The 72089-nt window shown below is 37.5% G+C and overlaps 2 protein-coding genes across 4 annotated transcripts; both read left to right on the top strand.

Moving 5' to 3' along the window:
* Positions 1 to 5866: 5866 nt before the first annotated feature.
* On the top strand, positions 5867 to 26144 carry kncn (kinocilin). Of its 3 annotated transcripts, XM_087238547.1 has the most exons (6): positions 5927 to 6193; positions 8230 to 8296; positions 15626 to 15694; positions 16387 to 16464; positions 22724 to 22823; positions 23665 to 26144. In XM_087238547.1, the coding sequence occupies exons 4-6, from the start codon at positions 16407 to 16409 to the stop codon at positions 23732 to 23734; spliced, it is 228 nt and encodes a 75-aa protein (XP_087094673.1). In that variant the 5' UTR covers positions 5927 to 6193; positions 8230 to 8296; positions 15626 to 15694; positions 16387 to 16406; the 3' UTR covers positions 23735 to 26144. The 3 variants fall into 3 exon arrangements, with proteins under 3 accessions (XP_087094672.1, XP_087094673.1, NP_001121849.1); XM_087238546.1 differs by lacking the exon at positions 8230 to 8296 and having other exon boundaries at positions 5867 to 6193; NM_001128377.1 differs by lacking the exons at positions 5927 to 6193; positions 8230 to 8296 and having other exon boundaries at positions 15555 to 15694; positions 23665 to 24092.
* Positions 26145 to 34297: 8153 nt separating this feature from the next.
* tmem275a (transmembrane protein 275a) lies at positions 34298 to 42393 on the top strand. Its single transcript, XM_087240648.1, has 2 exons — positions 34298 to 34672; positions 38498 to 42393. Exon 2 carries the CDS (start codon positions 38628 to 38630, stop codon positions 39270 to 39272), a length of 645 nt encoding a protein of 214 aa, XP_087096774.1. The 5' UTR covers positions 34298 to 34672; positions 38498 to 38627; the 3' UTR covers positions 39273 to 42393.
* Positions 42394 to 72089: the final 29696 nt, after the last annotated feature.

The following is a 72089-nucleotide window of genomic DNA, read 5'->3' as shown; positions in this document are numbered from 1 at the left end:
TGCTATTCCGCCTAACCTGCTTTGAGCTGAAGTTGTTTTGTATTTACATTGAGTCCTTTTTGAACAATGACAGCCTTCCTATACTGTTGACCATGCTACTCTGAATATTCACTCTGAAATAGCATATAAATGTGGCAAAGTAATAAATGTAATTTCTGCACCGCGCTGACACTAACTAACTGCCAAATGACATGAGTTAGTGGGTTGTCTATCTGCTGTTGTGACGCGGTGCGCGCGCTCACGATTTCAGGGGGTGTGGCTTTGATCACAGTCCCTCCCCGCTGTCCAAAGATAATATGCTAAGCGGTTAGCATTTTGGCAGGTAATATACTGCACCTTTAACATCACTTATAAACAGTTAACCATTTTATGTGTATCAATTTCATCATGATTTTTACAAACATGTTCAAACATAATACGTAAAAGATATGTTCAAACATAAAGAGTAAAAAATGATTCCCAAAATCTCCTTTGAAAACCTGACTAATTTAGATATTTTCAGCTATAAATATATGCAAATGAATGCATATTTAAAGAAATAACACCTCATTTGCAAATTCAAGCAGAAAACCTGTAATACAAAAACATGTTTGAATGATTAATGTAATCAATCATCTCATGAATGTATGGTGATAACAATTGGTTATACTTTAATCACCTGCAGTGTCTTGTAAGGCATTGAAGGGCCCGGCGCACAAACAGGAAATGTGTCACTTCTTCACCCGTTAACGTCATTTGTTACCCAACTCTCTGGTGTTAATCCCGCTCACCCCGGCTCCTTCTGTTGCCATGGATATGCCATCCCTATGGCAACTCGGGGCCTTTGTGGATGGTCTTGGGTCCTGACGGCGGAGACTCATTACACATTCCCTTCCAGCTCAAGTCAAATCAGTCAAAACGGGCGACTACAGCAACCTCTGCATGACTACATAAACACATTAGTGGGTCTGATCATCAGTCTTCAGCACTTCCACATTAAAGAGACCAAATGAACACGATGACCTTTCCTTTTCTAATATGGAGGAGATTAAAAACAGCATACCAGAGTGAACTCCTCTAATGTCCCTGCTGAATTTGAATTAGCTGAATGACACAGTTGTCACCAAAATGGGAATGGCATCATTACGTTTTAATGTATGGCAAAAACAAAATGGTGCTGAAACTATTTTAAATTTTTAAGTCAGCTTAAACCAGTATTTGCAGAGACTTTTATTTCAGTATGTTGATGTACAGGGTTGGACAATGAAACTGAAATGGCTGTTTTTGACCACAATAATTTATTAGTATGGTATAGGGCCTCAATTTTGCGGCCAATACAGAATCAATTCATCTTGGGAATGACATATGCAAGTTCTGCACAGTGGCCAGAATGATATTGTGCAATTCTTCTCTCAGAACAGTGACCAGGTCTCAAGCCATGGGAGTTGTTCAACCTAACTTTCATGTTCATCAAACCACTCTGTCTCCTGTCTTGCTGTTTGTTTTTGTGCATTTTCATCCTGATACATCACATCACCTTCAGGAATAAAGTGTTTGAGCTATTACAGAAGCACATGGTCTTCTAGAATGGTTCAGTATGATGCGGCCATCTAGCACAAGTATTGAGCCTAGGGAATGCCTTGATATTGCATCCAAAACCATCATGGATCCAGCCTCCATACTTTCTTCTGTACAGTCTGGGTGATACGCTTCTCTGGGACTTCTCCACACCGTAACTCTACCAGATGTGGGAAAGACAGGTCTCTTCAGAGAACAATACATATTTCGATACATGTTGTCCACCGCTCAAGATTTTCACTGCTGGCACCATTGAAACCAACATTTGGCATTGCACAAGTGACAAAAGGTTTAGCTATAGTAGCCTAGCCATGTACAGTATATTGACCCTGTGAAGCTTTCGACAAACAACTTTGGTGGAAACAGAGGGGTTGAGGTGCACATTTAATTCTGCAGTGAGTTGGGCAGCTGTGGTTTTATATTTTATGCACCTGGACATCCTTTTTTAGACAGCTTTCTCTTGCGTCCACAGTTACTCCTATTGGGCCTGGTTTATCCTTCTTGATGGTATGCTGGCATTACCCTAGATCAGGGTTGTAAAAACTTGGTCCTGGAAATCGGGGTATTTTAGTTCCAACCCCAATTAAACACACCTGAACTAGCTGAACAATCCCTTTTTTATTAGGTATACTAGTATCTTCCAGGAAGGAGTGTGGAAGGAAGTTGGAGCTAACCTATGCAGGACACTGGGCCTCCAGGACCGAGTTTGAACACCCCTGCCCTAGATACTGTGGCTCTTGATACAACAAAGACTTGCTGTCTTGGTCACAGATGTGTCAGCGAGATGTGTACCAACTCTGTGTTATGGTCTTCCATAATGTTGCATGCATTGCAATATTTTAAGCAAAATGGAGCTATTCATCTGCTGATTAAACCTTCACACTCTACTATTACTGGTGGAATAAGAAATCAATAAAGACTGAAAACCAGGCTGGTCAAATTTTGCCATGAATCCTCAAATAGTTTCAGTTTCATTGTACAGTTTAATTTCTAAGCCCAGTAGTTTTATTTACAACTTTAGAAAAATTTTGGCTCAGCAGAAAAAAGTTGTTGGATTTTAAAAGACCATTACTTTTCAGTAATTGTATATTTACATGGATAATCACACTAATTTTACAACATTGAGATGAACTGAAACAACTGAGGTAAATCATGACAATAACTTTTGCAGTTATTCAACTTGTTTCATAAATAATGATTTAGCAACAACAAATATCTTTTCACAAAAAAAGAACAATAACTATTACAATAGCCATATCAATAGATGTATTAGCATCCATGGTAAAAGACCACACCCACACAAGGTTAGTAGCCAAGCAACATTATATTGTTCAAAATGTGGCCCTTTATGGCATACCCTTCACAGTAACTGTGTCAGATTACACCATTTAAAGGGCACCTGTGAAGAAAGTCATGTTTTGTAAGCTGTTTGGACAGAACTGCGTGTGGATATAGTGTGTCCACTATACTGGAGTGATAGAAACTAATAGGTCCCTTTTTAAAAATTTCCTGACCTTAAGATAGGATCCAAATCCCCCCTTTTTTTTAGGCCCATCACAACGTGATATAGGAATGTGGTTTTTCTGCCCACCTAACTGATTGACACATCCATATTAACATGTCTCTGTCGTAATAACCATATCCACAAGACAGGACGTGCGCAAAGCAACTGGGATCAAAAGATTTCAGCTCTATTTGATCATCTGCACCTCAAGATTGAGTTTTACAAGTCTAAAATGTTTTTAAAACAATGGATGTTAGTAATAAACACTGTAAAATCGCTACGTAAATCATCATTACAGCTACATGTCAGTACAATTATGTAAGAAGATGTTTCAATCCCAGTGTGTAGACTTAAAGCTGCTTTATTTTGTACATTAACATAACGGAAACCCATACAGCAGAGCTAAGCTTTATAATGACATTGTGCGTGACTCATCTTTGCAGAAATGCTTGAATTAACTCCCCAACAAATATATGAAGTAACATTTGGGAAAGTTCTTAATGTAGTAAGCGAGATCTGCATCATTGTTGTCTGTCACTGTACTGTTTATCTACGTAAAAGAGATAATTCGTTACATTTATATAGCGCTTTTCTGGGCACCCAAAGCGATTTACACAATGGGGGGGGGGGGGAATCTCCTCATCCACCACCAGTGTACAGCATCCACCTGGATGACGCGACGGCAGCCATTTTGCGCCAGACCGCACACCACACACCAGCTGATTGGTGGAGAGAGACAGAGTGATGATATGCCAATCATGATATGGGGACGGTTAGGAGGCCATGATGGACAGAGGCCAGTGGGCAGATTTGGCCAGGATGCCGGGGTTAAACCCCTACTCTTTTTCGAAGGACATCCTGGGATTTTTAACGACCACAGAGAGTCGGGACCTCAGTTTAACGTCTTATCCGAAAGACGGCACTCACTGAGCAGTGTAGAGTCCCCGTCACTATACTGGGGCATTAGGACCCACACAGACCGCAGGTTGGGCGTCCCCTGCTGGCCTCACTAACACCACTTTTGGCAGCAACCTAGCTTTCCCATGTGGTCTCCCATCCAGGTACTGACCGGGCGCAGCCCTGCTTAGCTTCAGTGGGCGACCATGTGAGAGTTGCAGAGAGCTAGCTGCCGGCTAATATGCGGAGATATGCATCAGAGAAATACAGACAGATCTCTGTGGCTCTGACACACACTTGGGAATGGTGGGCGGGGAGATAAGCTGCAATGATCATTCATTTATTTCCTTGTCGGCTTAGTACCTTTATTAATCCGGGGTCGCCACAGCGGAATGGACCGCCAACTTATCCAGCACATTTTTACGCAGCGGATGCCCTTCCAGCCGCAACCCATCTCTGGAAAACATCCACATACACACACTCATTCACTATGAACAATTTAGCCTACCCAATTCACCTGTACCGCATGTCTTTGGACTGTGGGGTAAACCGGAGCACCCGGAGGAAACCCATGCAAACGCAGGGAGAACATGCAAATTCCACAAAGAAACACCAACTGAGACGAGGATCGAACATGGAAACAGCGACCTTCTTGCTTTGAGGCGACAGCACTACCTACTGCATCACTGCGTCGCCTATGCTGCAATGATCTAACAGCTTAAATTTTCCAGTTTTAATAAGGTATAATGCATAATCTGATGAGATTTTTATATTAAATCTTGAAAAAGGGGGAAAATAGGTCCCCTTTAATTTATTGTTCTGTCATGGACAATAAACAGATCAGTCTACATCACTTCCCAACCTGTCAGTTCCTTCTATTTGTAATAGAATACGTGATGCCACCAAGAAGGTGGATCTGGCAAACGGAGAAAGAAGCATTCGCTACCAAAAGGAAAGAAAAAAACACAAATGTGGTGTAGATAACTGAATAAAGTAAAGAAAATATGCTCGGATGTTTTGGATAAACATAGGTGCTGCAGCAGTTATCATCCTTTATACAAAACAAAATGATTGATATTTGCATCCTATTTGACAACAAATCAATCCCCACAATACTTTATGTCAAACTGGCCCCCCCCCCAAAAAAAAACAGCCTGATAGTGCGTAGTCTTAAACTAGCTTTATTTAGCTTTTTATCAATGTGAAGTTGCAATACATTTCTGGACATTGTTGTACCCTACCTATTCTTCATAGTTCATGTAAGCTAAAGGAAAAACCTTGCAGGAGCTTCATTCATAAAACATACATTTGCCCAGAGTCTGTCAGTGACCTCAGCCCATGTTATGCAATGTGTTTTTATTTTTATTATATCCTTTGTCCCCAGTGGTAACACTCTGACTCTTGCGTAGGCAGCACTTGAAAACATCCTCTGCGGGAGATCGGGAACATCAGGTAATTTAGTCCTTTATGTAGATGAATATTTAAAAAAAAGCGCACAACATTTGACACATTGGATTAGTTAAAAGTGAGAAAAAAACATGTGTTTCGCATGAACTGAATGGATGAATAAAAAGTATTTGCCCACAATTTGCTTTGTGCATGCTTATTACCTTATAATGAGCAGCTGAGATGAGATGTTCTGGGTCGTGTTATTGCTAATGCACCACACTTCCTATTGTGCACTACACAACAATGGATTTTTAAGGATCAAGCAGACTACATTGTTCGGTTGACTATATGTGTTTATTTGCTTACAAATGCATGACCCTGTTAGCCATTCAGCGTAAACACTCAAGTATCATGAGTCTTTTAGACCTGGCCTTCTTACTCCAATGATTCGTCGCCTTCAATCAGACCCAAATTAGTTTGAATGGAACAAGCATGAATTCGGCAATGTAACCAGAGCCCAGTGTTTAAAGATGTATGAAAAGCCTTGAGGAGAAATAGAGTCTCTGTTAACCCATCTCAGTAACAGTGAAACTCTCATACAGTGATCTACCTTCGTGAGTGTTTGTTGTGTAAGCAGGTTTTAAAAGGGTGTCTGTGGGACAGACAGGCAGGCTGGGTGGGGGGGCTCCACCTGCTGAATGAACGCGGTCAGTATTGGGGAGTACCATGGGCTACGGGTGGGCTCAGCCCTGCTCAGTATAGTAGCAGGTTGCATCATCATTGGAGTGTCAAAGGACTGTGATGCTGATGCTGTGGGGGGCATCTTCCTTGGGGCCGGTGGGCTCGGTAAGTTGCAATCTTCCCAATATTTAGATTTGTGTTTATCTGACACTGGTTTTCCAGTGATTGGTTTATTTGTACAGCCTGATATTATAGATTAATCATGTAGCCCCAAGCCTGTATGACTTCCTTTGGAACACAAAGGAAGATTTTGGGCAGAAATTCCATGCTACTCTTTTGCTCACAATTACACAGATCTGACCTTTTTTATGGAGACGCTGCTATACATTCTGTTGATATTGTATTATTTTTATTGCCCACTTTGAGCAAGATTAAACTGGCATCTCTACTATGAGAGGGAGGTGCACTAACATGGAAGACCACAGCCTCTATGTTAGTGTCTAATGCACATCTTTAGTCCAGTGGAGTGAAGTTTATCCACACAGGTTTTACTAGCTACCGCCCTAACTCATCCCTAAATCACCTCACTAAAGACGAATCCTATTTTTACCCTGTTGGTTTATGTGAAAGAGAATGGGTGTCTTGATTTTTTCTTGGTTAAAGGGGTTGGGGTTGGTGCCAGTTCCAGATAACACGTTATTTTAAGATTCTTTGAGAAAACCTTACAAATGAACTGGTATGGGAAATGTTTTTGAATACACCAGCTACAGTAGAAACATGGCTGCCCAAGTAATCAAGGAGACCCAATGTAAAACATGGAAATAATAAGGGTTTTTACTACAAACAAGCATCTGTTTTTTTAACATGGTTAATGCTCAAGGTGGTGCAGTAGGTAGCGCTGTCGCCTCAAAGCAAGAAGATTTGAGCTGGTTTGAGCCTTGGCTGGGCCAGCTGGCATTTCTGTGTGGAGTTTGCTTAGGCTCATTTCTTTTCGAACAATGTTAGGCCCCGTTTAATGAATGCGTTTTCGTTTTAAAACGCATATGTTTTTCTACGGTTACGCCATCCACCCACACAACGCCGGAGTTTTCGAGTGCCGAAAATGGAGCGTTTTGGAAATGCTGGAGAGGCCGTTTTTATTCTAAAATACTGCTGCTCCGTCTCAGTGTGGATGGGGAAAAATAGAGACATCTGAAAACGGAGCCGGGGCTGCTGACATTCGCATATCTGATTGGAGCTTTTCCTCAATATTAAGTCGCCGATTAATGTTACACACAGTTCAGTCCTGCATCCTCTCCTTGTAAATTCAGACTTCGCAAGTTTAATCAAGGCTGCAGTCTCCCCCTCCTCAGTTTGATATGGAAAACAGACTACCAAGGACACAGGTAAATCGTCAAAGGGAACAGTGTACTTTATAACTTCATTCACATCACCCTGGATACGTTGTTTCACTTTCACAACAATAAAATCAAAACATGATTTAAACTGCCTATTTTCATTTTTATATTAGCAGCTTAACAGACAGCAGAAATGTTGAGGTGTTGTGCTGCATTTATGAGCGTCATCTTCACTGTGTGGATATTTATAACAAAACGGAGTCTATAAATTCACTGCCTCCTTTCAATTTCAGTGAAAATACGAAACATGCCTTCTCTTTTGCTGAATATCAGTTTTAATAACCGATAATGGCCATTATAAAAGTATAACATACAATCAGTTCATACATTATAGGAAATAAAGGCAAGCGATCAGTCAATATACAGAATGTAGGCTACGTGGTTACATTAGTTATTAACCTATCTTTGCGTCTAGCCAAAACACGTTACCTGAGAACAAGTAATAGATTCCAATGACCAAAGTCGGGGAATGACGTTAGATATAGACAACAAGATGAATGAAATTTAAAGATCTCATCCTCTGGCATTAGTTACTAGTGCATCTTTTAAGGCCAGGAAAGTGATGTTAATACATAGCTCTTACTCGCTGGCTTCCATTACAACCACCTCTAATCAAAAACTATATCCGGGTCACGGCACCAAGTGCAACCCATCTGGTTCTAATTGCCCCACAAAGAACAGAATTAAACTTATGCTTCCAGCATGAGCAATCAATATAACAGTGACTCTAAAGACTGCAGGCTTTAGCGCCAGTGACTTGTATGTCTTTTGCAATCGCTGAAGGGAAGTTTTGTTTTCTTTTAGTTGCAAGCATGATTGGAACTGGCATCACAAAGACCACATTCCTTTGCAGTTTTCACTCATATACCTTGTAAGTATATAAACATATAATCCAGGTGAGTGTTAAACTCGTACTTTATGAGCTCCATATTACACTTCCCCCACCCCATCCCTCAAATGTGTTGTCACAGCACCAAATGCAATCTCTCTGGTTCTGCATGCCCTACAACTTAAGAATCTAGCCTTTTATGGGAAAGAGTGTCAAGGTTTCTCAGTGGTTTCCCCCACAGTCCAAAGATATGCACTACTGGTGAATTGGGTAAGCTTGTCTGTAGTGTATGAGTGCGTGTGAATGAGTGTGTATGGTGTTTTTCAATACTGGGTTGCAGCTGGGAATCCTCTGCGTAAAACATATGATGGAATAGTTGGTGCTCTGAAGACTTCTGAAATAGAGACTAAGCCGTAGGAAAATGAATGAACGAATTTTATGGGAAGCATCTATCAATGACGCTAAAGACCACAGACTTTAGCATAAATTACTTGTGCACCTCTTGAGGTTGGAGAATGAGTTTGACCCAAATAACTTGTACCAGACGGTCTCTGTTAAATTATAAATTCTCTTGTATGTTTGGGCAAAAACACCATAGAAATCTGAAGGAACATATCAGCACTAACATTTAGATTAATAGTAGTCTGACATTAACACGTTTTATGTTGGCAATTACACTAGAGTGTGTGGATTACATCATTTTTATTTTGGGTGAATTATTTTTTGAATTTGCTGGATGAATCTGCAGGGTTTGGTAGGTAGTGCTCTGCTGCTTCAGTGACTATTCCCCAGTGCATGACTCTTTTGCATATCATGCATTTTTAACACTACATCTAATCTCTGCTCCATATCAGCACACTTCTATCTTCTCCACTATTATCCCTTGCCTTTCCACAACAACAATATATTAACCCATATTAACAAGAATATTGGTAATTTTTGCATTTTTCGATATGCTATAGAGGTTTGCTACCGAAGTATCACCTGGAGTTATTCACTGTTGAGGTTCGGTTAAAAAAAAGAAGCTCATCCATCATTTGATCCAGCTCTGTAATCCAAGCCACCTGCTTACCATGGTGGGTATGTAATCTACACAAGACCCTGTCACAATAGAGCTGAGCAACAAGCCAGCTGCATTTCATATTGTGTACTTCTAGTAGTTAGAATTACCTCTACATACCCTCGGAGATGGTATGCTGTGCATTAAAGTTACTGTCATGTCAAGTGATCAATCTGATTGGCATCTATAAGTTTAATTTAGAGCGGATGCCATGTTTATTAGGTGCAAGACTCAATAAAGCAGACTTTAAAAAATCATTATTTCCTATTTGTTTATAATTATTTAGACAATCTTATAACATTTATAATGTTTTGAATGTTTGATATTTTAAGCTTTTAGTGTGTATTGTTTATTAGCTTAGCATATTTTAGCATAACATTAGCATTTTTACAAATCAAATATTTACATTTAATTTAAGCTTTACTCCAATAAATGAAAATTAATTGATTCTTAAAGTTTAACCTAATGTCCCATCAGTAATGATATACAGCCATATTGCACTGCTACGAGTGTGATATTGCTTATACAGCAGTTTGACGGCATAATCGTGTATATAAAAAAGAAAATCAAACACAGAGAGTCTAAAAACCCTTTGTATAAGGAACTACTTTCTTCTGCCATCAGAAGAAATCGTTGCTACAAATGTCTTTTTAGAGCATAATGTCTAAAGCGATGACAAAATAGGTGATTTTGCACACATTTTAAGATTATAAGACTCCACAGACTATTCAAATAAAATAGTCTATTGTTGCACAAATGTGTGAGCATAATGTGTGACTTTTCCACTGGCAACATTATCTATTGTAGATAAACTATTAATGACAATACTACCGTTTACAAACCACAGTGGCACTGCCAGCATTTTGGAGGGTAACACTTTATTTTGATGGTCCATTTTAGTATTAGTAGACTGTTGCTTAATATCTGCTGATACTGCTCTTTCAACTATAAGAAACTTTGCAAGTACATGTCAACTTACACTAACCCTAACCCCAACCTAACAGTCTATTTATAATCTAATGGGAATTAATTGGCATGTAGATGCAATGTAACTTAAATCAAGAAATGGAACATCAAAATAAAGTGTGACCTTTTGGAGTCATAGTATCGCGATAATACCGCAATACCGGTAAACTGTGCTACCATTTATTAATCATTTCCTGTTTACTTTGGGTGACGCGATGATGCTGAACATGGTCACTGTTTCGAGCCTCGGCTGGGTAAGTTGGCGTTTCTCTGAGAAGTTTGCATGTTCTCCCAGAGTTTGTGTGGGTTTTCTCTGGGTGCTCCAGCTTCCATACGGTAAAGGTGAATTAGGTAAGCTAAAATTGACTGTAATGTGTGTGTAAATGAGAGTGTATGGGTGTTTCCCAGTGATGGTTCGTAGCTGGAAGGGCCTCCGCTGCATAAAACATGCTTTGTAGAAGTTGGCGGTTCATTACGCTTTGGCAACCCCAGATTAATAAAAGCACTAAGCCCTAAAGAAAATAAATAAATGAATGTTTACTTTGTTTTCTATTATGTTCACCTGAGCCTTGTTTTTTTTTTTTTTTTTTTGTTTTTTTTACGGCATTATGGAAGAGAAGCGTGAAAGAGAAGAGGCTGACAGTCGAACCGCCCCGGGAGTTTTTGGCCTTCCCTAGCTGCCACTTCCAGCAGTGGGCGCTGGACTGAACATGTCTCATTCTTTTGGCCCTTGGGTTAACTGGGCTGCACCGCATTATCCTTCCATGGTGTACAAAAATAGAAATCAATTTAGATTTTTAGAAACTTAAAATGTATTTGTCATCAGAATTTAACATTAGTAATTTAGTTATCTACTATTAAATTCTTTTTCAATAACTTACATAGCAACATAACATTAATGCAACATTACAATGACAGTACAGTGCCAGCCTTAACTTCATAAATTTGTTTGTTCGTTCATGTTTTCAAAATAATAAAATAAAATTGTTAAAATCTTTGGTTGAAGCTGTCTCATCAAGATATTGTTGGCATGGATGCACAAATAAGTTATTAGTGCATGGACATCTTTACTGCCAAATGGGACCGATCAATTGCGGCAGCACACACTAAAGCATCAAGCGCTCTGATGGATTAATAAGTTTGGGGTGAGTTAACAGGGAAAGACTGAAGGAGATTAGAGGACAGAATTCACAAAGAAGAGCCTGAAAGAGAAAACTGTACGAATGAAGCATACACAAGCAAAGCACGTGGCAAAGGAGCCCTCCGCATGCAGCAATCGTGCCAGCCAGTGGCCTCTCATGAAAGAAATTGGCCAAAACACAAAGCCAGCAGAGGGGCCTCGTCCTTTTCAAACAGGAATTGATTCACAGCTTGAATAGTAGGTTCATAATCAAAATCCAGCACAGTGTCTGCAGTCTATGACAGTCTCGCCATCAGCCTTAGACCTCTGGAAACACAAGAGGACAGAGAGAAGACAAAGAGCTCAAATGCACACCTTCACTTGCAACAGGAATGTACAATACACTTTGGGAAAGTATGCGAGAACAAGTGACCTGGGTTTAAGTATAACCTTGCCATCTTTTAATAAATAAACTTCTTTATATATCAGGCAGTGGCTCTTAACCTTTTGACCCTTAAGTTTTGTCATTATTAATACCAACGTTTGGCAAATATAGTCCTGCAGGACCACTTTCAAGCAGATTCCAGTTTTTTAAAAATCATACAAACCTGAAAGATAAAAAAGCAGAGATGCTCATCACTGGCCAAGTCACTGTCTTCTCGTGAATCCATCAGAGGCTGCTGTGTATACTTTTTCAGACCTCAAAAAGCTTTTGCGAGTGCCATCTGGCCTGCTGTTTTTGTGTAAATCCACCAGAGGCCGCTGTTGACTGACTGACCAATCATCTGACCCACCCCCTTGCCTAAACCCAACCAACAGTGTTTTCAAAAGCAATCCAGAAAAAAAGAAAAGCCCTTGCGGCTGCCACATTTTTACCACGTTTTCAGATCTTACTATGTTCTCACCCTGTTAATGACTTGTCTATTTTATTTTTTGCTTTTCTTTTTAACTGCTTTCTGGAACAGTTTTTCACCAGACTAACTAAATTGTTGCCGTCAACTCCTCTCTGCGTCTTTAGTCCACTAACATACATTCTTTCTTTAATTAAAGAAATTTCACTTACAATTTTATACATTAAAACCACACCATTTTAAAGAAAACATTTTAAAACATTTAAACCATGGCGATTTCCAGTTCATTTCTTTAAAAACTTCATGTTTTGTCCATTAGTATTTTGTGCATCTCTCCCTGCATGTTCTCGTTTTTAAAATATGCATAGTTTTTCCACATATCCCTTTGATTTCATTTTAAAAATTTCCCATACATCCATCACAATTTTCGCTTTTTTGCCAATATTCTCCTTTTCCACATTGCATATTTCATCAGCATTAGAAACAGTAAGGGTGTCAAATTTATTTGTTTCTTCAGTGCACCGCGATGCAGACGCGGACAATTTGGTCTCGTTTCAGTAATAATCATTTATCTCATATGCTCATATAGCTTACTATGGCAAGGGAGGCAAGCATGGGTATTTACAACGCTCCAACTACTTAAAACCCAGAAGCTGTGCACAATTTAACTTCGTGTGTGTTTGTTGGACAGTCTTTCACTGACACTGAACAGCAGAAGCCCCTATTTCTCTGTGATTGAGAGAATAAAAGTAAACTCCATTTCTCTTTCTTGCTGTAGCCCATTTGACCTGCTGGGGTGGCTTTTCCTCTCCTCTTGGCTGTTGCAACAATAGTTCTGGAGACAGACACAAGCGCATGTTTTTCTCCAACGTGCCTATCAGGGATCAGCTGTGATCACCATTTATCAGTGTCACTCATCTGTGTGGAGGAGCCAATCGCAGCTCTTTCTGTTGAGCGCATGACCAATCAAAGGGGTGTAAAAACTTGATAAACAAGGCTCAGCGAGTGAGATATTTAAATTTGTTTATTTGCTATATACAGTTTATACACCTGACTGTTTGTATTAAAGGACAAAATTGTATTACAACTAGTATATAAATATAAACATATTTATACATTTAATACAAGAATTGCTGTGCTGTAAAGAAAATATAAAACTGTGTATGGAAGGCATCGTCAAGGCACCGTAATGCTCCGACATATCAAATTGAATCGAATCAATAGCATGGGAACCGTAACCGAACCGAACCGTAAGACCAGTGTAGGTTCACAGCTCTAATACACAGGTTTACAATTTTCTTATTTTTATTTTTCTTATTCCATCCCAACATCACCACTTTGCTCCATTCAGTGTTGCCAAAAAGGGCGGTTTTGTATTTTGATTGTGCGGGTAAATAATGACATAGGCGGATAGAGAAATTTGGGCAGTTTTGAAATGACGCGCTCCCCAGCCCCAGACACCCCCAATCCCCCGGTCTTAACTTATCACCTGCTTATATTCACCTCTACAGAACCAAATCAACACCCAAAAGAGGAATGATACCACTTTATAACCGCTCATGATAGCCTACAGATTTCTGGACGATTGTTTTTGCATTTCGATGGGTTTTGGATGGTTTTTAGGCAGGAATCAGTCAGCTAATGCCGAGTTCAGACTGCATGATTTTCAAAGTAGTCGTGTCACAGATGTTTTCACACTGCATGACTATCTGGGCTAGCGTCTAGTCGCTGCTTTGTTTACACTGCAAGATGGATCGGCGACAGGGACATTCACATTGCATGACTTTACTATAGGAAGAATCGCCGACAACTTCGTCCAAACTACGTCTCACAGCCAAAAACATGTAGTATATCTTTTGTTATTAACTATATAACGGTAAAGAAGCCTTTAATGGGGTAGAACATGTACATGTTTGCTCACCTGGGTTTAAAGGGAATTAGCCATTTCTCCTCAATGTTGATAGTGAACTAATTTCTTTCTGTATGAAACGTCAAACAGACACAGTTGCTCCTGAGTCCTGTCAAACCTCCACCAGGTTTTTCCTCCATTTCGTGGGTCCAAATAAACCGAAAAAGAGCGCTTTTAACTTCTCCCTCAGCCTCCCCCTGGCCTGCAGCAGGTATACACACACGCACACACAAGTGAAAGCTTCTCTCTCATTGGCTGTAGGCGATCGCTGATGTTATTTCAGTCAAAACTCAATTCACACGCATGATTTAAATCGCCAGATATTTAGCATGCCAAAAATCTCACAGGCATCGGTGACTCATCGGCGATTCTCTAAGATTGCGTCTTTGAAAGTTCATACTGTGTGATTGTCACTCACGTGCATGAGCAGCGATTTGCCTGTGATTTCAGGCATTTGTCGGCGATTTCTCAAAACCTGTCAGCGAGCCAAAATCGGGGCTAAAATCACGCAGTCTGAACTAGGCATAATCTGTCAACACTGGCTCCATTCCGTTTTGTTTTCATCCCAATTAATTTTTTAGTAAAAATTTACAATCTTTTAAAAACAATTCCAATTCTTGACAATATGAAAACATATGAAAAAAAACTTCGTTTTCTTTTTGACATATTTTACACATTCCATTTTGTTCCATCGCCATCTTACTTAAAATTGAATCTGAAAAGATTGCTTTGAGCCTTATTAAAATTCAAGGCATTCAACTTTTATTTCAACACAACTTTCTTTCATGTTTTGCCCATATATCATTTGCTTTAAAATTTTTTTTTTTTTGCTGCTCTAATGTACATGGCGAGCTACTGAGAAAACTGGTAACATCGGAACACAAGGTAATCGGTTAGCTATTCGTGTGCAAAGAAACAGAGGCCATTTGGGGCGTCATACTGCCCCGTAGCATTCATTTTAAAGATGAAATGTAGCCATACGTAGCTCTGGCTACATATTCCGCTCTCTCCAGAAATGTATACGTGGGTACGTTTTCACAATGAGCCTGGGTTAGAAATGTATACGGGGCTATATTTTTACAATGAACCTGTGTTGGTTTTAAATCATCATATGAGCCATAACTATTAAGTCAGCCTGTATGTCCATGATATATTGCCTTGGCTAAACTCTAGCTAATTAGATGGCTGCTGGTGAGTCATAAAGCAAAATAAATTGACAATATATGCTTTAGGGCTTTTGCATAATTAGCTGTATATTTGAGCCACAGGTGGCTTGCTGGGTTCACACCAAACACAAAGCACATGCAAAATTCTGTCTGACGGTTGGCTAGTTGCACCGTTGATGCAATTAACAGTGCAATTCAATGCTGTCTGTTTGGTTAAACCTAGTGGGTAATATGCACATCATATTAGTACACATAAAGGATGACAACAACCTCTGTTTTTCTCTGTTTGTGCTCTGCAGGTCTCCTCATTTCAGTCTACCCGTTCATACGAGCATGGTTCAACTTCCATCATATACTGCCCAATATAGGTGAGATTAAACATTATTATATTATAGCATCTGTAACACTTCATGGTTTTGCACAATGCAGAATTTAAGATGTTTTAAGACATTTTAAGATTCTTAAATTTTATATTATTAACTTTTATTAAGATAATGTACTGGGAAATTCAACAGGTAATAGAATAAAACAATTTTCTTTTCCACTTAGTCCCTTTATTAATTTGGGGTTACCACAGCCAAATGGACTGCCAACTTATCCAGCATATGTTTTACGCAGCAGATGTCCTTTCCAGCTGCAACCCATCACTGGGAAACATCCATACACACTCATTCACACATACAGTAAGGACAATTTACCCTTCCCAATTCACCTATACCACATGTCTTTGGACATGTAGGGGAAACCATGCGAACACGGGAAGAACATGCAAACTCCACACAGGAACGCCAACAGACCCAGGCAATTTAAGTATACCAGTTACGTATTATATATGGTTTTATTGATTATTTTGAGAATTTTGTGGATTCAATTTTGAGGAAGTAGAACATTAAAAAGAACACAATCTACTGTGCCAATCAATTAAATTTAAATACTTTATTTCATTTAACTAGAGCGGTGATCTTGATTATGTTGTTTAACATTAGATTAGTTTGCTTTGTGATGATAAGAGACCATGTTGGACCACTCGGGCTAATATGACAACCTCTAATTTTCTCAGGCAACTTCAGAGTGCACCCAATGGCTACAAACTCAAATCCAGCCCCTGAACAGCCAGCGGCTATTCTCACACGAGAGGGTAAGTGCCTAATCCATATGGAGACGCACACACACACACGTACACCAGTCTGACAATTGAAGGCTGATTTCCTATGACACCATTTTAAAGTGAATATATTTCTCAGGGTCAGTGTAGAGCTGTCCGCGGCTTCTCATTTACACTCTCTGTGGCCTGCCGGATATAAGTCCTGGGTTGTGTTTCAAGCCAATATAAAACCTTTCTATTAGGTTATTTCATGTGAAATGGCATTATGGGTTTAATCGGTAATATTAAGCTGCAGTTTCAATGAAGACATTCTAATTGTATTGTTTCATAATTGCTCCAACCCTTGTTGAACATAAAGTGCACAAATTGTGCCTCTTAATTTTGTTTTTGAAGGTCTCTCTAGCCCTTCCCCTTAGCCCTACCCTTTGTTTTGAGCATTTACGTGAAGGGATAGGGGTGTCCCAATTCTCTTTAGCTTGAAGGCATAGGGCTAAGGAGAAGAGTTATGTGCCCCTTGAAACAGAGATTTTCCAGGACCACACTCAAAGTGATTATTCATTCATTCATTCATTCATTCATTCATTCATTCATTCATTCATTCATTTTCTTGTCGGCTTAGTCACTTTATTCATCCGGGGTCACCACAGCGGAATGAACCGCCAACTTATCCAGCAAGTTTTACGCAGTGGATGCTCTTTCAACCGCAACCCATCTCTGGGAAACAAAGTGATTATTTATAAACTAATTTTGAAGGGATCAACTGCATGATTGTCCATGGCTGGTTTCGCATTTGCCTACGATTGATTCAGCAATCAGATGATTCCTAACTCACTATTAATAACCAGTTTCTTATTTTAGTATATTTGTCATGATCCTTAAAGTCAGTACATGAACAAACTAGTATTTTTTGTCATTATTACGAATTTTGACAACAATATAGCATATTTTTTAATACATTCATTACGTTGTTCGTGTTTTACCATCATGCTTCAAAATAATTTTAAAAATATAGAATTTTGCTATAATCCATAATAACAACTCCTGTATAATAGTCCCACAACAGACTCGAATACACTGTTAGAAAAGTCTAGTGGCAGGGAATGACCTTTTTACACTGTCTGGTTTAACGTTAATGTTGTTTTCTTGTGTTTACATAGATAAATATGGCCACAGTGTAAATGTGCAGTACAGTTACAAACTTATTTCTACATTATATCATTATAATAACTTGATATTGTTGCCTTTAGTGATTTCATAAAGATAAATACCAAATAATGCAACTGGAATAACTATATAGAGTAACTCACCATCGTCAATCTCATATGAAGTCAGAGATCACAATGATGTATGATGATGTGTGCTGGCAGGCAGGTACGTATTGTAGTGGTATCTCATTTCTTAGGGGCACATTTTGATCCCATTAAAACTCTGTTTCAAGGGTCAAGAGGAAGGGGAACAAAACTGAAATTGGCATTGGGCCTTAAAATAAGTTTCAAGAGTTCAGACTTGATTATTGATAATATTGCAAGTTTGGCATGCTGTCCCAGTAAAGAGCCCTGAGCTCAGAAGATCCTTAAGCCCGGGGCTCCCTCCCATTTCATTGGGAGAGAGGGGAGTCTGAGCTCAGGTAGGTCTTGAGAGCTTTGTTTACTCTGCCTGTTTCTTGATTATTAGGGGTTGTCACAGCGGAATGAACTGCCAACTATACTAGTATATAGCTATGCAGTGAATGCCCAGCACTAAAACACTTATATATTGTAGCAATTTAATTAATTAAATTCACTTATACTACATGTCTTTGGACTGTGGGAGAAAACTGTAGTACCCCAGGGAAACCCACGCAATCACAAGGAAAATATGTTAACTTCACACTGAAATGCCAACTGGCCAAGCCAGGACTCAAATCAGTGACCTTCTCGCTGTGGGGCAACAGTGCTAACCACTGAGCCACCGTGCCACCCCTGTCCTGGATTCATCTAGGAAAGAGGGGGAAGAGTAAGGGTGGATGAGGGATTCTTCGAGGTGAAGTAAATTGTGATAAGGTAAGATAAGATCTGGTTATTTATGTGCACTTGGATTCATCTGATTGGTAAATCATATGATAGCTAATGCGAGGCCAGCCGTGGTCAATCATAGGCATGTGATCCTCATAAAATTAGTTGTAATTAGTAAACTTCACCTATATCCATCCAAGTTCGAAAACACTATTCTTTTATTTTAAAATAAGCCCTTTTCTCTCAGTGTTTGACACAATGTTCTTTCCAAGAGTCTACTCTGCTCTCATTGGTCAGATGGCACTGTCTGTTGTGATTGGTCTACCACCTGCAGAGAAACAAAGCTCATTATATCTGAATTTAGCCTATGGAAACTTCCTCCACACTTATACAAAACTGACATTATGCATATTTGTTTGTCTATCATTGGATTGGAAGTCACTTAGAGTTCTCCGTAAATTCTGAAATTTGAATGGCTTAAAAAAAAAAAAAAGATTTCTTTTTAGATTTGTACCTAGTTTCTATGATATAAAACTGTCATTGTATCCTTATGTCTGCCTTACAGTAGCCTCTTTAACTTGTCCTGTCCTTGATGAAATAACCAACTGCTTAAAATGGATAGAGCAAAGGCTTTCCTCTAGAGGACCAGCTACTCTTACTTTATTGGTGGGATGTCCTCTTGAGAATTTTGATGAAGATTGTTTAGAACTAAGTCATCAGGTCCCCTGGAATGAAAAGACACTCAAGGTGTTTTTGAAGAGTGCTTGATGAGGACCTGCTTAAGACTATGCCACTGGGGATCTCCAGCTGTTCACTTATGCACTACATAGAGTAAGGCCCATATACACTTTAAAAGAAATCAAAGAATGAAATAAAATCTGCCAGAATCTAAGTTTTTTTTAGTTCTATTTGGCAGTTCAGAACAGCTCACTAAAGCAAACATTTGTGGGAGTCCATCAGTTCCTCTTTAGTTGATCTTAGTTCTCTAAACATTCATTGATTTTTTTTTTTTCGGCTTAGTCTCTTTATTTATCAGGAGTCGCCACATGAACCGCCAACTTATCATATGTTTACGTAGCAGATGCTCTTCCAGCCGCAAGCCAGCACTGGTAAACACTACTTCAAAATTAAAACTAGGGAACAGGCAACTTGGCATTTTGCAGCGGTTTCATTTCGTTCGGTGCAACAGAAATGTGGCTTAGAGAAGACTTTACGATTAGTAAACTGTGAGGAATTAAAGCGCAGTTAATAGTGAAATCGGCTAATCCTTGCATCCCTATTAACAATATCAGTGCATTGTACAAATAGCCTTTTCTATCAAATGTTTTCAGCTGTCCACACCACTCGCTTATGATGACTCACGCTCTGTGCTGCCTTTAACTGCAGCTTGTGCTGTTATTGAACAGACGCACGTAACTTCATAGCTATAGCGGCTGTTTGTCGACTGAACTAAATTTATTTTTGATGTCTTGGTCACACTGTTTGGAGGGGCAGAACAAAGTGCCTCGGGTTCTGGATTCGGCCCGCGGGCCGCCAATTGAATAGCCCTGCCCTAGACTAAACTTGGGCCCTTGGACCAACTCACCCCAAAGTGGCTACTTAGGGCGCACTCGCACTAGGCTATCCGAATTGTGCCACGGTACATTTCCCAGGTCGTTTGACAAGTGTGAGTGCTCCGAATCTGGCCCAGGCATGATTCAGTTGGCTGGCCCTGGCCCGGTTGGAAGAGTTGTGCAAGAGCGCGGTTCCGTTGCCAAACTGAAGACACAACTGTACTTTTAAGGAACTGTTTCAAATGGATTTATTAATCATTCTTACTTTTCAATCAGCACAAACTGTCATAGTTTATGAAAGATGTAAACCCCTCACTGTACATCAGCTGCCAACTTCAGCAAACCTCCTAATACCTGCAGCATGTGGACTTTTATGAGCGTCAAAAGATCTGTTCTGCAAAATATTTTTTCTGCATGTCATGGCATACTGTACCAAATGACAAAAAATGATAGAAAATTATATAACTAAAACAATATACACTGTGCTGAGGAAGAGCGCTGCTCTTGCTAAGTGAACAGTCACATCATCGATGACGTAAGCGTGCACTGCATTTAAAGCAACCGTGCCAAGTGAGAGTACGACCTAAGTCACTCTGACACTGCTCCCCCCTGTCCCCCAGCTTTAGCCTTTTGCACGGATTCTTCATCTCTATCTTTGAAATAGGAGTGCCCATAGATATAAAACAGATTAAAAACATAACTAGGCCTAGTGGACCTTTTAAAAGCTTTTGTAGACAATGGATTTGCCTTTCAGTGTTTACTGAACAATAACATTTCTATTAGTTATGAGACCTCACCAGTAATCAGCTGACAGTGACAATGATGTCTCGGTAGTTCAGATTCGCAAATGAGCACCATGGCTTTGGCCTGAACCCTGACATGGGTACTTTTAGTTAGGAAATGACTGCAGTCATGAGATGGGCTGCCAGATAACCATGTTCATTTACTCAAAAAGCTTACTCACTGCCCTGCTGTGGAAATTACATTGGCACTTGTCAATCCCAGCCGGCATTGTCACTCATGCACTGTGTGTCCTTGCTGCCTCCTCAATAGCCATTTCCTCCTTCAGTCCACACATCTGTTCCTGCCCCATACGTCATGCACAGTTGTTATAAGATGAGTAGATTTTATAATTTGGAAAAGATGAAACTAATTTGATATGATGCCCCATTTCCTTCAGCTTATTTTCATGTTTATTTTATGCACCAAAGACATTTATGTTATCAGGCTTTATATGAATCCAAAGTGTTCTTTGAAATTGTGTGCATGTGGCTTGGCAGCTAAAGGCTGTAAAAGTATGATTATACACTAAATTCTCACAGCCATTATTATGCCCCCAGAGCACACAGCAGTCATGCGCTGAATCATGTCAACAGGGACGACTGACCAGCAGTCTCATATGTTTGTTTTTGTCTGTGTGTATGGCCCTTTTTCAAGACAAAGCAACAACAACAAGGCACCCATTATAAAATCTTAAAATGAGCACTGTATATACAAACCTGTCTGTTCCATTGTTTATTGTATTCAAATAAAAACAACAATGTTATAATGATATAATAATAATAATTCATTATGTTTGTCGTAATAATAAATGATCGTATTATAATCATTGATTTCTCTTACCTACCACTTTGCTATTACTGGGTTGGACCCTCTTTTGTGTTCAGAACTGCCCTAATCTTTCAAGGCATACATTCAACAAGGCACTGGAAATATTCCTCAGAGATTCTGGTTCCTACTGACATGATAGCATCATGCAGTTGCTGCAGATTTGTCGGCTGCACATCCATGAAACAAATCTCCTATTCTACCACATGCCAAAGGTGCTCTATTGGATTGAGATCTTGTGACAGTGGAGGCCATTTAAGTACAGTGAACCCATTGTCATGTTTAAGAAACCAGTCTGAGATGAATTGCGATTTATGACATGGCACGTAATTCTGCGGGAAGCAGTCATCAGAAAGTGGGGACACTGTGATCATAAAGTCATGCACATGGTCAGCAACAATACTCAGGTAGGCTTGACACATCAATTGGTATAAATGAGCCAAAAGTGTGGCAAGAATATTACACAATTACACCACCACCACCATCACCAACCTGAACCATTGATACAAGGCAGGATGGATCTATGCTTTCATGTTGTTGATGGCAAATTCTGACCCTACCATCCGAATGTTGCAGTAGAAATAGAGACTCATCAGACCAGGCAACGTTTTTTTCAATCATCTATTGGCCAATTTTGGTGATCCTGTGCAAATAGTAGCCTTAGTTTCCTGTTCCTAGCTGACAGGAGTGGCACGGGGTGTGGTTTTCTTCTGCTGTAGCTTATCAGCCTCAAGGTTTAATGTGTTGTACATTCAGAGATGCTCTTTTGCATCCCAGGGTTGTAACAAGTCTGGCGATTCTCCTCTGACCTCTGGTACCAACAACACATTTGTGCCCACAGCACTGCTGCTCATTGGATTTTTTCCCTTTTTTGGACTATTCTCTATAAACCCCTAAGATGGTTGTGTTGCAGCAGACCATCTTTACCATGTTTACATGCCTAAATGGATTTAGTTGCTGCCATGTGATTGCCTGATTAGAAATTTGCGTTATTGAGCAGTTTGACATACTATCTAATAAAGTGACCAGTGAATAAAACAAATAAATTAATATCTTTATTGGGGTTGCCACAGCTGAATCGTGGCAAAAAAAATAAATAAATAAAAAATCACATTGTTGCTTCTTCTGTCTCTCTAGGGACTCAAAGTCAGCTTAATGTAGAGCGCTCGAAAAGTCGTATGGGGACATTCGTGGAGACAGCAGCTTCAACAGCCGCCGAGGGCTCACAGGATGACGGGTGAGACATGCGCTTACAGTCTAAATATATTACAAAACAACACTCAATATTACCAGCAGCACAGGAGCTTAAAACGACTAAATGCTAATGACTTAATACATCCAAACAGCTTCTATCCTCTGTAAATCATTTTGTCATTCACATACTCATAACTTTGCATTAGTGGTGAGGTATACCAGGCGCAAATTAAACTCACACAAACGCGTACGTATACTCCCCTCATTACATTGGCAACACAATGAATTCCCTCTCACAATATGGCAGTTTCTCTCTAGGGCCTGAGAGTAATTTGATTCTTCTCGCAAGCAGCGCTGCCAAACAGCCCACGTCTTTGTGGTTCACAACAGTAACGGAGTGATTGGGATTTCCACTTGCTTTGAGAGAGGCTTTTTTCGCTTCCCTATTGGGCTCGCATTATATTCAATCGCTGGAGCCAATCACTTCCAGGACGTTATTTTGATTGACCCTCTCTGTGACATTTTTATGGTCATATAAGAAGCACTACAGAGTAGCGAGATTGCCCCGTTTTCCACCAGCGTGAGTTGCCTTTAGAGTTTACATTCTGCACATAGATTGGAGCCTGAATGTCTCTTCTGATCTTTAAAAAATGGAGAAAGGAAGGTGTTGACAGCTTCCCATTATGAGCTTATTGGTCTCAAACCAACAAAGAAGTTGCTGTAGATGTGGTTGTCATGGCGACTTACACCACTGCCTTCACTCATAATGTCATATATGTTGCAAGAGGACTTGGCTCTGCCTATTCAACTTAGATAAGTGAGCACACACGCTTATCCTGTGTTAACGTGCATCCAGTGTTGTGTGTTTTTTTTTTCTCCTCTAGGCCTTCAGCTGATGTTCCAGATATCTTGGGCAGGCGAAAGTTTAAGTCACCATCTTCTGATCAAGAATAATGACTGGATCCAGGAGTCTCATTAAAGAGCAAACAGTATTCATTTCACTATAAGCAAAGCTGATCTCTGCTTACAGCTCATTACAGTGTGCAATCTGATATCACACATATAAACAGTGTGTCTGATATAAAATGAAAACAGTGTTTGATGAAAGCGGGTTGAAAATCATGCAGAAGCAACAGCCATGTTAATGAAGAAAGAAAAATTCTGTCATTATTTACTTACTATAATGGTTGACATTGGGGCTGGGTAATGGGACGGGGTGGGGGGGGGGTCCAATTCCATTGACATATCAGAAAAACAATCTAGTGCTCTGTAGTACTTGGTTATTGCAATAAAAATATCAATTGGAGTGTCATAAAGCCGTGTCAATCAGCTCCTCCATCAGTAGATCAGTCATATATTGTCCCGTTTTCACTGATTGGGATATTATGGTACAGGTCGGTATGGGTCACCTTTATCAGGGTTGCGTTTCCACTGCCAAAATGGTACCGATAGCATGTACAACAGAAAGTTTTAGTTTACGTCATTTTCGTTTGAGAATAGCATATTAACATATCATATGAGAAGCATTTCTCATATAAATACTTGTGTCTAAATGTTCATTACTAACTTTTCTATGAACATGACTTAATTATAACTGCAGATCAATGATAATTACAAAAATTAAAATAGCCTACTGTAACATCTGCGATTATATAAAATAAATAAACAAATACAACATATACAGTATGAACACATACAGACCCTTACAGTCTCTGATTGGTTATAAATAACCGAAAAACTACACACATCATACATTTAGTCGTTATTTAGGTTCAAAAACCACACAAAGCATATAGCCCATAGTCAGTGCAAACCTCTAATCTGCATCTTTAGTGTTCACCAGCACATGGCAGTTTGTTCATGTTTTAGGTTGCTGAAAAAATAATTTGCGCCTTTGTTTTTTTGGGCTCCTCCTTTGTTTTTTCACGCTTCAATCATGCGTTTGTCCATTTTTTAAAGGATTGGATGTCAGAAGAATTTTAATAATCACATGCATGTTATCATCATCAGCTCAAGAAGTTTGTTATTTTAAATATAGACGCGCACATTTTCTCTCTCTGTCTCTCTCTCTCTCTTGAGAAAGCGAAACTGCTTACGCTTTAGTCGGCCTTGTAAATAACTACGATGCACAGGAGAAATTCTGCTCTTCTGCTTGGCTTTGTGGCTGTTTATCATGACGATGACAAGGTTTGTTTAAGCTTGGGTCGACCATGGCTCTCTATGATATGTATATTATTATGATGTAATGTCTCGGCTGTGTATTTAAAAATGGTGCTTCCTTTGTTATCATTCTCCTGCTTGTGTATGTGCTGGTGACGTTTCTTTGTAAACCAATAGCGTCAATCTTTAGCTCTGCCTGTTTTGGTACCCTTTTGTCATACAAAGGGTACCCAAAAAGTGGTACGGTATGGTCAACTTTTTGGTTCCTTTTGACAGTGGAAATGGCCATAAAAGAGTACTGAACCGTATGGTACCGTACCACTTATTAGTGCATGGTTAAGTTTAACTTAATGGTTAAGATAGACTTGACTTTCACATGATCCCACATCTGTCATTAAATGGAGAACAAGAATTGATGATCAGTTCAGCCAATCACTGACATTTCTGTTAAGCTTGTGAAAACAGAACAGTCAACCATCACTTGGCTGATATTTGTCATGCTAGATATTTGTTTTTTGTGCAGTCTGTTCTTTTGCTGATCATCATGAGATCACAAACCTGTTAATGAGCTTATTAACTTGCAATTTCAATCCACTGCAAATACAAGCCTCAGACTATATTTAGCGACAATTAAATCTTTAAAGTGAATGCTACGGGGTGGTATGATGCCGTTCCTTTACGCGAGAACAGTTGAACGCTTACCTCCGTATGGAAAGTTTTTCCACTGTTACCAGTTTGTCCAGTGGCTCACCATATACATCAGCGTACTTGAGACTCAGAACAGAGTTAACCACGACAACGGGATTTGAGTCTGGTGAAAAATGGTTCCAGAAAGCAGGTAAGACAAAAAAAAAAAAAAAAAAGACAAAAAGTAAAAGAAAGAAGTAAATAACAGGCTGGGAATATTGTAAAATTTGAAAACATGGTAAAAATCAGGCTGCCATAAGGGCTGTTTATTTTCTGGATTGCTTTTGAAAACACTGTCAGTTGGGTTTAGGAAAGTGGGTGGGTGCTGGTCAATAGGTGCTTTTGAAAACACTATCGATTGGTTTAGGGAAAGGGGAGGGTAGATCAGTTGATTGGTCAGTCAGTCAGTCGACAGCAGCCTCTGATGGATTTATGCAAGATGGGTATGCATGAATGGCACTTGGGAGAGAAATTGGAGACTTCAAAAAGCCTACACAGGACCATCTGGTGGATTCACAAAAAAAATAAAAATAAAAGAATAATAATAAATAAATAAATAAATAAATAAATAAATAAATAAATAAATAAATAAATAAATAAATAAATAAATAAATAAATAAATAAAATAAAATAACTGGGTGTATTTGGCACTCTCAGGAAATGTATATAGAGGTATATTTTCTGAATTCCCCTGGGTTGAATTGGATGAACATAAATTACAATAATGTACAAATGAGATAAATTGTGTAGTGTACAAATTTATACAAAACAGCCAGTAGAGTCAAATAGAAATGAATGGCCATGAGACTGCATTGGTTGAAACAACCCAAAATTGTTTAGAGTGTAAAGAATATATTTTGATGAACTGGTCATGCTTAATAAATGAAAGTACATTTCAAAAACTAGGCTGGGGTCCAAACATCATTTTTAAGAGAATTTTGTTTACATTACCTGTTTAAAAGAGCATCTGGAACATAATAAACAGTCAGTCAAATGTACACATTTGACAAATGCATGTGTTCATTGATCAAACCCATGATTACTTAACTACTATTTTTAGATGCTCTACCAATCAAATAAGACAATTCACTAACTAGGCACAATGCAAATTGTCTTTGTAGGGACCCATACAGATTGGAGTACAGTTTGCCTCATTATGACCCACCAAATTCAGTTCACTGCTATTTACAAATCCTTATCTGTGGCCTCATGGAATGAAGTGTCAGTCATGTGCAGAATCTAGCTGACAGTCTTTTTTGTCAGGTACAGTACTTCTAGTCTGCTCTTTTTTTTGAGTCCCTGTGAATTCGGACACACTGTACTACTCACATACAGTATTGTTTTTTCACCAACTTTAGGAATACTTATTTATGAATTCAATACCACCACATATACTAGCAACAGAAAGTTTCAAGCATGGTCTTGGGATTTAAGAAAGGGATTTAAGAAACTGTGAACGTACTAGAGAAGACATATTTTTAAGAGTCAGTAGGATGCAGCTAAGTGCTCACTTAAGTGAACACAACAGATGGTTTCCAGATAAAGTTATCTTTTAAGTCTCTATGATATCTTTAATGAAAGTAACTTTCCCTTATCCTTGCTATGACATCCATTCTTTTTTTCGATGGCATATTTTTGAGGAAGAACAATGCCAAACAAGATCACAGCAATAGCAAACCACAACCAACCACTCACAATCAGATTCTGATGGACTACATGAAGTCCCAGACATTTTTTTCTTGTGTTTGTGTTGCCAGATTGGGTGGTTTTGAATTTCATTAAAAAAAAATTGCATAGATAATTTTGGGAGGTTTTGAAACATAAATTTGATATGGAACTTACAGTATATAACAAAACATAACTGTGTGCTCCTACATTAAGTTAGTAAAGACCAGTGCATAGTGCAAACCGTGTGGGCCTCTACAGTGCCTGCAAGAGGAGGTGAAGGAAAGTTGTAACAAAATCTGACTCCCTGGACAAATCTGTCTCCCCTTTGCGTGCACGGCACGCGCATCACGCTGCTACTACAGTTAAACTCACAGCGGTTTATCATGACACTTTTATCTATCTTTATTCAACAATTAACAGCAAGAACAAACTTAGAAATTTTGCCTGACTGACAAGCAGCACCTAATTATGTTCAAAAGAATTTAAAACGCCAAATATAAACCATGTATTCCCCTTTTTCGAAAGTAAAACATATTCTAATAGGTAGTGTAATACACACACCATGAAGTGCATTGTGTGGGTCAGAGGGGGCAGTGTTTCAATGTGATCCAGTTATGTTGTGGTTCTGTGACTGCTGATGTTGGTTGCTGGATAATTAAAAAATTATACCAGTTAAAGTACAAGATAATTCAGATTGAAATAAATTAAAATGAATCCAAATATCAATCAAATATTTTGGGCATTTTTTTGTGCGTTTGGATGGGTTTTGAGCAGCTTTTGGGCAGGAAAAGCTATATCTGGCAACACTGTCTTCTGTGCAGCTGTTTCATTATACTGTACATGACGCAAGACATAAAATGAGAGAGAGAGAGAGAGAGAGAGAGAGAGAATAATTCTGATAAAGCCAAATTCTGATAAATCCAATTCATGTAGGTTTAAAAGAGGTGAACTGTGCTTGAATTGGCGTGACAGATTGTAGACTTGGAAGCAAATGGCAAACTTAAAAAAACAACAACAACAACCCTTCAACACGAGGCTTTTATTATTATTATTATTAATATTATTATTATTATTATCAATATTATTATTATTAATAAGAATATTAATAAATATTATTTGAATATTATAAAATATAAACTTGCAGTACGTGATCAGCCTAATCTGTCGTCTAAAAAAACCACACCTCCTGAAATCGTGAACGCGCACATTAAAGATGACAGCAGACAACCTACTGAATCATGTCAAGAAAACTTTATAGTACTTCATAATACTACAATTCTGAATAAAATCTGTATTATGTGTAGCACGTTTTAAGTTGTGTGATTAGCAAGCGAAACTTGTTGTAATTTGCAATATTTCATGCATGTGATTATCGCTGGTCTCACTCTCTCACATACTTTGTCCTTAAGCTTGGTTCTGCATTGAGTGATTGGCCTGACCCACGGCTCATGCCTTGTGCGTAGCTGTGCATTTATACTTCTGCATGCTGTTTGTGTTGCTCTGCAATAACACTTCCCAAAACACTATAGCTGACAGTATTTTTTTATGTTCCTTTGTGTCAAGTTTCTTTGCGGGTGTTTTGTTTTTTCTGAACACTACCTTAATGTACAAGTAGCTCAAACTCACTAATTTTGAGGCAGGACCCAGTGGATGTGCAAAAACTTTAATAATAAGGTAAACACAAAACAATAGTTTGCATCTTTATCTCCTTTACGGTAGTAAACTTGTGAACAATCACTCCAATGGGTTTGCACAGCTTTAGGTCCCACCCACACTAGTCAGCGTTACCAAGCCAACCAAGCACAGAGCTTGTGCTACGCGTTGTTATGACGTGTAGTTACATTTTTAAAAAGAGGTGCGCGTCAGCCTTGCTGACAATCACGTTGAGGGTTATGGGACCACGCAAAGGCTGCTGCGGAACAAATGCCTTTGCTTGATGCAGCAATATAAATCAGCCTTGAGACTACTGTATGATTAGTGGTTGGCTGGTGGGGTGCCGGAATAACACTTATTACTAAGCCATACTTACATGCTATTTCAGACCAAATATTCAAAGTAACATGGTAAACAATATGGGGAGCATGTCACAGGTTGTCATTGTTCAAAAATTAACCAATGCTATGTGAATAATAAAAAAAAAACAACTTCTCCTCAGTAAAGCAGGCCAGGCGGAATAACGCTATTTACCGATGTTTTGTTGTTAAACTAAATAAAAAATCTACATTGTCGATGCTGTAAAAGGTCCCTTATGAAATTAAAAATAGTCATCAATCTTACACTGGATTTCAGAGATTTCAGTGGCTGAACAACTCTTTGTTGCATAAAACCCATTCATAAAACAACACAATCTACATGCTTTACATGACTGAAACAGCTTAAAAACCAAAAAAAAAATTACCTGTCTAAAAGAAATACTTTAGCCATATATCATCCTTCCTCTGGCGGATTTGCATGAATGGTTGCGCAGATGTACAAATCTATATTTGTTGACAGACAGTTTGAGCTCCTTACCAGAATTATGGGAATTGTTGGCCCGACAATATTTAATTACTAAACATATTTTAGTTTTATGCCTTACCGAGAATATAAAAAGTCATAAAAACACATTTAGATTATTTACTTTAATCATTAGTATTGGAATGTGAAGAGACTTTCAATCAGCATAAAAAAAAAATGTTTCTGAAGACAAACACCTACTGCATCTTTACAAGAACATCTGTTTGTCCACCAATGTAAACTGCACTTAATGTAGCTGCAACCACTTACATCTATAGGTGGACGTAAGATATCCATAAGACAGAACCACTAACTTAATCAGTGACACTGTTTACACACTTACCTAAACCACACACTTTCTATTGAGATATCAGAGAACAACTTACCAACACATTGTATCAGTTCATTTTATGTCAATTGTAAATTAAGCTAATAGTGTCATTTCAGCACACACTTGTTTACCTGTTGGATTTGGTCTCTGACATGCCTACTAAAGCTTAGCCATAGCCTTTTGCAGCTTTAGAAATGACTCAGGCGCTCACGTAGTGTATGAACACGTAACGTGCGCGGCACAGATTCATTGTGCATCCCACGCAGACCATCAGTGACACGCTAAGGCTGAATATGCAGTATCTGTCCTTGCATGGCGACAAGGAAGAGAGACGGTGCCTGCTGTTGCCAAGAGCTCTGACGTACTCTAATGACTGAATTATACACCATTGTACTGGACGTCTCACACAATATCATAGAGACAAGTTTCAGGCGACTGGGAAGAAAATTAGTTCATGAAAAAAACAGTGTTAATCAAGGCAGTAATGATAACTAGAGATGTAATTAACCAAAAAGTGTCTAGTAAACAAAGAAATTGAAGGAGAAGTGAATTGTGTATTATAATTATTACGATGCTCATACGGTGGCCACACTGATACATAGATACATATATTTCACCTCATGGTCTAAAGTATGCTAAAGGATAAAAGGTTTTCATACTGTGCTGTTTTCTATAGATGACCTTCTTTTGTATTTTTCCTTAGAAATATTTTCCATGGTTACCATATTCAAAGTACAACAGCGACTAGAGGTACGCTACTACTATTTTTTTCACTGCATCAAAAGTGTGCAAAATGTATGAACAAAAATCGATATTTATGGTGGTATAGATACCAAATGTTATACATGCATATGCTTCCATGTTATCAGGTTTAAGTGTCATGTCCACAATGACTATAATTTGTCAAACAGTTTTGTAAGGGAAGATTCAAGAGACTCAAATGCCAAATGCCTATTAGAGCTTGAAGATTACCATAATATTATCACTTGCAGCCATAACTGTTATCAACAAAATGTAATAACAAACATTGTATTTGACAGACATTAGAGTCACCATTGTACAATTTTGTGAGGGAACATGTATGTGAAAAATAAACTATTGATCAATAAAATTGGAATAATTAAAATTTTATTTCTAAATATTTTTGAAAGACATCTCCCTATGTTCATAAAACAGCATTTATTTAATAAAAATACAGTAAAAACAGTACTATTGTGAAACATTTTTACAATTTAAAAACATGCTTTCCATTTTACAAAAATTTACAATGTAATTTGAATTCCTTAAATGGCAAGACATAGGACTTTATAATATACCTGGCACAATAAGGCGTAAGACGTGTTTCGTGCATTTTGTTGCTATTTTCAGACCAATGCAACCCTAATTTTCCTGTTTTCCGCCATGTTGTTTGAATAGTAATCCATTTGCACCACTTTGTGGACTCATGAGTGTTCCCGTCTAGAAAGGAAGTTTGTTAAGGCGCATTGTTAATGAACTAAAATAGACTGAGCAATTGACCAACTGAAAGCTAGTCTAAAGTCCACACAGAACACGTTAGTTGTGCGCCTTTAACACTTACACATTGCTTAATACACACAGGATGTACAACAATACGCAAATTATTAATTATATCAGCAGCAGGGTGGATTACTGTAATAGACTCCTCACTGGTCTTCCTAAAAAGACAGCCAGACAGTTACAGCTCATCCATAATGCTGCAGCCAGAATTCTAACCAGAACCAGAAAATCAGAGCACATCACACCTGTCCTCAGGTCTTTACACTGGCTGCCAGTTACATTCAGAATAGATTTTAAAGTATTATTACTGGTCTACAAATAACTAGATGGCCTAGGACCTAAATACATCACAGATATGCTAACTGAATACAAACCTAACAGATCACTCAGATCTTTAGGATCATATAAACTAGAAGTTCCAAGAGTTCAGTCAAAGCAGGGTGAATCAGCTTTCAGCCACTATGCCCATCGCTGCTGGAATCAGCTTCCAGAAATGATCAGATGTGCTCCAACATTAGGCACATTCAAATCAAGACTGAAAACACATCTGTTTAGCTGTGCCTTTACTGAATGAGCACTGTGCTGCGTCCGACAGATTGCACTATCATGTTTTTCTCTTCTTCTTCATTCTTTTATATCACATTTGACCTGTTTTTATGTTTTGTTTTGTTTTTACGCATTTTTATTATTTGTTTTTGTTTTTATTTTACTTGTTTCTTTTATTCTTGTTTATGTAAAGCACTTTGAATTGCCACAGTGTATGAAATGTGCTATATAAATAAACTTGCCTTGCCTTGCCTTAATTACAAAAATGATTATTTTCTACATAAATATATAAACAACTGCCGGCATCTACCGCCTTCATCTAGGGGGCTTTTTTTAGTTTATTCATAACAATTTGCTTTTATATAATGATATTATTATTATATGCATATTTATATTTGCTTTATTAAAAACAATCTTAGATTTGCCCACCTGTCAGGGTTTAGACCATAGAGGGTATAAGACGTGTGTTAGGATATAACTCTTTTTGACCACACTTCATTACTATTGTTCCTTTATTAGTTTGCTGGAAATTAGAACTGAATTTAGAAATAGTTTTAAAACAAATCTTTGTGCTTAACAAACTAAATTAAATATGTAGGTGAATGGATGTCTTCAGTGGAGTGCGAACAATACCGTTTCCTTATCCCCGAAAGTAAAGAGTAAAAGTAAAATAAAGTGAAAGTAAAGAGGCCAAATGGAGAAGGCTCGTTCGTTATCCCTGCACTGCAGATAGTCTGTTTCTGTTTTCTCGCTAGTGAAGTGTTCAGTTTTTCCCCTTATAAAGTCCATCATGTAAATAGCTAATGAATCATGGTGTGATGCAACTGACTCTTAAAGGGAATGTGAGATGAGACTCTGATTGGTTTAATGCACCTTATGTTTAAAACACAAACATAACTCATTAAGAGAATAAGCACAACCCTGTTAGCGTATTTTTCCAGCCTGATCTCATGAGAAAACATATTTTACGTTTTGCTAGTTTAGTGGCTAATTCGTACGAATTCATACGAGTTTAGTCGTAGAAAAATGTACGATTTTAAAAAGGAGGCGTGGCACCTAACCCCACCCCTAAACCCAACCATCATTGGGGGATGAGCAAATCGTACTAAATTGTATTAATTAGATTGTACGAATTCATACGAATTAGCCACTAAATCAAAAAGTTACGAATTGCCGTGAGATTGTGTTGCATTTTTCCCTCCTTAAAATAGCAAAAGTGGATTCGGACATGCCCTTAATGTTTTTGCGATTTAGACTTTGCGCCTGGATTGTTAAAATAGAGCCCTTGGTTTCAGTCATTACTCCAGATTTAGATGTCATGCTTATGAAAAAAAAACTAAAAACATTTGCAAATAATGAAATATTTACTGTAGTTTTGGTCAAATAAATGTTGACATTGTAAGCATTTTTTAAAAATACCTCCAAAGTATTACATTTAGGAATTTTAACAGATGCTAAGGTTGAGATGGGTTATAAAACTTTATAAGGAGTTTGCAGTTTGTGACTGTATTATTTATTCAATTGTATTCATTACACAATCATATTATTTATACCATAATCAAATGTGATACAATTAGCTGGTTTTCATCTTAACATAAAGTGGATTGTTTAATAAAAATGAAAGTTTTTTTTTGTTTTTTTTTTGAGCGTATAAATCAGTTTGTAAGTCTAAATATATTTGGAAGTTAATCTAAAGAAAGTTTAAGGTGATGGGTCACTGTTTTGGAGCACACTTATACACTGCAAAAAAAAAAAATTAAATAAAATAAATAAATAAATAAAAATAATAAAATGGGTTACATAATGTTGTAGGACAACGTGAAGGGATTAAGTTAACTTCTTAGTTTTTACAAATTTAAGTGGATTGAGCAAAACAATAAGAATTAATAATTATGTTGTTTAGTTTGAATAACCAGTAGAACGTCATTTTTAAGTGTAATCCTAAGTTTAACATATATAACCCCCTCAAAATGTTTATTTCTAGTTTAGGGTGTCTTTTACCGTGTGTTGGGTTTACAGTTTGGCATATCATGAAGAAACGTTGAGCAGTGGGAGCCGCTGATGATGAGAGGATCCTCCTCCATACACACTCATTGAACACATGCACACCCGCTCATTCGCATCACTGCACACATCAACACACGGGCTTCCGAGCAACCTGTTACTGCCAGCAATAAAGGGCAATGTTAACACACATTTCTTCTATTTTCGTTATGTTTTGTAATAGATAAACAAATAATATTCGTTTACTGAGAGAAGTCTTGTCAGTCTGATAGCGGAGACTCGAATCCAGCGCGCGGAGCGGAGCGGTGACGTGTTTTGAGTGACAGGAGTGATGATCTTAATATGAGTCGGGCATCAGAACTCGCATGAAAAACCGGATTTATTTGATCGGCGTTTTTGATTCAGAGGGAATACAGGCTTTGCACGTACAAGGAGACATCTATCATCAAGCCAGTGTGATTCCTCTGGACATCGACTCAGCGGTAAGACGTTTTCTTATCCAAATAGAAACGCATGTCATATTTCTAAATCACCGCATGTCTTCCTATAACGGTTACAGCTCACAGCATCTTGGAAAGCACATGTACATTTGTTGTAAATAATATCTTTAACCACATTTAAGCCTCTCATGAGCTTAATCACATCCGGTAAAAAGGGGGAGAAATCAGCATTCAATGCTCATTGCTCCTATTTATACCTACGCATTTTAATGATTCATTTTACACCGCTAATGACAGTGTGATCTAAACGGGTATGTGTAAAATGATAGCACAAGTTTGATTCAAGAAGTAGCCAAAAATGTGACCTTGGTGTTGTGAAAACCTTCAAAATATAGGGCAAATGGATTGTGCAAATCTCTTGTCATTGGATAATGAGGCATTCACTGTTAAAAAAAATAAATAACATTCATTTAAATTGAATAATATATACAAATATGTACAATGATATAGTAATAACAAGTTAAGGGTAAGCTATTGCAATAGTAAGATGCACATAGTGTATATGCACAGATACAATGCCATTCAAAAGTTTGGGAACAGCAATTAATTATTTTTATTTTTAAAAAAAAGAAGTGGATCTCTTAAACTAAGCCTTGTATGAATACAGTATGCAGTAATATGAAATATCACAATTTAAAGTAAACATTTTTACTTTAATATATATTGTGATGTTTCCAGCATCATTACTGTAAGCTTCAGTGTCAATGATCCTTCACAAATTGTTCTATGTGGTGTGCAGCTCAAGAAACACCTTATATTGATAATATTGAAAACAGATTTGTGCTGCTTAATATTGTTGTAAAGCTGATACATTTTCCATTGAAACATAAAAAAGTATTTCTTTTAAATCAAATTAATTGTACATTTCTTTAATTCATCATTATAAAAGTATTTAATAATCATACTGACCCAAAACCTTTAAATATATTCTATTAATGTAATCCTAATCAAGAATCCTATCCCTAAAAACAAGCATAGTTTTATACATAAAAAAAACATAATCTAATTTGTTTACAACATCTTGAATTTATTAAGAGATGTGGCATTGTTGTGCACAATCAATTATTATCTTTATATTCATCTTAATATGATCATGTAAACTGGAACGTTTATGCTACATGCAGTTGATATTTATCACATTTTTTTCATAGTCATATAATATGTTACCCTTATAGTGTCATCTTTACTTGCTCTCCTGTTTCGTATTATTGCACAACTACTAAAGAGACCAACTTAACTTTAAGTCATTATTTGGCCTTCCAGTTAACTACTCATGTAATTACATATCATTTCTCTACATGCAACAATAACAAGGCTGCTCACCTTTCATTTGTTGCAAACCTTTATGATTCTTCATTCTGTTACACGCAAAAGAAAATATTTTAAAGAAAGCTAAAAACCTGTAACCACTGAACTTACAACTTGCCTAATTAACCTGCTTAGTTAACCTAAGAAACCTAGTTAGGCCTTTAATTATCACTTTAAGCTGTATAGAAGTGTCTTGAAAAATATCTAGTAAAATATTAAGCAGGCGTCACAGTGGCGCAGTGAATCGCACAATCGCCCTTACAGCAAGAAGGTCACTGGTTCGAGCTTCGGCTGAGTCAACTGGCATGTCAGTGTGGAGTTTGCATGTTCTTCCCAAGTTCGCGTGGGTTTTCTCCGGGTGCTCTGGCTTCCCCCACAGTCTAAAGACGCGGTATAGGTGAATTGGGTAAGCTAAATTGTCCATGAACAGCAAAATCCTAGTAAAATTTACTTAGTTCAGAGAATATTTGGTCTCTCTCTAAATTAAGTAAAATTTACTCAGCAGCAGAGTTAAAGATAATGAGACAATAATGGGGTTAATTAAGGGATGTTTGAGCACTGATGATGAACACCTGCTGTAATAAGCAGAAACAGCAGAAAAGCAGCAGCAGCAGCTTTGCTTATTGCTTACCTGTTTGACTATTTCTGTCAGATGTTCACAAAAGTCCATATGAGATTTAAATAACTGTTTTAAATATTTACATTTTACAAAAAAACAACAAAAGAACATGTTTTTACCCCAGATGTCACCATCATGGAGAAAAGTGGTTGATTTACTTGGGCCCTTTGACTTGAATTGTGTTGATTATTCTTTGCTTGCAATGACTAGTATAAAGAGAGCAAATATGATCAGATTCATTGATCCTGCATGGATTCTAACTCTTAATAAGAATGATAAGAGATTACGTTTGACTTTACAAACTATATTTAAATGTTGGTTTATCATATAAGAGACAAAATTCAGTGTTTTTCAAGAGAATTGACCTCAGCTGTGGTTTTATACATTTTAAAACACATTGAGCATCTGAATCACGTTAGAGACACAGGCATCAATAATCAGCAATTCTATCTCAACAGTGGTTAGACATTTTTTTTGGCTGCAGTGTATGCAAATAGAATCATACAACATCCATCTGATTCGTTATCTCTGTGTTTTTTAAGTGTTTCAGATGTTCAATGTGTTTTGCAATATGATAACAGTATTACTGAGTTTCATTTTATTGATACAGTGCTACTTTTGGGGTTAAACATTATTTAAACTTAATAGGTCAAAATCAATTTTACTCATTTGACCTGAATCAAATATCCAGATCACAATTGGTCTCTTTACACAACATTTGCCCTAATACACTATTTGGCAAACCAAGAGAAAGAAACATTAGAAATCGAGTCAGAGCCCAAGGAAAGCAACTACTGTTCTCCTCAGGGGTGACAGCTTAAAACCCAAAAAGTGGTGTTTTTTATTGTTGTTGTAAAAAATTACTTAGTTAATTCTTAATAACATCACTATATGGAATTTTGTAGAGTGTGGCAGAAGTAAGGCCAAACAGGTTGTAAATAAGTAAAGCTGTTGTTTGTGGAGTTGCTTCATGATCCTCTGCTGAGATTTTGAGAAATTTGATGTGTTTTATTTCAGTTTATTTCATTTACGGCTGTGACTGAAGTCAGCTGTAATTTTCAGTTTCTCTTCTCTGTTTCTGTTTATTAACAGCAGGTGTTCATCATCAGTGCTCAATCAACACTTATTTAACCCCCTCATTGTCTCATTTACTTTAACTCTGCTGCTGAGTACATTTTACTCAATTTAGAGAGAAACCAAATATTTTTTGAACTGAGTAAATTTTACTCTGAGGATTTTGCTGTGTAATGTATGTGTGTGAATGAGTGTGTATGGATCTTTTCAGTGATGGGTTGCAGCGGGAAGGACATCCACAGCGTAAAACATATGCTGGATATATAGTTATATAATTTGCAATTCATTCCGCTGTGGCAACATTAATAAAGGGACTAAGCCAAAAAGAAAATGAATAAATGAAAATATTAGGTACTGTTATTATGGCAAAGATAAAAGGGGGACCCCTCGAAAATTAGATGGTTCATCTCAAGGGGCTATGCCATTCAATAAATTCAATTCAATAAAAGAAATCAGTTATTAGAGATGAGTTATTAAAACTATTATGTTTAGAAATGTGTTGAAAAAAAATCTACTCTCTGTTTAATAGAAATTGGAGAAAAATTATTAGGGGGGCTAATACTTCTGACTTCAAATGTATATATATTCATCCTTACTTATCAGTTTAATCGTTTTTACAAATTTAAGTGGATTGAACATAAAACAATTAAGTTGTCCCCCCTAAAAAGCCAATAGCTTCAGGTTCTTCAAAATGTCTTTTGTGTTAAACAGATGAAAGAAACAAGTTTGAAACAAGTAAAGTTTGAGTAAATGATGAAAGAATGTTCAGCTTTGGATGTCAAACATTTTTTAATTCTACACTACAGGTAGCATCCCTGCTTTGTGAAGCAAGCTCTGGTGAAGAAGCGATGCTGTTCTTCTACAATTTGCTGATAATGGGACGACGGGTGTGAGTGTGGTTGTGGCTGCAACCCTAGAACCTCGATCCTCACCAACATGGTTTGCAGCGAACAGAATTCTGGCACATCAGTGCCCAAAAAGGAAACACAGACCCGCAAGAAGCGGAAATCTCGTCCGCAAGGTTTGCCTTCTCCTGCCCTCTGCTGCGCATGTGGACTCTGCATCATGTTGGCAGGCATCAACATCACCTTAGTTGGCGCCTTCGCATTCAGTACGCTCGTGCCCTCCAGCAATCCTCCAATCATCATTGGACCGATTCTCCTACTGGTGGCGTTCTCCTTCTTCGGGGCGTGTTGCATCTGCAGTCGACTGCCTCCACCTCAGAGTTCTCGCCGGTCTAAAGGAGGTGGCGGTTTGGGTTTTATGGGTCGAGGTGGAGGGGGGTTGGGTGGAGGGGCAGCGTTTGAGATTGAGACCAGCGAGCACACGATGCAGGACACCACAGCCGTGCAGCTCAGCCCCACTAACTCTCCCTGCTCCTCCCATGCCTCAAGTCCCGAAAGAGAGGCTCCTGCCACCGCCGCAAATGCTACTGTTCCTGCCCCTGACTACGGCCCTCCACGAACCTGCAAACTCTTCACTATGGAGGCCAACGGACCAAACTCGGCAGCCTTTTCTGCTTCAACAGGGGGTGGAGGGGCGGTCCGGCTCACTTTGCCCTCAGACTGCGCTGCCACTTAAGTGTGCCGGTTTAGGTCGCTCTCTGGAGAAGGGCTGGTATTATGTTATGTAAATAGTTCTCTCAAGGAAAGACAAGCACTTTGTCTGAAGAATTCATTTGATTGCCACAGCTGGCTTGTGCCACGAGATGTAATAACAATTGAAATGCTCGCATAAATTCAATGGGTTGCTTTTCGGAGACCCATGTGTTCCTGATAGAAATGACAGTGGTATGCGAGAAGCATATGAAGAGCTTTTTGCGTTCTCTGTATCCAAAGAGAGAGAGCCTTGAAAGGTGAATCACTGAGGCGTGCTTCACATATTCATACTGTGCCACTGTTACTCAGAGCATTCACAGTTACTGCGCTCAAAAGAGACAAAATCAGCTGTTGTGTAAAGATGGCTTTGGAGACGAGCCTAAGAAACAGAATGGAGATAGACACTGTGTGTTGTCATATGCTAGTGTATGGATGAAAAAAATAAGAATCAAAATAGAGATGTTGTATTTTTTCTCTTAAATATTTTCTCTTCATCATTTTAAATTAATTCAAGAGCGAATGGTTCTTTTTTGATCACTCTCCGTGGCTGAACGCTTTGAATATTGTCAATACTGGATTTATAAATAATCCGTGACACTGTGCAAGATCTCTGCTGTTTTTTTTTAATGCAGCAGTATAGTTTGCATTAAAATCGGACTGAAATGCAAGTTCAAAAAGGGCAGAAAGAAAACTACATTCTAGGTGTGATTCGCCTGACATTGTGTGGCGAATATTTGGCATCGTTGAGCTGAATTTGTACTGTTGTTGCAATTTGTTTGATGTTAAGATTTTTGACTTGAAATAATGAACCAACAGCCCATTTTTCTGTAATATAGCCACAAGCCATTAGTCTTTATTTTATAATGTGGTTTATACTTTATGCCAAGTAAAACAATATTTCTTTCTTGTAGATTGCCAAAGGCTGTTATGCCCTCCCTCTTCTGTTGTCTTCGGTTGTCAGTACTTGTCCTACGTCAACAGCACAGTAACATTCAACTATACTACCTACATCTGCTCACAGTGTTCCCTCTCAAATCTCTTTTTTTCCCTCCTATCTTACTGTCCCTGTGCCCCCTGGTTTTCCTTTGCTCTTTGAAAGCAAGAGCCAGCACTGTTCTCAAACATGCCCTCTATCGCTGACCCGCCATGATAGTTCAAGCTGAACAGCGAAACAATTTCCCTCATGTTGATTTTAGCGGAGAGGTCAGCTGAAAGCAGTTTCGGGGGCTGTACAAGCTTAAAAAGAAAAGGACATTATCTCTGTATACATTTTAAAAAGTAAAAATGCTCTATTAACATTTGACGGTTTTAGATTTTCCCTTTGGTATTATATATTCAACAATTCTAAGCAAAGGAAAGGGCTGATTTTTACTGACAATTTTCTGTAAAGTGCCAATGCATCTGATAATATGTACTTTTATCTGTGTAATATAGTGTGGCACATTTATCATAAGTCAAGTGGGTTAAGGTTAGGCATAGGCCGGTATATGATTCTCATGGTATGATAACCTTGGCCAAACAATATCACAATTTCATGGTATTGTGATTACTGCTATAAAATATCACCTTTTTAAATGTCTTAGTAAAAAAACTTAACACATTTTCGCCCCTTTATAATAAAATACACATTTATTTTATTTTGAGAAACATTTAAAAAAATTTAAAACAGTAAACATGTCAGGCTATATAATTTAAACGAATCATTAGCTGTGTTTCCATCCACCTATTTTTATTCGCATTTTGGATATGCACATAAAAGGCCAAACGCCAAGATGCGCATAAGTTTTGAAAATGCATAAAAAATGTATGCGCATAACTGAGTAGGACACATTTTTTTATCCGAGAAGAAAAAATGTGCATATACTACAATAGAAACACTTTTATCGAATGAATTGCCGTCATGTGATTTTGTGATGATAAAAATGCATGTGAATGGATAAACCAGCAGGCTGAGCACACTGTAAATTGTCTGAAAAGTGGTTTTGGTCATTCTAAAATGCCGTAACCATTTCAGTATTAGTTTTATTATATAAGTAATTACCTCAAGAACTGTCAAGAGCATCTGTGCTCCGCGTCTCAGGCCTTCAAACACCACCACACATTTATTGTGTCATGGCATTTGTCATTTACTAAATGAAGAAAAGATTGACACAGCTTCTCCTACTGCAGCAAATTCCATTTTTACTGATGATATTTGGTGCCAGTTAATTAGGAAGAGACGATTTTTTTCTCTTTAACTTGTTAGATGGAAACGCTGCTTTTGGCGCACATGTTTTATGCAATAATCCAGTTTTGTTCATAAATTTAATTTACATTTCTGGACGGAAACATAGCTACTGACTTCTGATGTATTTGGTTTTAAAACACAGATTTCTTTACATTTTAAAATGACATCTTTGGATATCTTTTGAAACTGTATAACAGAATTTTTTTTTCAAACCTTGACTCTTTTGAAACTGCTATATACCTTGAAAACGGTTATTGTCCCATGCCTAGTTAAGGTTGGGAAGCGCAACATAAACTGCATGCTAACAAACAATAAACTGTTGCCACGGGCGGAAAGTAAAATCCTTAAAATTTAAAATGTTTATTTTGCTAGCGCATATTGTTATTCTTTAAGTTAAAAATTAATCTGTGCGTTAATCTGTCCATTAGAATTTATTTTGTTGTTTTGTTTTCAGTCTTAACCACACCCCTCTAAACCAATTTTCCTACAGACCATTGAAAGGAATGTAAACAAAAACTACAGTCCTAACATATTTCCTATTTTACATTTTTAATTTCTATAGCTTCCAAGAATCCCAAAAGATCCACATGATAATTTAATGATAAATAATGTTATGACAGCTGTTTTAATGTTGAGTTATGATTGAATTGCCTCTTGTTACAGTTATAAAATAGTTTGACCACAGGCAGGAAATGTTCATGGGCCCATGACATCAACACATTGAAATGGTCAATAAAGAAATGATGTGCGCAAATAAAGCCCCACCCCCTACTCAATTTCCGCTTGTTAAGTGTGACGTCACATGAAGTGGCTTCCGAGTCCAAGCGCTATATCAAACTGAAAGGGGAGACTCCACAAATGATAATAATATACTTGTAAACAAATAAAAATAATGGCAACAATAACGTTTACAAAGTGATATATATATATTTATTTATTTATTTATTTTATTTATTTATTCATATATATATACCCTAGATATATTCTAGTCTAATATTCGATGGCCAGAAAGTGAAAAATATTTTTTTTAAATTGTTAAAATATTGGTGTTTGTGATGCAGCAAGTCCAGAGACTGTTGTGTGCACCATGATTTTGTATAAAATTCAATTTAATGTGTGATATGACTAAAAAGCGGTCATAAATAAATACTTTCTTAATTCAAATGAGTAGCGGCTTGAACCCAGAAGCAGTATCCCATACGTCATCACTTAAGCAGATTCCCTTTCAGTTGGAAATACATCAACATACTGTAAAAAACTTAGCAACTTCCGCTTAACAAAGACTTTAATGAATTTAAGAATAAATTTTAAGTATAGTGCTCCAGTTGTTTGTAATCAGATATTGAGCTTTCCATTTGGGATGTTTCAGGAGAAGACATTAGTACCTTTTCATAATGTTAGTGTATATGAACTGTGTCCACCTTTGTTTGTTAGCTGCTGTTAGCCATGTACACATCTGCTGTCGTCTAAATGAATTGAATGCTGCCTTAATGACAGTGATCTCAGGATCAAACCAGTGAGGGCTACTCAATTGTCAAATGAGAACATTTGCTCATGTGGTATTTACAGTACAGTACAGTACTTTTAGAGATGTTATGCTGTTCAATACTTTCTGTCACACGTTTTAAAAAAATATATATATTTATATGGAGGTAAGTGCAATGCGATGTTGGTTGAAAAGGTTTGATAATGTTGATCTGCATTATTGTTATACTTTTGGCAGAAGGCCATGTTGAGTAAAATGGTGTTTGAATGATGAATGATGGTGATTGTTTTAAGTATTGCTGGCACTGAATTGTCTTTTGTAAGTTGTACTCATCATAATTATACACTGTTTAACTCCCACATGCATAATTCAATTAGAATTGTGTCCACACCTGTTTTCACTCTAGTCTTTACATTTTCTGAACCCTTCACTTTGTTCCTTTGTGAAAAATATGACATTATTATGAAAAAAAAAAAATCTCTTGGCATGTCAGAATAAACTTAAGCAACATTCTTAAGAGCGGTGTGACTTTTTTTTCTAATAATAAAATGTTAGGATTTCTGTGCAATGTTGGGTTCCACATAATTCCTTCATGTTGTCCTAACACAAATCGATTAAGTTAACTTACTCCTTTTTACAAATTTCAGTGGATTGAACATAAAACAATGAAGTTATCCCCTAAAAACATAGGAATTGTGTTGGTTCAGCTCATTTTAAATAGGTAGTTGTTTAGCACATGACTGATGTGATATTTAATGAAATACTGATTTACAATGCAGGAACAAAACATTTTTCATGAGCTGGTAAATATCACAAAAACAAAATCAGCCTCTCAATCTACAACACTGTAAAAAATGCTGGGTTCAAATTGAATGGAATCGATTTGTGTTGGGACAACATAAAGGAATTAAGTTAGCTTATTTATTCATTCATTCATTCATTTTCCTTCAGCTTAGTCCCTTATTTATCAGGGGTCACCACAGTGGAATCAACCGCCAACTATTCGGGCATATGTTTTCCGCAGTGGATGCCCTTCAAGCCACAACCCAGTACTGGAAAGAAAATAGCTAATTCGTTTTTACAAATTTAAGTGGATTGAACATAAAATAATTAAGTTGTCTCCCAAAAAAAATAAGAATTGAGATGTTTCAGCTCATTGTAAATAAGTACACACATCTAACATTATTTTGAGGGAACATCTTGAGCATAATGAGGATTTTGCAAGTTGGTGATTTCATTTGAATTAGTTTGATGCAAGTTTGTTGGATTTGTTTCATACTAAACTTAAACATGATTCCTGAAAAAGCATGAATGTCCACTTCAATTCCATCTGTCAGTGAAAAGCATTGTATATTTCTATAAAATAAAGTATTATTTCTTTTAGTTTGTCTGGAATTTTCATTTGGCAACAGAACAAACCATCGATATCCAGTGACTTTCCTAAATCTAATGACATTAAGGGTCCTATTGTGCAATGAGGCGCAAGACGTGTTTGGCACAATTTGTTGCTATTTTCAGACCAACGCAACCCTAATTTTGCTGTTTTGCGCCACATTAATAATAGCATTATACAAATGCAAATTGTCATTAATAAACTGAAAAAGCTCACCGAGATGATGAACCCATGGAGGCAGTGTTTTTTATATTAATGTATAAAATAATATATATTTTTTGTAATATTTTATTCCTTAAATTCTATTTCAGTTGTAAAGATGTTTGTATATTGCTGTACATCCTGTGTGTAAGCAATGTGTAAGCGAGGCTTTCAGCTGGGAAGCGTGTCCGAAAACCATCGTTAGCCAGCTAGAGTCGCAAGTTGTGTCGTTACCAACATAGTTTGTTGATTTGGTGTTTCCCAAATCCATCGTTGCAATGAACATTCGCTAACTGCGTCGTAAACTTCTGTGCTTGCAACTACCCCTCTGGAGCAGTAGTTAGAAACATAGTTCCTGGCTGTGTTCTGTTCCCACTTATACCCATCATGCCCTATGTGTTTAGAACAGTCTAACATTTAAACCTGGAATGATTTTTTAAAGCATCAAGGTCATCTCTCTTAGGTGTAATTTGCTTTAAAGAATTTTTAAAGTTCAGTTTTAGCGATCTTCATGCTTACAGTTGTGCTCCCTTCCGAGTGTACTTTAAAAACATAGATGCCATTTGGAATACAGTCGTGGCTCTAGGCAAAAGCTATAGGTTACCTATTATTTAAAAGCAGAATTATTTAAAAGCAGAATAAAAGCTTGTGAAAACAAAAAAACAGCATACGTTAATGCTTTTCATTTTTAGTAGCTTAATGTTTTACCATTTGTAGCCTACTGTTATGACATGGGCCTGTTGGTTAGCACATTTCTGCATTGGTTTACATGTATCAAATAGTAAAAGTTGACTTAAAAAAAAAATTTGAAAAAGATATTGAAAAAAATATATTCTACTTTAATACTACTACTACTACTACTACTACTAATAATAATAATAATAATAATAATCGTCATCATCATTATCATTATTATTAATATTATTATTAAAGTAGGATTTTTTTCATTTCCTAATAAATATTACATTTTATTTCTTAATAAATAGCCTCATTATTTATTTATTTATTTATATGATTTATATATATGATTAGAATACGTGTTAGCTTTTTTAAGTGATTTTGTGTTTTAGAATAGAATTCATAAAATTCTTAATAATATTTGTAAAAGAAACATAGGTCCAAATGTGCCATTTCCATATAGTTCAGTTAATATGGAAAATGAGTGCGTGTTTTACCAAAACTAATATTGAATTTTTTTAATGTGCGTGTAAAACAATATCATTTGCACAAATAAATTATGGTGTTCTTCTCTTAAGAAAGCTGTTACTCCACCCCGTTTAGAACAGCATTAAGGGCCTTTTATGTTATAACTAACGTGGTTCAATGATGGATCTGCGACAGAGAAAGTATGGGTTTTGGCAAACACTTGTCACTACATCGTTCATTTCCCAAATGATGCATTGTACTATAATAGATCACCCGTGAGTAACTTCATTTTTTCGGGAAACAGACCCCTGGTCTATTGCGCAGTCTATTTTAGGTCCTCAAAATGGCGACGCTCCAACAATGTGCCTTAACACACCTCGTTTCTAGGCCGATACACCCATGAGTCCACAAAGTATAGCGCTAATAGATTTACTATTTAAACAACGTGGGGAAAAATCATGAAAATTACTGTTGTGCTGGTCTGAAAAATAGCAACACGTCGCGGCAAACACCTTTTCCATGTAAATAGCAAATGCACCATGGCACAACTGACTCTTAAAGGGAATGGGAGATGAGACTCTGATTGGTTTATTCTCAAAACACACCCATAACTTTTTAAGAGAATAAACACAACCCTGTTAGACCATGCGCCACGGCGCAAAACATATGTTTCCGTCCTTGAAATATCAAAAGTGGATTCGGACATGCCCTTAATGCTTTTGTGCCATGCGCTTTAGACGTTGCACCTAGATTGTTAATGTAGAGTGCAAAGCCTTTAATTTTCACTTAAAGCTGAATACTTGTATCTTGCAACAATAAGAGTAAAATGTTATGTACTGTAATCTTGGCAAAAAAGAAAGAAATGTGCTTTAACACGAGAGATGTTTTAAAGCAAATTTCTTTTTTCTTAGTACTTGGGAAATATTCAAAAACGAATTTAAATTTTACCCGATGCTTAATGTCATTTTGTTTGCAACTGTAATGAGCCAAAACTAAAAACACTGCTATCAGAGTGTGTTGGCTTTATAAACGGTTCACAAGACAGGTGTGAGCTAATTATCATATTTTAAAAGGCTGTATGAAAGAATTTACATATTTGAAACACTTTTCTTTTTAGTATTGCAAACGTGTGAACAGCTTGTAACGAACCTTGAAAAACGAGTTTGCCTGTCTGTCAAAGTCTATAGACTGATTTTCATTTATCAAGACAAAAAAATCAAGTGACATTCTTCCTATTTAAGACACATAAAAAGCCATGCAATGAAAGAATTAAAGCAAACTGTAGTCTCACATCGACAGATCTAGAGTCTGTATTCTTAAATACACATTATATTTAAACTATCAGAACAAAGTGGTTTTAATTACTTCATTTGTCAACATAATTCCAGTAAACTGTAGAGTTTGTGCAAATATATCCACATCCCTAAGATCAGATGCTTTTTGTAATTTAGAATAAAGTGTGCAGCACATATTTAAATATCTAAATATTTCTCTCAGCAGTGTGGATGTTTGTTATCAACATATCAGTTTTTGCTATATTCATTCTACTGAAATCATTCAGGTGTCCTGTCATTTTGTCATACCTGTCAGATTATGCTCGCAACAGGGTATTTGAATTGTTGGGGTTAGGGATTGGGTTGCATTGGCAATATTACAGCCTCATATTACATCACTCCACACTGGAGGCAGAACTTGATAAGTAGCATTTGTCATCAAAACGTGTTAAATACTTTTTGAATGGTGAGTAGGAACACCAGTCATGGCTACAGTGACTTCTCAGTGATGCCACTCTGATCACAGCTAATTTGTAGTAAAGCAGACAAATTAGGGGTCACCACAGCAAACTAAACCGGCGCCAACTATTCCAGCATATATTTTATGCAGCGGATGCCAGCTGCAACCCAGTACTAGGAAACGATCATACACTCTCATTCACACACATACACTAAGGCCAATTTAGTTTATTCAATTCACCTATAGCGCATATCTACTGTGGGGAAAACCTGAGCACCCGGTGGAAACCCACACAAATGCGGGGGGTGTGGAGAGGAAGGGGGGTGCATGTGAACTCCACACAGGAACGCCAACTGGGACTCAAACCAGTGACATTTTTGCTGTGTGGCTGCACACGAACATACAGTACTGCTTCAAGGTGTGACATGTGACAGTGAAATGTTTAGCTTTCTGTAGCTTTTATACCGCATATTAATTTACCTGCTGCCACAGCTGAAAACAGCAGGGCGAAAAAGTATTGCTGCAAGAACTTATTAAGCTTATTTTTATTTCTTTCTAATTAAAAAAAAAACAAAAAAAAAAAACATCACAAGTAAAACTTCCCAATTAAACAATGATGGCATTGTAGCCTCTACTAGTACTAGAAGTGTAAATTAAGAATGGTTTAACTGCGATCTGAAGTTTATATGATTATTTAATTTGTGTCTTATTAACGTTTACACCTGCCTTACCCTACCCCAACCCTAAACCTACCCTTCACCATTATGTAAAAACAGTAGGCTTAAGGCTTGTTGTACCATGTGACAAAATTTACGGCACTGTATATTTGTGTGCACATGCCCAGTAGCCGCAGATGTATTCTTTCCAGACTTTAGCCCCTTTGCAGAAATTATTTAGAACAACCGTTTATTTTCATTCACGGCCCTGCTGTAAAAAGTCAAGGTTTTAACCATTTCCAGGCTGGTCAACCTGGTCATTACCGCAGGTTTCAAAGCCTGTCTGAACAGTTAGGACCCATCCTAACCAAAACCAGCCTAAAGGCAGAGAGCCCTCTGAAAGGCTGGTTGACCAGCAAAAATTTTCATTGTTAGTAAAGGAGCTTGTTTTCCAGAAATGTTTGGTGGAATAGGAATTAATGGCAGTTCGAAGAAGTAAATGTGTAGTGTAATGTTAAATATAGCCCGTGTTTGCTCAAATTTCTACGTGAAATTAACGCATTTATGCTGTATAACTTCCTTAAGGGAAATACTCACTTTCCAACAGCTAACTAGGTCAGATGGCAATTCGTTTCAGCTCATATAAATATATGCTAATGTTCCACCAACAAATGCTAACAGAAAATGACGAAAAAGACAACTTTTGAATGTAAAAAAAATAAATTATATATATATATATATATATATATATATATATATATATATATATATATATATATATATATATATAATTTTTTTTGGTGGATCAGCGCGAGTGACTTCTCCAGCGGTTTACCGGCCGACAGCGCCTTCTGTTGGTTCGAAATTACTAATGTGAAATGTCATAAAGCTGGCACGAGGTTATCAACTGGATGTACTTATCTTTTCTTGTTACTTTTGTCTGCCATTTTAACGTTTTTAACTTAACATTTAACTTGCATATAATCGTTTGAAAAAAAAATCCATCCAACATGCTATTTTTTTCTGGTTATCTTTATCAGCTCTGCTGCTTTGGTTTTCTGAGTTTCTTCTCTGAACAATTTAGCCTTTTCACCACCAGAGGGTGCCAGACACAAATTTATAATACCATTAGACATGGGTTCATCTGAAATAATTAACTCATACTCTTCACCGGTTCCCTTGAAACACCCACCCCAATTGTATTAAACAGAACGGTCTTAGTAGACGAGTTCAGTGTTGTTCTTAATCTCTGACATTTCATTTATTGTCTGACATCCAATAACCTGAAACGTGGCCAATTAAAAATCCACAATATAGCCTATATTTCAGATTGTTACAGAAACAATTGTTTCATAACACTCTTTTTCTCCTAAGTTTTCATTGGGAAAAATGCAAATGTATATTACAGCTTTGTATTAATCTTAACCATCTGCCATTTTAAGTATTGCTAATTGCTGTTCTGCTGCTAATAATAAAAAAATTGTCTTAAATCTGTGCTTAAATTGTACGTTATAAAAACTTTATTTGTACCATCCTTTAATAGTCTTTTTGTTCCAGAACAATGGCACAAAAAAGACATCATGACACTTTGTATCAGTATCACACAGGTAGATTACTGTATCTCTTAAATAAACTCACATATCTTTTACCACATATATCCAAGGAGTCTATACTAGATATGTCATTAAGATTATTTCTCTCACATCACTATCTCAGTTTACCTGACCCAGGTATTATCTTGTGACGCAATGCACTACTCACATTCATTACTCACAGCTCTTTCTAATATCAGATGACCCCGAACAAAGAGCAAATGGCTTCTCTTGAAGTGCAAGTACAGTACTTCTGCGTAAGCATTGAACTATCTTTAGAATTAAACTTGTGTTTATCAGCAGCACATTATGACTATCTTTTATTTCATTGTGTCCTTTGAAACTGGTCTTATAGGGTGTGTTTACACTTGGCAGGTATGGTTGGGTTAAAACAAACTTTGGTGTGAATATTTTAATGCTTTTTATTAGTGAACTTTTTGACCATACTAGTTACTGAAACATCTGAGAAGACAGGTCTTGGTCCAGCTCCAAATAGACTTTAATGCAGTTTAATTAAAATATAATTTCAACACTAAACAAAGACATCTAAATGAACCAAAAAACAGGATGTGATGTCTTAATTATACACTTAAATTAAGGTACAAAAAAGGTCATGATGAATCAACCTTTTTTAAAAGTTAGACATAGGTCCTCATACGGGTAAACTGGAAATTGCTGAGATCTTTAGCTGAAAAGAATATTTAATTGGAACAGGGCTTTCTTTGCACATTATTCCCCCATAGCAAACTAACGGTAAGATGGGTGTGGTTAAGAATATTGATATGTAGGTTCTATGGAAGTATAAATAAACAGCAAAAAACGGTCAAACTACTTGCTCTATAAACAAATGTTTGCATGACTATACAGACCAAGTATAGATAATATAACAAGGAAATATCGGTTTGCAACATCAAACAGGGAAACGAGCAGTTTTTAATGTCTAAAAATGAACGGAAGTGAATGAGACCGGAAGTCTCATGCCAAAAAGATTCAAATGGCTGCGGTCAATATGCCATCATAAATTGTAAAAATAACTGATAGAAGAAGGTTTCAAGACAAATAAAAACTTCAGAGATGCCATCAGTTATAGTGTATTTAACTGCTTTAAGCATTTTTTCACGTGTTGTTCACTTTCTGTAATAATTAATCAGAAAGCTTATTAAACATAAAAAAGCAGTGATGTGTGTTGGGCTGAACATGCTTGTATGTGTGCAAATGTGATGGTATTTTTTCATCATCAAGCACGTAAAAAAGCATTTAAAAATTTAGAAAAATGAGACAAAACTGTGTAAAGAATTCTATCCAGTGTTTAAAAAGGAAGATTTGCAGGTATACACATTTCTGAAAGCTCAATTAAACTGTGGGAAACACTGAACCTATGACACAAACATAAATCAGGTATACACTCTCAGAAATAAAGGTACAAAAGCTGTCACTGTGGTGATATGCTTTAATAGGCAGGCCCTTGCCAGCCTAGTGAAAAGGAGTGGTTCTTTTTGAGCTTTTGTTGAGCTCCTCAATTCCCATTAAATTGTGAGGTTTAAATACTTCATTTTAGTGACATTTAAAGCCCTAATCTGTGCTGCATTAGCTTGTCAGATGGTGCTCATAACCACACTTTTTGATCCAACAAAAACATTTCCCACAATTTTGTCAAAGTGCTTACCATGCTATTTTACCACAAAGCGTTTATTTAGAAGTATGCCTTTAAATGGGGAATTATCAAAATTTCAAGTTATGAAAAAAGTGTTTTAAGATATGAAATAAGAAATAAAAGAAAAAAGAAAAATACTTATTTTTAAAATTTAAATGTATTATAATGCATAATTAAAAAAAGGACTCTGTTAAAAAAAAACATTAAATACATAAGGTGTCATTATTCTTGTCATTATTCTTCTCCTTAGAAAATATTTTAAAGAATGCTGTAAACCTGTAACCATTGACTTTTATAGTATCTTTTTATCTATGGAAGCCAATCAAGTTTTTCAGCCTTTTCCAAAATAATGTCTGCATTGAATAAAAGAGGGGTGAGGCATTGGCGCAGTTAGGTAGTGCTGGCGCCTCACAGCAAGAAGGTCACTGGGTCGCTGGGTCGAACCTCGGCTCAGTTGGTGTTTCTGTGTGGAGTTTGCATGTTCTTCCTGCCTTCGCGTGGATTTCCTCTGGGTGCTCCGGTTTTCCCCACAGTCCAAAGACATGCAGTACAGGTGAATTGGGCAGGCTAAATTGTCCTTAGTGTATGAGTGTGTGTTTGTTTCCCAGAGATGGGTTGCAGCTGGAAGGGCATCTGCTGTGTAAAAACTTGCTGGATAAGTTGGCGGTTCATTCCACTGTGGCGACCCCGGATTAATAAAGGGACTAAGCCGACAAGAAAATGAATGAATAAAAGAAAGAAACCCATAAAGGTTTTACTTGGATGTGTGAGTAAATTTTCATTTTTGAGTAAATTTGCGTTGACAATCTCTTTAACAAGTTCCATCTAGAAGACCAGAAATGAACTTTAAGCGAGTCTTTCTGCAGTAATATTACAGATATATGCTTGTGATAATGTCATATTAAAACACCAAGTGTAACATTACTTTTATGACAGATAAAATAGAGCAAGTTTTCACCATGTACTGTATATGGATTATTTTTAGCACAACCGTATTATGCTATAATGCATAATTGATTTAACACAGTATTCTCATACCAAAAACTGTGGATGTAGCAATAATGTGACTCAGCAAGAGCTCTCTGGAGAATGTGTTCATGTGATGATCCAGATGTCTGCAGCATGTTGGAGTTATTGTTTTATGGCACAACTGATTACAAGCATCAATTAGTCACATGCCAATCCTGAGCATCATGCGTGACCCTACAGTACGTGACTGGAGATAATGATTTACTGTCTGTAAAGTTTAATGGCAGGCCCTGCTGGAGAAGAGCTGTCCTGTAGTAATGTGGAATGTTATGGAATGAAGTCACCCGAGCAATATTCACACTCTACTGATTCTAAGCTTTTATGAGCTTTTTTCTTCTTTTGAACACAAAATGACATATTCTAAAGAAAGTTGAAAAAAAAAAAAAAAAAAAAAAAAACAGCCACTGACATCTGTAATTGGCACAAAAGTACTATGGAAGTCAATGACCCCCCCCACTTTTATTCAGAATATCTTGTTTTGTGTTTAACTGAAGACGTAGAAAAAGAATAAAACTCAAATAGGTTTGGAACAGGAGGATGAGTAAATGATGGCAGAATTTTTTTTTCGAAGACTCTCTATGCTGTCTAGCTGTTGATAAATGCAATATCACATATGTTTGCATACGTTTTTTATGCGCATTTTCAAAATTTATGCGCATCATGACGTTTCCATCAACTGTTTTTTTATGCACATATGCAAAATGCGCATGAAAATAAGTGCATGGAAACATAGCTACTAATGTTCAATGAGAAGGCCTGGTTTGCAGTCTAATTCACCCCATATGTGTTTTATTTTATTTTTTTATTTTTCTTTGGGTTATAGTCAGTCAGATTCTTTTTCACCACACGCACTCATCCAAGTGTTTATGAACCTTGCTTTGTCCACGGTGCAAAGTCAGGTTTAACCAGGAAGGGGCTGTCCTCAAACACAATGCCCACCTGACAGCTAAATCTTAGAGCAAAATAGGTCATGCAACAAGATAATGATTCCTAGCATACCAGCACAAAAACAAAACAAAAAAAAAGTGTTGCAATAAACCAGTTGAAATGGTGTGGAGCGAAGGCTGTGCAAAAAAAAAAGAAGAAAAAAAAAAGAAAAAACATATTTTTTCATGTACAAAAAACGAAATACATATTACAAAATACTCCATATATACGTATATGTTTGTAGTTTGTTTTGATTGTTTTTTATTTTTATTTTAATGGATAATATTGTAGAGGAAGTAATTACTATTGACAAATATTTTCACAATGATTATCCTATTTTGGTATAAAGTTTGGAAATGTGCACAATTTAGTCTATGAGAGAGTCACAAAAAAGATAAAGTACAATGATTTGAAATTTTCCCAAGCGTCCTGCAAGGATCTATTCTTGCCCGTATATTATTTTTCCTGTATATTTTACCCTTTGTGGCAATTTTTCAGAAGTATGGAATTTTTAGTAACATTTCCTATAATTACACACTAAGAATAACTTATTAGGCATTAGCAAATACTTCATTGATTATTTGTAAAGCATTAAATCTACATTAATAGACTTTATAAGGCGTTTATAACTGCAGATACAAATGCTCTATTCATTATTTACAAACAAGTTATTTGAGAGTAGTTGGTTTCTATTTCTATTTATTTCTATTTATTTGAAGATACACAAATGAATCAGTCTCAAATGAAAAATCTAAATATAATATATATAATCTAAAAATACACTTAACTAAAATAAAATGACTGTGCAGTTTAAACATCGCCAATAACGTTAAAATTGTGTATCATAATTTATTGTTCAATTATTATATTGTTGTTGTTTTATTAAATTTTATGCCATATTTTGACACTTCTGTTATTTGGCAATGTTTAAACTTTACAGTAATTTTAATTGTTCATTTGATATTAAGCTCTTAACTGTCATTCATCAAGGATTTATGAAGTATAAATAGTTCTCACTTTTGGTAACAAAACTGGATGAAATTGACTTAATAAAGCATTTATTAACATAGAAATGAACTATTAGTATATGCCTGAATAATCAAACATATGAATGTTAATTTTAATAGTTTGTTACTTCCCCTCAATACAAATGGCTTGTAGATATTGCAATAATAATTAAGTCATGAAAAAAAAACAATCAGTAACTAAGTATGAAAGAGCAATTATTAAGCACATTTTACGTGTGCTGCAGTATTATATATCCGTATTTGCAGTTATAAACTGCTCAGCATCTATTATGTAGAGTTACTGCTTAACAAATAATGAATTATCTATTTCCTAATGCTTAATAGATAATTCATAGTGTGTAGTTATTATAAAGTTACCAAATTGGGTATCGTTTTTATGCAGATGATACTTAAATTGTTTGCCCAGACTCTTAGATGTAAACTCTTTAGACTTTCTTCTAAGCTGTTTAAAGGAAGTTAAAGTCTGGGTACATTGAAAACAAAATGGTTCAGAGATGATTCCTTGGATTAACCATTTTTTTTACGTTAAGTCGTTGTAAACAATTTATCTGGGCTGAATTTAAACAAACAAATAAAGTTTTTTTTTTATTATTTGTTTGTGTAAATTCAACACCTACAACAATTTTTCAGACATATTGTTTTTTCAGTTAGTCTGCAAAAGTTTTACATTTTAATAAGAATAGTTTGCAGGTCCTGCTGAACCTGAACAGTTTGGTTTAGGAGATCTGAGGGCGTACTCACACTATGTACAGTTGCCTTGAACCGGGCCAAAGCATGCTTGTCCCTCCTCTCTTCCCCGACGGCCCGCGCTCACATTACATTCGGGCCTGCGCATGCTTTACATCATCGATGATGCACTGTTCAGTAAGCGCTCTTGCTCAGCACAGTGATGATTTCTCTAGTTATATTGTTTTATTCGTTTGGGATGCGGTGACACACAGTCAAATATTTCGCCAAACAGATCCGCCACTTTTGATGCTCATAAACAATCATAAAGTCCTCGTGCTGCAGAAGTTAGGAGGTTTGCTGAAGGCTAAGCTGTAGTGCAGTGAGTATTTTGTGTCTTTAATAAACTACGACAGTTTGCGTTCATTGAACGGTAAGAATGATTAATAAATCCATATGAAACAGTCACTTAAAACTCAAGTCTTGCTTTCAGTTTCGGGCTTGGGTGCGTTTTGCACTCACACACAAGCGTAACCCGTCAAAGCCCAAGTGAACCACCCCCAATTCAGAGCTCTCACACTTCTCAAATGATTCGGGAAATGGGCCTTGGCACGGTTCAGATAGCATAGTGTAAGTAGGCCCTGACTCCCTACTGTAAACCTGTGCCGAAGAATCTAGACGTATTAAGTGATTCTTCCATCAAATTTGAAAAGCAGTTTAATAAACACTATATGAAGAGCTTTGTTGCAAAAGGAGAAATTTCCATTTTGAGAAATGTTGGTTATTTGAGACTATTATTTAAGACATCAACAGTCAAGTTTATTCACAATTTTTATACAAAACTATCACTTGAGCTCAGTGAAGGCCAGGAGCACAATATTTTTCAAATCCAGGATATATATTTTTTTTACTTTATGTCCATAAATAGTTCATAAATAAGTAAATAAACATGCCTAAATGCAACATATTTATGTTTACATTGGCAAACATTTTAAATTTGTTAAAAAAACAATACATCATAAATATATGGAATAGTATATACAAAGATTGATTAATAATAATAAGAGTTAAGCCTGATTTATACTTCTGCGTCAAACGCCGGCGTATGCTAAAGTTCTTGCATGTCTCCTGGTTCCTGCCTCAAAATGAGCGATTTTGAACCTCACTGCCCACTAGCGTTTCGGAAGTGTTAATGCAGACCAACAGAGACAGCGCGCGGAAGTATAAATGCACAGCTACGGGCGTTGCATGTGCTGTGGGTTACACCAGTCACTTGATGCAGAAGTATAAACCAGGCTTTATACTTCTGCATCAAACGCCGGCGTATGCTACGGCGCTGACGCATAGCCCTTCGCCGTGGCCATCGGTGTCGCTTACGTGCACCTCTCAAAACATGTAACTACACGTTGCAACGACACATAGCGCAAGCTCTGTGATTGGTTGGCTTGGTAGCGCTGACGAATCTGGGCGGGACCGAGAGCCGCCTGAATGTCGACAGCCTGATGGAGCGATTGTTTACAAGTGTGGAGTCCCGTGAAGGAGCTCCGGATGGAAAGTTTTGTTTTGTGTTTACCTCATAGTTAAAGTTGTTGCATGTCCGCCGGTTCCTGCCTCATTCACACCTCACTGCCAACTAGCCTTTTGGAAGTGTTAATGCAGACCAAAAGAGACAGCGCGCAGAAGTGTAAATGCACAGCTACGTGCGTTGCATGCGGCGTGGGTTACGCCGGTCACTTGACGCAGAAGTATAAACCAGGCTTCAGTTTTGGCCAGAACGCACACAACATAACACACCATACCATACCATAATTTTTATATACCCACGTTAGGCTATATTCTACTATTGGAATACCATTAAGAAAAGCTAGTGAGTCAATGTTTTGTTTGAAAGAGTGGAGGCTGCTTTTACACCGCTGCTGAAAACCAAACCTGTATGTTCAGAGTTGCGGTGTCACAGTTCTTGTCTCTGTTGCACCGAGTCATATTTATTGAATTTTTTACTGTAATAATAATAATAATAATATTAATAATAATAAAAATAATCATCAGGGCCTGACATTAACTTTTTTGATCACCAGCCACTGTGGCTAGTAGATTACCAACAATACTAGTCACTCTCACTCTAGTAATGGCATTTTCACTATATATATATATATATATAATATATATAATGTGCATAAATTTAACTTTGATATGCTAAAATGACTTGATTTAGATTTTGTTATGTCCACATATGAGAGTTTTGGGGTATGGGGATAGGATATACTGTTTGTATGATATATCTTTACATCTATGGCAAGTCCCCATAAAGATAGCTCTACAATTGTGTGTATGTGTGTGTGTGACATAGCATGGTGTGATACTCTTATGTCAAATCCTCTTCGTTCCCCTGAGGGACAGACGGGTTTCCTCAGTCTTCCCGATCTGCTCAGAACTGGACCCCGGCGGTTGCTGGAGTGAGTCTCTGTGTGTGTGTTTGTGTGTAAAAGAGAGAGAAACCTCGTCTGTGTCCCCAGCTTGAGTGTGTCAGGGAGGAGCTTAGGAAGAGAGAGAGAATAATCAAGCAGAAGAGATTAAGGGAAGACGAGCTGCATGGATTCAATGCAAGCAGACAATGGTTACGTAAGTTAACGCATACTGGGAAAGACCAGTGGAGACTGGAGCATGAGAATGAGCTAAGCCACCAAAGAACAGATCACTATGTGAAAATACCAGCACTGCTTATCTGTTTTTTGACAAAATGTGGATCTTAATTTTTCAGTCATGCATCTTTCTTACAAAATATATTTTTGATCATTAAAACCAATATGCAGGCTTTTTCACCTGTCTGAATGAGGTGAATCAGTCCTGCTCTGGCCTAACGTGAACATTCCTTCATTTTCTTTTGGCGTAGTCTCTTTATTCCACAGCGGAATGAACCACCAAGTTATCAAGCTTGTTTTACACAGCAAATGCCCTTCCAGCTGCAACCCATCACTGGGAAATAACGTGAACATATATAACTTTATTATGTACCATGCAGGGCGAGGCAGTGGCGCAGTAGGTAGTGCTGTCGCCTCACAGCAAGAAGGTCACAGGGTCACTAGTTCAAACCTCGGCTCAGTTGATGTTTCTGTGTGGAGTTTGCATGTTCTCCCTGCCTTCGCGTGGGTTTCCTCCGGGTGCTCTGGTTTCCCCCACAGTCCAAAGACATGCGGTACAGGTGAATTGGGTAGGCTAAATTGTCCATAGTGTATGAGTGTGTGTGTGAAATGTGTGTGTATGTGTGGATGTTTCCCAGAGATGGGAGACGCTGCGTAAAAACTTGCTGGATAAGTTGGCGGTTCATTTTGCTGTGGCGACCTCGGATAAATAAAGGGACTAAGCCGACAAGAAAATGAATAAATGAATGTACCATGTACACCATTTGTAGTGTTTTCATGTTCTTTTTGCTCAAATTTGGGTCATGACCCACAACAAAAGTTAAATTGATCTTAAGGTATGAATTTTCGGCCATTTTATCAAATTTGTGTCTAATATACATGTGGAGCAAACATGTATTGTCAAGTTATGTTTACCACAGACAATAACTTTCCTAAAACAAAACAAAAAATTGAACAACTGTAAGACTGTAAATGTCTTGAAAGAACCCAAAGCAAATTTGAAAAGCTCAGATGCAAAAACAAATAAATAAATACAATAAAATCAAAAATTCTCTAAAGGTGCTTTCACACCTGTGGATTGATTATCTTGTTCTGCAACAGGAATTGTTACAATGTTGCTCTTTGTTCTTGGTGCGGTTCACTTTTACACGGCAAAGTTTCTAATTGGACTAAATGAGCTAAAACAAGTCGGGTGCGAGTAAACTCCCCCCACATTGGTCAGAGTTTCTCGGTTTATTTTGCAGAGTCTCGCTCAGCTCTAATTCGTTTTTATTTTAATTTATGACGATAAGATAAGACATTATAAGTGAATATCTGTGCTTTAATTTTAAATAGTGACACCCACAGACATCGTCACCAGATTTAAATCAGAGGTAATGTTAAGACTTTTTCATGCATAGTCGTTGACTAGAATTATACAATATAGGCAACACTTTATAGAGAGAAATAACAGATAAACCAAGACTGCAGTTTAATTAATTTTACTTACCGATAAACAACTCTTGTTAATAGTTAACATGCTTTCACTTTTGTATTTGAAATGAGACGCACATTGGTAGGAATGACATCCCGCCCTACTCATAGTTCTCTCTTCATATAGCCGTACATTTGCCTATTACAAATCCATAATACACTGTAATATAGTCTGGTTTGGATCGTATTGCTTTCTCACTACATACGATCAGGGGTGTGTTTCCCAAAACAATCGTTAGCGAACTAATGTTGCAAGTTCCGTCGTTACAAACATAGTTTGTTGATTTACTGTTTCCCAAATCCGTCGCTCCAACGAACATTCGCAAACTGCGTCGCAAACTTGAGCACTCGCAACTACAGCTCTGGAGCTTAAGTTAGAAGCATAGTTCCTGGCTGTGTTCTATTCTCGCTTATCCCCCTATGCCCTATTCATCTAGAATATTTTAACATTCAAAGTTGGAATTATTAAAAATAAAAAAGCATTTAGCTCATCTCTCTTAGGTCTAATTTGCTTTCGAACTATTTTTACAGTTTAGTTTTAGCGATCTTCATGTTTACAATTGTGCTCCTTCGCAGTGCACTTTGAAAATATTGATGTCATTTTGAACACAGCCTTATGACGAAAGCTAAGGGTGACCAATTATTTAAAAGCGGAATTTATGTTACGTCTCCAAAAGCTTGTGAAAACAAAAAGCATATACGTTAATTCTTTTAATTAGTGGGTTTTTATTAAATATCTGTACTGTATACGACATGGGCCTGCTGGTTAGAACTTTCTGAAGTGGTTTACATGTGTCAAATTGTAAAAGTAGACTTTTAAAAAATAAATAAATAAATAAATAAACAATATCCTACTTAATAATAATAATAATAATAATAGTAATTATAATTGTTACTGTTATCATCATCATCATTAATATTATTATGTTTTTTATTTCTAATAAACAATAAATATTACATTTCATTATATAATAAATACCCTCATTATTTATTTATTTATTTATTTATAGGATTTAAATGATATTAGAATACGTGTTAGCTTTTGTAAGTAATTTTATGTTTTAGAATAGAATATGTAATGTTCAACTTCTCAATAATATTAGTAAAGCAAACATAGGCCCCTATGTGCCATTTACATATATTTCAGTTGATATGGAAAGCGAGTTCATGTTTTTACCAAATCTAGTATTGGATTTTTTTTAAAATGCGTGTGCGTGCAAAACAATGCAATTTGCACAAAGAAATGTTCCGAGATCCGAGCGCCATTGCTGGATTCACATATCCCAATAAAACAGCAAAAACTGGGGAAATGTGCAAGGTTCCAAAACAAAAGTCTAGGTGTGAAAGCACCCTAAGTGCCATCTGAAATTTCAACCCAGGTTCATTCTCATATCTCTTGCGAGTGCCAATCGCGCCTGCTGTTCTCGCATAAACCCACCAGAGACCGCTGTTGACTGCCTGTTTGACTGACTGACTGACCAATCGATTGACCCACCCTCTTCCTTCCCTAAACCCAAAAAATTTTATTAGTCCCTTTGTTAATCTGGGGTCGCCACAGTGGAATAAACTGTTAACTCATGCAGCATATGTTTTACGATGCGGATGCCCAGCTGCAACCCATTCCAGGGAACATCCATACACTTTTGCATTCACACACATACACTACGGACAATTTAGCTAACCCAAATCTCCTATAGCATATGTCTTTGGACATGTCTGGTAACCGGAGCATCCAGAGGAAACCTACGCGAACATGGAGAGAATATGCAAACTCCACACAGAAATGCCAACTGACCGAGCCGAACCAGCGACCTTCTTGCTTACAAAACAACTTGCGCCACCGTGACATCCATATAAACCATTTAATAAGGCTTTATTTTGCTCACTCAAGCCATAGGAATACCAATGATGCAAGACAAAGTATAAGTAGCAACTCTGACCTCTCTCCAGTCTATAGGCTAGTAAGCAAAAGTTTGTGCAAAGATGTTACGTAAGAATATATTCAGACCCCTCAATACCAATCAACACAGACAAAAAGAAACAACACTGATTTGTGAATAACTGCACAATTTCTGATAGACAGCTGGCAGAGTTCTGATATCAGGCTTTACACAGGCATAAAACAAAAACTGATCTATGATGTTTAATGTTTTGTCTATATGGTAATGTAATGATTCTTCAGTTCATGCACTGGATTGATTTTGAGGCCTCTTTGGCTTTGCTAACGTGACACATTTACTCTACATAGTTTTTAAATAGATCAATGATATGTGCTGACAAAAATAGATTTGCTACAGTCAAAGTGCACTTGGCGTATGCTAGGTTAAGTTAGGTTAGCCTATTTGAATCTCAAAAAGTCAACATTTGCAGGACACCCATATGTGTATTAGCTTTTGTAGGTATAAGGTTCATTGATCTAAAATAAGCTTACTGGACTGTTTTAGATTTTCTTTGATAGAAACAAAGTGACAACGTGGATTGAATTATTGATCCTATCGCTTAATGTTTAGCACAACAAAGGTGAAACTCTGGCGTTTCATTCATCAGGAAAGGTTTGGCATTCTCCGGCATCGTTTGGGATTGGTAAACAAGTTGCATTACTACTGCTAACCAGTAGAGGCCTCCACCACAGCACAAATCTGAGGTGATGCATTATAATGTACAAAATCAAACTGCATCAAACTGGTTCACTGCTGTCTTTTGAAAAGATGCCTCTTTTGTAACCCTAAATACTTTTTCGTAATATTTGGACTTAAATGAACTGTTCAGGTGCAAAAACCTTCAAGTGCCATTTGAAAATTTTTATCAAAAGTGAGCAGTTTTCTCAGACTCCTTTGTGTTGGTTCATTCATTTCACTTTAATGGCAAAGCATCTATTTTATTCATAGCCTTTAAACTGAAATAACGGAACATGAACATAGGAAAAAAAAACTCATTTTAGAAGAAAATTCAAGATAGCACTTGCATCTGAACTCTTCAAATATGAAGTCATCTGAATTAGCAATCAAAATATAACACGTTTAGATTCATTTATTATATTCTTTTGTGTAGGCCTATATTACATGAAATCTCTTCTGTAAATGGATGCATTGGTGTTGTTTTTTAACCCTCTTATGTTTGAAATTTGTGTATTATTTTAATTCTGCAGTTTATAAAATCCAAATCATATAATTAAATTAAACACAGTTCTTTTACAACAATCTGAAACTATTAGCCATATTTCAACTGCTGGTCAGTGTGAGTGAGGGATTTAAAAGGGCCAGCAGGGGCTTCCAGCTCAGAGTTTCGAGGGTATAATCAATCAAAGTAATGGTTTTTAATCATCATTTTAGAGTTTTTTTTTAAAGTACATTCCCATTTTTTTTTAATCACAAGCCTTCTTTAAACAACGCCATTAAAGTTTTCTCTTATTCTGTTATAGTTATCCTTTATTTCTTACAGAGAATAATATACATTTTTAACTAAACTATGAAATCCTTTCTCAGTCATACTAACTTAGGATAGAAATGCATTTAAAATGATAAAAGGTGGTATGAAATTTTCATCAAGTAATTATAAAACTAACAGGAGTTTCTTTTTCCTCTAATTTGCATGATCTTCATGATGAAAAAATGTTGGTTGTATGTTTAAAAGTACAATATGTATATCTACAGAGCTCAACATAATTGAGTACACCCCATTTTGAAAATAAATATTTGTATTTATTTCTCAGTGAATAAAGGCAATGTATTTTGGCGCATTTGAACAAAGTTGATTTATTAAACAGATATATTTTTTAAAATAATATTTTAGTCACCGAACATATTTAGAAATTGACAGATAATACAAATAAAGTCAAGCTAAATATTGCAAAAAAAAAAAAAAAAAATGCAACCTACAAAATTTCAACAACTATTTTACAATTTTTTTCCTTTTTTTTATTTGCATTTAATATTTTTCTATAACATATACATTTGGGTGTACTAGTTTTTGGACCATTATCGTAAGTTATTTTGTTAGATTAGCTCCAGAATTGGCTTCAGTACTCGCTACTCCAATGTATATGCACAAATATAATATTGTATAGCTTCCTTTTAAAAATATGAATTTAAAAGGTAGATTTGTGAGGGGTGTATATATGCTGAGCACTGTATATGTAATGTATAATATGGTTGCTGTATGGCTAAACTGGTCCAGCATATGAACAGCTTAAAACAGCTTTAACCAGCAGCCAGGAATATCTTAATCGTTTGAACCACTGTGTCCCACAATGTTATGGCAGGAGCAAGACATGCACTAAAAGCTCCACTATAAAGGTGACCAGAAGTAAAGAAAATTAGTTTAGAGGAAGAGAGGAAATATTTGACTAAAGATCATGAGGGTTAAATAATTTCTTACAAAATAATGAAGTGCTCAGATACATTCAGTATCTCAGAAAATTTAAGACAAATACAAAGAAAGGATTTTTAGAAATCTTGCTAATCTGAAAAGTATGATCATGAAAGTATGAGCTTGTGCAGCACTCAATACATTGTTGGGGCTCCTTTTGCTCAAATTTCTGCAGCAATGCACTGTGGCATGGAGTCGATCAGTCTGTGGCACTGCTCAGGTGTTATGAGAGCCTGGGTTGCTCTGATAGTGGCCTTCAGCTCTTCTGCATTGTTGGGTCTGGCATATTGCATCTTCCTCTTCACAATATCCAAGAATTTCTAAAATGAAAAAGTGAGTTTGCTGGCCAATTAAGAACAGGGATACCATGATCCTTAATCCAGGTATTGGTAGATTTTGGCACTGGGTGCAGGGGCTATGTCCTGTTGGAAAATAAATTTTGCATCTCCATAAAGTTGGTCAGCAGCAGGAAGCGTGCAGTGCTCTAAAACGTCCTCATATACAGCTGCGGTGACCTTGGCCTTCAGAAAACACAGTGGATAAACTTACACTGGACCTCAAGCAACAAGGATTCTGTGCCTCTCCTCTTTTCTTCCAGACTGTGGGACCCTGATTTCCAAAGCACATGCACAATTTAGTTTCATACTTAAATTTCATAAAACATAACTTTGGACCACTAAGCAGCAGTGCCGACTTTAGCCCTGGTAAGACAATTTTGATGCTGTCTGTTGTTCAAGAGTGGCATGACACAAGGAATGCCGAAGCTGAAACCCATGTCTTGTATAGGTCATGGCGCAGTAGTTCTTGAAGCACCGACTCCAGCTGCAGTCCACTCTTTGTGAATCTCCATTAAAAAAAAAAAAAAAAAAAAAAAAAATATATATATATATATATATATATATATATATATATATATATATATATATATATATATATATATATACAACAGTTCTTTCTGGTTCTCAAATCTCATTGGCTGATAGCCGTGCGATATTCTGCAATATTAGAACTCCTACAGCCTCTTTAACCTTTGTGTATTACTCCGCCCACATACAGCCAGCAAAAACCAGACACTACAGATCTAAAGTTTAAAAGATGCACGCTCAACTGTTTAACTGTCAGCTTATGATTTGAATCCAATGTGGAAAAAAGTAGTCCACATACAAAAGGGTTTTTGAGATTCTCCATGTTTGATTTTGTTTTTATATACACAAATTTGCCGTCAAACTGTTGTATAAACGCAATATCACACGAGTAGTAGTACGATATGGCTGTATATCTGCACTAAGGCACTTGGCCTGCAGCCTCATGCCAACGCATGCCTCCCACCAGTGCCGATATACAACAATATCGCACTGCTACTCGTGCGATATTGCTCATATATATATATATATATATATATATATATATATATATATATATATATATATATATATATATATAAATATATATAATTTTATAATATATTTTATATAATTTTTTTTCTGGAGAAAGTATTTTTTATTTTATTTCAGCTAGAATAAAAGCAGATATTATTTTTTATACACCATTTTAAGGACAAATTTATTACCCTTTTTAAGCTATTTTTTTTTCAATAGTCTACAGAACAAACTATTGTTATACAAAACCTTGCCTAATTACCTTAACCTGTCTAGTTCATTTAATTTACCCAGTTAAGCCTTTAAATGTCACTTTAAGCTGTATAGAAGTGTCTTGAAAAATATCTAGTCAAATAATATTTGCTGTCATCATGGCAAAGATAAAATAAATCAGTTATTAAAAATGAGTTTTTAAAATTATTATAATTAGAGATGTGTTGAAAAAAATCTTCTCTTCGTAAAACAGTAATTGTGGAAAAAAATAAACAGGGAGGCAAATAATTCTGACTTCAACTGTATATATTGTCATGAGAATGATCTTGAAATACTCTCTGAAAACAGTTTTTTTTTTTTTTAAAGATTTTGTTTCTGAAATCTTCAACATTCATGCACACACATTATAACAGCTTGTGGTCTTTCTTGACACAAGAGGGTCAAAGTTTTTGAATTCACTTGCTTGCCACTTGAAAAGCACTTCGTTCTCTATTGCCGAGCAGTAAAGAGGCTAAATAGCCGGTGACAGGCCTTTAACAGCCTCCATTAGCTCATCAAGATGGGTTATGCAACAGGTGTGTAGTGGAGCCACTTAAATATATGACAATTTGATGGAGGCTGTTGGAAAGAAGTAGCGCTGCAATAAAATATCACTGAAAGCTGGTGTCTGAGAGCAGACGAGGAGCACAGATCAAAAAGTGTAGTGTGTCTATTCTTCCCAGTGGCTGAATGGATGCCACATTGATGGAGAACAGCGCTGTTTGGCTGGTGTGGCCATGCACGTCTCTGCTCATTACCAGCAGGATCTCATCATCTCGCTCTCTCTTTTCCCTCAGTACGAAATAAAAGGGGATGCTTTACACTTTAATGACTTTCCCACAGTGCCCCCCCCCACAAAAAAAAACAAACAAGCTGGACGCTGTGAGCAGGAGGGGAGAGGAGCTCGTCTAGTAAGAGCGAAGAATACTGAGTCCAGTGTCTGACCAGTCCTGCCATTGCCAAGAGTGGGAATAATCATGCCTTTATGTAGACAGGGACCTCCGGGGGACGCTCTCATTACGTCCCCCCCACGAGTCTCTGCGCTAGTCACACTGGTCCACCAATCTTTGGTTCCGATCTGGATCCCTCCTGAAAGCAGATTTTTGGAGTGAATGTACTGGACTTGGGAGTGCAAACACCCCCTTTTTCACTTGGCATATAATTCTTAGCTAAGTTTCTTTTAACTAGACCACGGGTTTCAGAGGCCTTGGGGACCCTCAGTCTGTTCCAGGCTTCCCAGAAAGAGAGAGATGGAGATAGAGAAATAAAAGGAAAGAAGGCCCTCTTTTAAAGGCTTTGATTTATGTGTGGAGTTGCTGAGATTTGCACTCTTGACGCCTCCCTGTGACTCGGACACAGGAGGACTGCTGGCATGTAAAACTCTTCATTCAGATAAAACTCAGTGAGTTTTATTAAAAATGGGATCATAAAAATTTGAAGGCAACTTGTTGCACAGCTTTTTTTTTAGTTAACTTTTTTTAGTTAACGCTTTTTAACCCAAACCGTTAAACATTATCTACATTTTATCATTTAGCAGATGCTTTTGTCTAAAGTGACTTAGGATTGAGGGGGCAGTCAGCGATTCAACATGAAGCAGCAATATACATGAGAAGTAGGATATGTGTGTGTGTGTGTGTGTGTATAAATTAATTAATTTAATCATTCTCCTTCAGCTCAGTCCCAAATTTATCAGGGGTCGCCACAGCGGCATATATAGTATTACAATATACAGTGTGATTCAAAAAGAATACCACACGTTTGAAAATGGAGAACTCTGCAAAAAAGAAAAGGAGAGCTAAGCTATTTTTGTAGTCAATTTAAGGAAGCTCTGAAGTTGTGAAAAACTTTGTGAAGTACTCTTAAAATTGATTAAATACCTAGGGTTTCATTGTGTTTCTTTGATAAAATTCAGATATTCAAAGTTGTGGTATTCTTTTTGAATCACCCCTTATATGTATATACAGTGGAGAAAATAAGTATTCGACATGCCACCACTTTTCTCAAAAAACATATTTCTAAAGGTGCCATTTATTTGAATTTTCCTCCGGATGCTGATAACAACCAAAGAAACTCATAATCATTCATTCATTCATTCATTCATTCATTCATTTTCTTTTTGGCTTAGTCCCTTTATCAATCCGGGGTTGCCATAGCGGAATGAACCGCCAACTTATCCAGCACGTTTTTATGCAGCGGATGCCTTTTCAGCCACAACCCATCCCTGGAAAGCATCCACACACACACATCGTACACTACGGACATTTTAGCCCAGCCAATTCACCTGTACCGCATGTCTTTGGACTGTGGGGTAAATCGGAGCACTTGCAGAAAACCCACGCGAATGCAGGGAGAACATGCAAACTCCACACAGAAATGCCAACTGACCCAGCACAGGCTCGAACCAGCGACTTTCTTGCTGTCAGGCAACAGCGCTACCTACTGCGCCACTGCGTCACCTAGAAATTCATATATGCCAAGAATTAATATTAATTAGTTTATAAATTAAGATATGCGTAATCAAATTAAATGACGCAGTGAAAAAGTATTGGACATATGAAGAAATGGAGGTGTACAAAGGCAGTGAAAGCCCAGACAGCAGCTGAAATCTCTCAGTAGTTATTCAGCAACCCTTTGCCTTTCGTCATTGTATTGTCAACGATCCAAAACACAGCCAAGGAAACTCTCAAATGCTTTCAGAGAAAGAAAACCAAGCTGTAGAATGGTGTAGCAAATCACCTGACTTGAATCCAATATAAAATACAAATAAAAGATCAGATTTGATAGATGAGATCCACAGAACCATTAAGATTTTGACACTGTTGAAGCCTGTGAAAAATCACAATTGAGCAATGCATGTGACTTCATTCTCCATATTAGAGGTTAGACCTCATAGATCTCATTGTCCGTAATTTTGACGAAAAGGGTTGTAAAATTACAATCATAACTTATTATTGATCGTTATTTAATTTGCGAACTTTCTGAACGTTTTTTTCATTTATATTTTAATAATAAACTTGCACGACAAGCATATAGGCTAAATCATTAATTTATTTATTTGACAAATGAACAACAAATTCTATCTGCCTTAACTCATATCTTCCTCCTGCGTCAACCTGAACAGGGAGACTGTCTTTGCCTCGGAAAGTCGACTTCTCGTGACCAAAGACCGGAATTAGGAATCACTTCAGCCATCTTTTTATAGTTAGGAAACATTTTTTTCCTGAGGCTGTGATCAAAAAATTTGCTGGATTCTCTGAATGTGCGATTTCCAGATCCTGCAAGCACTCGTTTCACCGAGAAAAATACTACAGCACACACTCCTTCTGCACCCCTCTGAGTCTGGTAGTGCTCACAACGCACTCCAACGCACCCCAGATAGCAAAATACACCCGGGCCAGTTCCGGCTAGAATCTCGCCTGCCGGAGACTCCGGCTGCCATACTCGGGCCGGATGCCTGTGGACCAACTGCGCGATTCTGCCCGAGAAGCCACACTGCCACATACGATCCAGAATCGGCCCACGAGTAATTTGCTCTGCGGCCCGGAGCTGGCGCGACTCAGTATTTATATACTTTGATATAAAACCTTTTGGTATTACATTGGTACTTGATCCATGGTGTTACAAACATTTGAATTTGTATAACAGCAAACGCAGGCTATTATGTAAACACAAAGTGGCACTCTGTTTAACCATTGAATAAAATGCAAACAGCATATATATCCTATAACAAAAATAATCAAACAAAGGACAAAATAAATAATAATAAACGTTTATTGATTACAAGAAACAAATGAAACAAAAAATGAATAAATTATTTTGTAGTGCACAAGAACATCAATATAAAAACAATAAACCTGACCTCCTTGCTAGCTGCCGCTTGTTTGGATCGTGTTTTTGTCTGTTTGTTCTTCATCATCCACTGCATTACTTCCTCTGTTTTTACCTTTATTATTAATATCACAACAATTTGGCCGTTTTAAGAAACTTCCCATTTTTGCAACTGTATGCAGCCGTGACAAAGAGGAGACAAAACAAGGGCCATCGCCATCAGCTGTATGGGAGTGGGAATTACAGTTAGCCACAAATTAGATCACCCTCAGCATAATCCGTCAAAATGACGGATCACCTATAGATTTTTTGTCACTGCTGAAAAAAATCTGTCAATGACGGAAAATATTCTGTTAACGCGACCTATATACATTTATAGTATAGTTTATAGTAATAAAGAAAATATATAAAATACAAAAACATTTTTTTTTACATATAATCAATTTGTATTAGACGCTTATCTGATAAATCTGTAAGCATTTAATATTAAGTGTATTAGGTATTACAAGTTTTTATTTTGGATGCAATCAATTGTGATTAATCGTTTGAAAGCACTACTTGTATAAATGTGTGCTAGCATGTCAACGTGTTGCTAGCATGTCATCTCATTGTTCAACAAAACTATGTACTGTAAGTAACTGCATTCTCAATAAACATGATCTTCATTGTTGTTGTTTTGGTGGCATATTCAGGATATGTGAAAGCAGTGTGTCTGCAGAACTGAAACCAGCCCAGAATGTATTTCTGAAGCTCTCAGTGTCTCCCTCATAACAGCGAGAGACAGCCAGGAAAACAGCCACGAGGAGAACCGTACTGTTGCTAAGCAACTGAGGATGTCCCAGTTTAAAGCAGAACTGCCCATTGTACTACAGATCGTTTCAAAGTAAAAACACGTAATGTTTACTAAATACTTGGTGACCCCTGCTAACTGTACTGTGGTAACCTGAGACAAAGAGGTTACCTTTGCACTGTGTGGGTGCTAGTGAGAGAGCATGGATTAAATACAAGCTCCACAACAGATAATGCTAATATAATAATTAATAATAATAATAATAATAATAATAATAATAATAATAATAATAATAATAACAGAAGACTGTAACAGAGAAGGGCACTTTTGGGAGTATTTTATATATTCATTTTCTCTATAGGGATTTCAAGAATGATTCAATTAGGAAGAATACAGGGAATCAAACTAACTAGCTTTGAGTTAGGGTTGTTTATACAACACTGTTTTTCACAGCATTTTAAGGCTGGTACACACCAAGCAGACACCAAACAAGTAGCGCAGACAAAACTGTGTTGTCAACTCACATTAACCCATGTCTGGACCAACTAGCTGTGCATGAATACACCAAATGGGTGAAAACCTACTGAAACAAGAGCAGTGTTCGCCTTTGGATGGGGAACTTCAATGCTATTAGTGGATTTATTCATTAATCCACGAAATGGGTATTTTGTTTCAGAAAGCCAATCGTCTGAAAGAGTATACAACGGGCCAATGAAATGCCAATGAATTGGCAGCGTAAGCTTGCGCACGTGTGCCTTATTGCCAATTATCTCCGCATATAAGCACAGGGAAAGCAAGGTAACGCCATCCTTTTCGCTTCAGAAACTTAACAGCCTTCTGAGAGAGTCGATGAGGGTTCCTCCTGCTTTTATCAGCAATTTGAGTGAACGAGAATTCTCCCGGTCCAGAGTGTGTACTCGGGGCGACAGACGGTCGAGCTGGGATTCTCCCTTGCCTGGCATGCTTTGGGTCCAGTCCTCCAGAGCGGTGCGTATAAGTTGCTTATTTGCTAAAAGAGCAACACAGTCGTGAAGCACGTCCTTTTTAGGATGGAGCTCCGACTGTGCGTTTCAGGATGCAGTGGTTTCCTGTCTCCGGATGATGAGCATGATCACTGCGTTGCATGCTTGGGGGTCCAACATGTTAATACGGTGCTCGCGGGCAGTTCATGTCGTCATTGGGATGCCATGACTGTTGCGCAAATGAGATCACGGCTAGCCCTTGTGAAGGGGCAAACCAGCGGGAGATAATCAATCGCCCACTCCTCCAAGCACTCCATCCAAGCTTCAGGCGGGGGAAGCGATCCGTCTAACCAGATGGTAGCCCTTTTGCTCGATGACACCGAAGACCAGACGTCCACCGCAGCATCGGAGGGTGGGCTTACATTGTCTGATGATGATCCAGACCCGCTCGCCCCCTCCGGGCAGGTGAGCACTGTCAAGTTGGATCCTGAAACGGACATGTTAGCCGTGCTTTCCCGGGCTGCTTCGGCCGTGGGGTTGGAGATGGTTTATCCCCCAGCTCCGCAGCCGGACCGACTAGATGGGTGCTACGTAGAGGACCAGAGGGCGAAGCCTTCAAAGCCTCTCATCCCCTACTTCCCGGAGGTGCACAGTATGCTCACACAGTCTGGGTGGGCACCTTTCTCTCCCCGTGCTGCATGTTCCTCCGCCCTCACCACTCTTGACAGCGGAGCGGCCAGGGGGTATGAAGCGATTCCACCGGTTGAGCACGCCATTGCGGTCAATATTTGTCCGCGTGGCACGTCTTCTTGGCGGGGACCACCTCGTCTCCTGTCCAAAGCCTGTAGGTTATCTGCCTCCCTCGGAGCTAGAGCTTACAAGGGTGCGTTCCAGGCTGCTTCCGCCTTGCACGCGATGGCCACCTACTAGCGCTACCAAGCGCAGGCACTGGCCGAGCTGCACGGGGGTGGGTCCAACCAAGGCTTGTTACATGAGCTTCGAGCCCGCTACGAGTGCTGCCCCGCCCCCACCTCCGGCGAAGCGGGCGCGTCGAGCACCTCGGAAGCAGACAGCCCCCTCTGCCCAGGGCGCCGTTAAATCTGGTAAATGGACCGCGAAGCGTCCCTCAGACAGGTCATCCGGAGAAGAGGAAATTTGCTCTTTCCCCGCTGGAGGGCGGGGCCCCAATTCCAACGGTACTTTTCAGTGCGATGAAAACATCAATGAAAGAGCACTTTTCCGCTTCCCCGCATGTGACATCTCACAAGCGCTGGGGGGACGGTCTCCTTTCCACCACCCCTCGAGCCCGCTCTCCGGAGTTTGGGTGCGGAGTGAAAGCGAATCGCTCACATCCAGCTCTTCTGCGG

This window comes from Danio rerio, chromosome 2, assembly GCF_052040795.2.
Source record: "Danio rerio strain M-AB ecotype USA chromosome 2, GRCz13ab, whole genome shotgun sequence".
Classification (NCBI taxonomy): Eukaryota; Metazoa; Chordata; class Actinopteri; order Cypriniformes; family Danionidae; genus Danio; species Danio rerio.
This window is presented reverse-complemented; position numbering and strand designations above follow the sequence as displayed.

Coding starts and splice junctions, on each gene's coding strand:
- kncn (XM_087238546.1), top strand. CDS start 6,046: ATGAACGCGGTCAGTATTGGGGAGTACCATGGGCTACGGGTGGGCTCA. Junction 15,695..16,386: donor TCATATACTGCCCAATATAG/GTGAGATTAAAC, acceptor TAATTTTCTCAG/GCAACTTCAGAGTGCACCCA. Junction 22,824..23,664: donor GAGGGCTCACAGGATGACGG/GTGAGACATGCG, acceptor TTTCTCCTCTAG/GCCTTCAGCTGATGTTCCAG.
- tmem275a (XM_087240648.1), top strand. CDS start 38,628: ATGGTTTGCAGCGAACAGAATTCTGGCACATCAGTGCCCAAAAAGGAA.